Source organism: Orcinus orca, chromosome 1, assembly GCF_937001465.1.
Source record: "Orcinus orca chromosome 1, mOrcOrc1.1, whole genome shotgun sequence".
Classification (NCBI taxonomy): domain Eukaryota; kingdom Metazoa; phylum Chordata; class Mammalia; order Artiodactyla; family Delphinidae; genus Orcinus; species Orcinus orca.
The window spans coordinates 33,929,931-34,001,037 of NC_064559.1; the positions used below are offsets into that span (position 1 = coordinate 33,929,931).

Genomic DNA, 71,107 nt, shown 5'->3' on the forward strand with positions numbered 1-71,107 from the left:
GTATCAGTGCAATATATTTAAGTATATTTGCATACAAAAAAGTTAGCAAGAATACATGTTAAATTAATGAGAGATGATTTCTCAGGAATGAGGTTAACGCAGATTTAAACTTTCTACGTTTACATTTCTCTATTATTACCTTTAAAAAAAACTCATGCATTACTTTATAATCGGGGGAAAAAAGGAAAGACATTCAAGTGGGAAAATACAGGCTAATATCAATAATGAAGTGGGTAGGCAAGTGATCTTTTTCCTTTTCACGTCTCAATCCTTGTCAACTTCTTAATGAGCATGAATTGTTTTTCCAAAACGAAAATTTGTTTTAAGAAATAAAAGAAACTTCCCTCAAACCCATTTCACTTCTTCAAATAAAAATAAATGCACAAATCCTTCAACATTGCAAGAAAAAAGTAGTTTATTTCTAAATCAAATTAACACAGGATTTGGACGATTTATTCATTAAGCAAACACTCTGGTGAGAATAAACTGAGCGCCCACTGTCTGGTAGAGACAATTCTCGCGATTTCCTCGCTTATTACGTGAATTTGATTTAAAAAAATTTTTTAAATCAAAGACGGTTTCAAAACACCCGTAACTTTCTAAAACGCGTGCTTTAGAAAGGAAGGGACGCCACCAGTTTATCGCCTGTCCTCTCACGTGACCCTCTCTTACCCGGGGAAGCCATCTTAAGCCGCGCCTCATAGAGGAAACTACATCTCCCAGAACCTTTGCGCTTTGCGTCGTGCTGGCACTTTTAGTGGCCGGGTCTTAGAGCTGAGCCTGTAGCTGGGCGCCATCTTTGACTCTGGCAGTGTTGGGTTTCTGCTGGTGTTGCTGCTGAGAGGACGGCGGGCGGCAGCGGCTAAGAAAGAAGAAAGACGTGGCAGCAAACGGGAGTCGGGGATAGTGTCGACGGTTCGGTAAAGTTTCTGTTCTCTGGTAACTAGACCCGTTTTTTGCTTCCCGGGTGGCTTGGGGCCGGGGAGGTGGGGGAGAGGGCGAGGGGAGTGGCCACGGCCTCCCCTCGCCCCTGGGTCGCGGCCTAGCCCGGGAAGTCAGAGCGGGTCCTTCGGCCCCGCGGTAACGACCCCCTCCCCCACCTCCCGGCCGCTGCCGTCGCCGGGGCGGGCTGGGAGCCCCAGGCTCCCGCTCCCATCCACCCCACCCCCACCCCACTTCACCCCACCCCACCCCCACGGCGCCTGCTCCTTTTCCCAACGAACCTTCTTCCCCTCCCCCACATCCGGTGTTGGTGAAACTGTAGGAGCCCGGAGCAGCCCCAGGAAGCCGACTTGTTTCCCTACCCCCAGAGGAGAACTGACACTAGATTGCTTTCTTTGGGGGCAACAGTTTCCGTAGTTGAGCGGACCCCCGCTGCCTAAGTCAAATTGAGTGCCAGGAGCTGATTTTACCTACTCTCATTCCTCTCCAGGGTCCCACTACTTGGGAGATTTTCTCAAACTCCACACACAGAAAGCCACCGACCTTATTCCGGTATCCTACACCCCTTCCCTACCTTAATTACACTTCCCACTCCCAGCCCTCAGCATCGGAGTCAAGAGCAACAGGGACACTTCCGTTCTCCTTGTAGGACTGATGAAAACGTAATGAAGAACACCCCCTAAACTCCCATAATCGGTGCGGATTCCTATGGGGAAGGCCCATATTGTTGACATCTTCCAGGCCTTGGTTCTGGACCTTGAGAAGGAGGCTGAACTAGTGATAGCGATGCTTTTTAGGGTAAATGTATGTAGGTATTGGGGGAAGGGGAGGGATCAACCGAGAAGGCATGGAAGTGGTTTAAAGCTAATATTTCAGTTTTTGCTGCTCATATAGAGTCCAACCTAGGAGTTACTCATTTACAGGCTGTAATGCTTCTCCAGACTAAAAATGTTTGAAAACCAAGCATGGATTAACTCTCCATACGAACAGTAAATTGAAAATTCAGCTTCTGAGTAAAATTTAAAAATTTTACTCCCAAAGCATTTTTTTTAGGTACCCACATTTTAAAAAAATTGTGTTACTTTTAATTAGAGTTGAAAGGCCTCAACTAGAATTTGCTGTTAATGACCAGTATGTGGAGTCTGATTTAGCTTTCCAGAATTGACATTTTGGGTTTTATTGCCAAATCACAGTCCTAAACGATGAATGTTGAATGATGCACTATGTTTTTGTTTAAATGAAATTTACTGAGAATAATTAACTTCAGAATTAAGGGAAATTGATGTTGCTATCATGAGGCAGCATACAAAATACATATTTTAAAAACTGAAGACATTTCAAGCAGGTATAGTTCTTGAAGCAGAAAGAACATGAACCTGGGATTTGGAAGACCTGGTTTCTAGCTGCTACTGATCAACTCTATTACTCTGGGAAAGTAGGCCTCAGTTCTTTTTCCTGTAACATGAGTAAATTGGACTGTTTGAATTCAGAACTCAGAAAGTTGGAAGGGATCTTAAAGCCCTCTGTGAAAGCGTTTGGGAATGTTCTCCATTGCTGTCATTTTTCCTCCAAAAATAACCTGGTTTGGAAGTCATTGGTCCAATGGGAATTTGACTCCTCATAGAAATTGGAGAAAAGGTAATGCAAGTAGAGAGGAACAGCTGTATATCTGTTTGAGGAGTAAACCCACCAATAGATTCTGGTACGAATTTCAGAGACATAAAAAGAATGAGTGTATGTACCTTAAGTGTACCAGTTTCCTCACTCTCTCCTGGCAGAAGATGTAGCACTTTTAGTGGTGCTGGGATTCTGGGATGTGTTCCTATTACGTCTAATACAGATGAAGATGTGGTAGAGGGAAAGATGGTGGCAGAAGGACTGGATAAAGAGGCAAAATTGCCCGCGAAAAAGAAAAGAAAGAAGGGTTTGCGAATTAAGGGGAAAAGGCGACGAAAGAAACTGATCCTTGCGAAAAAGTTTAGTAAGGATTTGGTATCTGGGAGGCCAGTTGCAGATGCCCCTGCTTTGTTGGCTTCCAATGCCCCTGAGCAGGATGAAGAAAGTCTTTTTGAGAGCAATATAGAAAAACAGATCTATTTACCTAGTACTAGAGCCAAGACCTCCATCGTGTGGCACTTCTTTCATGTTGACCCCCAGTACACCTGGCGGGCTATTTGTAACCTCTGTGAAAAAAGTGTTAGCAGGGGTAAACCAGGTAGCCATCTCGGGACATCTACTCTTCAGCGACATCTGCAGGCAAGGCATTCACCTCACTGGACCAGGGCAAACAAATTTGGAGTTACTAGTGGGGAGGAGGATTTTACTTTGGATGTACCTTTATCTCCCTCTTCCGCGGGAAGCAGTGGAAGCTTCGAATATATCCCTACTGATGCATTGGATAATAATGGAATGGGAAAGAAACGTGATAAATCAGTATCTGATGCCCTGAAGGCAGAAAGAGGGAGATTTCTCATCAAAAGTAACATTGTCAAGCATGCCTTAATTCCTGGAACAAGAGCCAAGACATCTGCAGTTTGGAATTTTTTCTATACTGATCCTCAGCACATCTCAAGAGCTGTCTGTAATATATGTAAAAGAAGTGTGAGCCGGGGTAGGCCGGGTTCTCACTTAGGAACTTCGACACTTCAACGACACCTGCAGGCCACACATCCCATCCATTGGGCAGTTGCCAACAAAGACAGTGGTGCAGTTGGAAATGGATTAGATGAAGCTGAGACTGAGAGAAATGATCTCTTGAGTGATACTTTGCCTGGAGAGAAGTCTTCAGGCAGCCAGGATGTAACAGCTGAGGACCTTAGTGACTCTGATTCAGATGAACCTCCTGTATTAGAGGTTGAAAATAGAAGATCTGAGAGTCCTATTCCTGTTGCAGAGCAAGACACTCTAATGCATGCACAGGAACAAGAAACAACATATTGTGAAAATTCAACCTCAAGTCAAATAAGTCAAGCAATTATTCAAATGATTGTGGAAGATATGCATCCTTACAACTATTTCTCAACTCCAGCCTTTCAGAGGTTCATGCAGATTGTGGCCCCTGACTATAGGTTACCATCTGAAACTTACTTTTTCACTAAGGCTGTGCCTCAATTATATGATTGGGTCAGAGAAAAAATTTTCTTAACTTTGGAGAATGTTCAAAGCCAAAAGATCCACCTGACTGTGGACATATGGACCCATGACCCATCCACTGACTATTTCATTGTGACTGTACACTGGGTCTCTTTGCAAACTACACCTTCTTCCAGTAATGGCAGGATCCCCAATTTTAGAAAGTGGGCAGTTCTCTGTGTAACAGGTTTGGCCAAAGACTGTTTGATAACCAACATTTTACAAGAATTAAGTGACCAGATTGGTCTGTGGCTTTCTCCTAATTTCCTCATCCCTAGCTTCATCGTTTCTGACAATTCTTCTAATGTAGTACATGCAATCAAAGATGGTGGTTTTACCCATGTGCCATGCTTTCTGCATTGTTTAAATACAGTCATTCAAGACTTTTTCTGTGAGCACAAAAGCATTGAGAACATGTTAGTGGCTGCTAGGAAAACCTGTCATCATTTTAGTCATTCAGTCAAGGCCCGTCAGATACTACAAGAATTCCAAAATGATCACCAACTTCCATGGAAAAATTTGAAGCAGGATGAAGCTGGCCATTGGATTTCTACCTTTTATATGTTAAAATGGCTCTTGGAGCATTGTTACTCAGTTCACCATAGTCTTGGTAGAGCCAGTGGAGTTGTGCTCACCTCCCTTCAGTGGACTCTAATGACGTATGTTTGTGATATTCTTAAACCATTTGAGGAGGCCACCCAGAAAGTGAGTGTGAAGACCACAGGATTGAATCAGGTGCTACCCCTAATCCATCATCTACTCCTTTCCCTGCAGAAACTCAGAGAAGATTTTCAAGTTAGAGGTATTACTCAGGCCCTCAATCTGGTAGACAGTTTATCTCTGAAACTTGAAACTGATACCCTATTAAGTGCCATGCTCAAATCCAAGCCCTGTATCTTGGCTGCTTTGTTAGATCCTTGCTTTAAAAACAGTTTGGAAGACTTTTTCCCTCAAGGTGCACATTTGGAAACTTACAAGCAGATCCTTGCAGAAGAAGTTTGTAACTATATGGAATCTTCATCAGAGGTCTGCCATATTGCAACTTCAGAAGCTTCTGGTTCCTCAGCCATAGTAGGAGCTGATTCATTTACCTCATCTATAAGAGAAGGCACCTCCAGTTCAGGGTCTGTTGATAGTTCAGCTGCAGATAATGTTGCCATTGGAGGCAAAAGCTTCATGTTTCCTTCTGCTATGGCAGTAGTGGATGAATACTTCAAAGAGAAGTATTCAGAGACCTCAGGAGGTGATGACCCTTTGATTTACTGGCAGAAGAAGGTGAGCGTATGGCCAGCTTTGACCCAAGTTGCCATTCAGTATCTGAGCTGCCCCATGTGTAGTTGGCAGTCTGAATGTATCTTTACTGCAAATAGCCACTTTCATCCAAAGCAGATCATGAGCCTGGACTTTGACAATATAGAACAGCTGATGTTTCTGAAAATGAACTTGAAAAATGTTAACTATGATTATTCTTCATTGGTTCTGAGCTGGGATCCTGAGAATGAAGTTATTCAAAGCAATGAAAAAGAAATATTATCTTAATTTCTTTTTCCTTTCTCCATTTAAAATGGGCAACTTATTGCTATGTTACTGTGTCCTAATTGCTATAATTGTTGTATACAGTTATACTAATCATTCTTTATGCACAATCTGGGGAAACCTGAAAACACAGAAAGGGCTGAAAATTCCTCAGGGGTAATATAATGTTGACAAAGTGAAGATTAAAGATTTCATAGTAGTAACTCAGTGTAGCTGTCACTTGAAATTTTGTTTATACCAATTGAGAGAAAAAAAGACTTTTTTAATTAAAAAAATATAGTGCAGCATTGAAAAGCCTTAGGCTATTTCTGGCTGGTAGATTGAACTAGTAATTGGTTTTAAGTAAAAATTTCTCTCAACCTGGGAGGTTTGATTGCTCTGAAACCAATGAAATAGAGAAAAAGCATACTAAACTGGTATCTCTCCCCATCACCACCATTTTTCTATTTCTTTAAAAACCCTGATTCATACTTACAGCTTGGCAAAAACAAAGTTCACAAAATTGTTTTATATTTAGGAATTCCTAATTGCCTCCTCATACTGGTCAGCGTTATAATTTCAACTTACTGAGTGTGATAGAGTTGCCATTTATATTTAAGATTGGGTCTATATAGAGAGGAAACATTAGAAAACAATTACTTTTAGTCTTTGAATTGCCCTTTTTAACTTTTATTGTAAAAACAAAGATTAGCTACTTTTATATTATTTATGGGTAAATGACAGAAAGTTTACAGAATTGAAAAAGATTGAATGGAAATTGGAATGAAAGCCCCATGAGTATACTGTGACAAACCAGTATCCCTTTCCCACAGAATGTTTCTCTCAATTTAAGTGATCTTAAATGTCATTTAAAAATTATACTGAATGATCCATAATACTGTATTCTTAACTATGAGATTATTTTGGCCTTAATTCTTATTTAAAAATAAGCAGTCAATATTTTCATGTGTTAGGAATCATTGCCTCACTGGTAAAATGAGAGAATTGATCTCAATTGATCTTGTCCCTTTCCACTCTGGAAGTATGTTTTTGTGATTGAGTGGGAGGCCATAAATGATGACTTTTAGTAAAAGTCTATTAAAAGTTTCAGACTGAATAACTAATGTAAGATCCCAATTTTTCCTTTTTTTCATTTTAGATTTGGGGATATTCCCTGCCCAAAAATTTCCTGGAAAATTGACTAGTATTAAGTGTGAGTAAAAGGTGTCCACTTTTTTTTAAGTTTTGATTTTAGTTTTGTCTTGGGTAGTATTTGGCAAGATTTAGCCTAGAAATTATGTAGTATTTATTACGTGAGAATCAAAATTGCTTTGTTACTGGGCTGGTTCAAAATTTAGAACTCATTTCTATGTATCAAAATTGTTTTTTGTTTTTGTTTTTCGTTTTTTTGAAATTCTTAAATGGTAAATGTACCATTGTGAAATGAAATTTCAACTCCAAAAGTTTACCCTTTTACTAACTGGAGTAAATGGATAATTATAAAGTCTTTAGTTGAAGCCATCACTAGTAAAGAATTTGGAACTAGGCTGCATAAGCAAGCCTTTGCAGGGCCACCATTGAATGTCATGCCGGTGACACTGGTGTTGCTATAACAGAAGGAAAACATCTTCCCTTATTAGATAGAAGCTTTCTGTAATTTTGACAGTGCCAGTTCAGGATGACTATAATGCTGCTCTGCCTTCTACAGCTTGCTGCACCGCTCTGTAGTTACTCTATAACTATACATTTCTATCTTTTTTGGTTAAACACTCCCTGAAGGTGATAAAAGATGATGTGATGATATATATACATCCACATTGTACACATCGATATATGTGTAAGGATTTCCCTTCATCTTTATTTTGTGGGCTGGGCAAAATTTAGTGTAACATATTAATATACTTCATGATACTTTGGTAGAAGAGGAAGTTCACTATTTTTATAATGAACCCAAATTTAAACGCTTTTGTAGTGTATTTTAAAAGGGAAAACTTACCCAAATGTTTTATTTCTACACATTTGTGTATGTGTGTGTGTGTGTGTGTGTATAAGCCAGTTAGTATATATGTATATGTATATTATACATAAAACACTTTATATTTTTACATACAAGTATGTTTTTATTATACAGATAATAAAGATGGGGGAAGGTTTCTGTTTTTTTCTTAATAGGTGAAGAAATCTTGAAGACCAGAAATTGGATCTTATTGAATTTTGGTGTTCTTTTTCTTTTTCTTTTTTCTTTTTAAATTAATTGTTCGGCTATGGAAGATGGATTTTTTTTTTTTTTAATAATTCTTTGAATCTCAAGTTCATCTTTATATGAACTCTTTTTTGTTTTTTTGTTGAGGAGATAACTAACCCTAGCTGTCTCCAGTTTGACAAAGGTTGTTTGAATGGACTTAAATCTCTCAGTAGTTGGGAGATGTTTTAAAAACACGCCCTGTGTTTGAATTGTGGCTGAGAGGTTTCCTTGGCAATGTGAGGAGGAAAATTCTTTCTGCCTCATTATTATTAATTCATGGATTGAGTGTTGGTTCGACCTACAGGCGTAATAGATTGGAACTCAGTGAAGACACAGACATTGCTGCTGAGAGCAACCAGCTAATAATGTAAGTGTGGAAATGTGTTCTTTTTTTCCCTGATTAAAGGAGTGAACATTTTTGTAATTTAAGGCATAATTTTCCTGAATCAGTAAGAAAATCAAAAAAATATTGTCAACATATTTTTTTCTTGTAATTGTTCATGAGTTTTTAGTTTTTTTGAGGGAAATATCCCTACCCCCTCTTTTTTTGATAATATATGCACATTATAAAAAAGGTAAAAACAATATAAACAAGGTGGACTCTTCCTGTAATTCCACCTCCTCAGAGAAAAGCACTGTTAATAGTTTATCGTGGCATAGTTCAGTGTCCATACACATAGCTCTGCCTCACCTTTTTCTAATGACTACATAGTGTTCCTTTATATGGATGGATGTGCCATAATATATGTATCCCTGATTGGTAGACATTTGGGTTTTTGCCATTAAAAACAAAAAAGCCCTGCATCCAAAAACAGCTCTGTACACACATATATGTGAACTATTTCTTTGAACCACTTCTTAGATGCGAATTTGTAGAATTGTTAAAATTCCTAAAGAAATTATACCAATCTACTGAATTAATGAAGTCTTTTTGATTTTTAAAAGTTCTTAACACATCCCTTTTAGTGAAGATATTAATCTTTGGCCATGTTGCTGGTAAACCTTTTGCTATATGAATGTTTTTCATTTTATGTAGTGAAATCCATCAGTTTTATTAAGGTTTGTAACTTTGGTGTCATGTTAAGGACAGGTGTTTTTCATCCTGAGCTTATAAAAAAATAGCATGCATTTTTTTTTTCCAGTACTTGGGTGGTTATATATTTTATATTAAAAATGTAATCTGGGCTTCCCTGGTGGCGCAGTGTTTGAGAGTCCGCCTGCCGATGCAGGGGACACGGGTTCGTGCCCCGGTCCTCGAAGATCCCACATGCCGCGGAGCGGCTACGCCCATGAGCCATGGCCACTGAGCCTGCGCGTCCAGAGCCTGTGCTCCGCAACGGGAGAGGGCACAACAGTGGGGGGCCCGCGAACCCCCCCCAAAAAAAAGTAGTCTAAGGATTGTAATTATATGACATTGCCTCTCTTCCTCCCATTAAGCATTGTCAAATATTGCTTGTTCTTTTGTTCAGCATAGTTACAAATTTAGAATCTTATATAGTGCTTTTAGTGAGCTAAAGCCTCTTTGCCATGCTTGCTTTTATTCCCTTGGAACCTTTTTGTATGAAGTAGTGATTGTTTTTTTCAAATGGGTAGCTAATTTTTTGGTTAATTTCAAATGCCACCTTTTCCAGAAATTGCTTGGATTCTGTTAATCTTGTACTCATTTATTTGCCAATATTACATTTAAATGTTATCTTTCACATCTATGATAATATCAGGAAGCGCAAGGCCTCTCATTCTTTTTAAGATTTTCTTTATTTTTCTCAGTTACTCTAGGTTGTTTTGCAGTCTGTCAAGTTCCAGTAAAAATAAAGTATCACTGAGATTTTGAATTGAATTGCATTCAATGTTATTATCTGAATGATTGTTGCTGGCACAGGAAATTTATTGATCTTTTAAATATCTTATTTTAAATTTCTTTAGTTGATTGTTAGATTTTATAGTTTGCAAGCATATAATGTGCAGATACTAAATTTTTTGCCTCATCCTTTCTAATCTTTATACTTTTTTTTCCTTATTGCATATACTGGACTCTGGAACAGTGTTGAATGATGGTGCAGACGGCGAGACTTCTTTTTTGCCTTTTTTTTTTTTTTTTTTTTTGTCTTGAGTGCTTTACCTCTAGTGTTTTACCATGTCTCATGTGTTGATAGTTTCTGATGAATTAGTACATTCATGCTAAGGAGGTTCCTTGTAATTTACAAAGAGTTTTTACTGGGAGTAGATGTTGTGTTGTAGCTTTCTTTTTTGTTAAGCCATTTTAACTTTAAAAAATTATAATTTTCAATCTTTATTTTACACCGTTTTTCTGTTTTTGAAATCTTAAGATACCATAGAGTTTCTGTTTTTAGCCCCCCTTTATTCTATTAATGTAATGAATTTCTCAGTATTAAACCATTTTTTGTCCTGGAATAAACCCTCTTTGATCATGTTATTTTCTTTAAAAAAATTATTTTATTTATTTCTGGCTACATTGGGTCTTTGTTGCTGTGTGCGGGCTTCTCATTGCGGTGGCTTCTCTTGCTGCGGAGCATAGGCTCTAGGTGAGCAGGCTTCAGTAGTTGTGACTCACGGGCTTTAGTGTGCAGGCTCAGTAGTTGTAGCTCACAGGCTTAGTTGCTCTGCAGCATGTGGGATCTTCCCAGACCAGGGCACGAACCCGTGTCCCCTGCATCGGCAGGCAGATTCTCAACCACTGCGCCACCAGGGAAGCCCCTCTCCTGCCAGTTTTTAAATATTTATTTATTTATTTGGCCACACTGGGTCTTAGTTGCAGCATGTGGGATCTAGTTCCCTGACCAGGGATCGGACTTGGGCCCCCTGCATTGGGAGCGTGGAGTCTTAACCACTGGACCACCAGGGACGTCCCCCTCCCCCCCAATTTTTAAAGTTACCTTTTGGTGTACCCTACAAGGCGGAATGCATTCCCTGTGTTTGCGGTCAGAGGAATCCTGGTAGTGGATTGGTGAGGTGCTATTAAAGGTCCAGTCCTTCGTGGATCAGTGATGGTCAGGTCAGTTAGGGCAAACTTAAATTTTTTATGTCTGTGTTGCATTATATTAGAAAACTTAATGTTATTCTCAGCATGAAACAAAATAATCAGTAGCCACCTGTAATTCTACTACCATAGCCGTAACTACTGCTAACATTTTGGTCTGTGTTCTTCTAGACTTCTTCCTGCTACTCATCTTCACCAGCATTTGGTGGTATGTTTTTGGATTTTAGCTCTTCTAAAAGGAATTTGCAATTCCCTGTGATGTTGAGTATCTTTTCATATGCTTGTTTGTCATCTGTATGTTTTCTTTGGTGAGGTGTCTGTTTCAATCTTTTGTCCACTTCTTCCAGGAGTGTTTATTGAAAAGACTATCCTTTCTCCATTGACATTGCCTTGCTCCTTTGTCAAAGTTTAGTTGACTGTATTTGTAATCTGTGTTAGTTTCCTAGGACTTCCATTACAAAGTACCACAAACTGGGTGTCTTAAAGCAACAGGAATTTATTATCTCACAGTTATGGAGTCCAGAAGTCTGAAAAGGTGTTGGCAGGGTCATGCTCTCTCTGAAACCTGTAGGGAAATGATCCTTCCTTGCTTCTTCTAGCTTCTGGTGTTTGCTGGCAATCCGTGTCATTCCTTGGCTTACAGATGCATCGGTTTTTGAACATTTAGGTTTCTCAGTGGTTTTCCATTGTTAGAAGAAGATGGTGATGAACTTTCTTATGCACTATTATTTTGCATATTTGTTGAATTTTAATCTCAGGATAAATTCTAGAAATGGAATTGGAAGTCATAGGGTATGTACATTTTGAAGGTATGTTTAGTAACATAACTCTTCTAACCTTGGTTGCTGACTTAAAGGCTGGTTTTTGTCATGGCCTGCTGTTCTTGGATTAGGAATTGTTAGTAGGAAATATGAAGGAATTTGATTCAGCTGATTTCAAATTGTAGCTCAGTGTTTCTGTTGTTGTTGTTGTTTCTGGCCGCACCTCTCAGCATGCAGAACTTCCCCTATCGACTGCACGCCCTGTGCAGGGGAAGCACAGAGTCTTAACCGCTGGACCACCAGGGAAGTCCCTAGGTCAGTGTTTCTGAAACCTGATCTTCTGATGTAGGAGTTTGTAGAAACCCCTTCCAAATTCTGGCTTGTGCTCTTGTCATGTATTTTTACTTCTCTAGAAGCTTTCTTTCTTGAACCCTTTAGTGCAGGGGGCCAGGGTATGGCAGGGACTGAGGCGAGAGGGAATATTGGTCATTTTGCGTAAGCACTATTTTATGGGTCAAGCCCTGAGAACTTCTTTTGCTCCTTGTTTGCAATTGGTGTGCAGCTCTTTGTCCATCTTAATTATATTAGCTATTAGCTCTACAGATTTTTCAGGAGTAATTGTTTCACCAATTTTTCTAGTGAGACAGTTTTTCCCACATACTTATAATTATATACTTTTGAAATAACAAAAATGCTTGTGAAAATATTGGAACTTCTGTTAGATGAAAAAAAATCTGGTTTGTCAGAAATGTAGATTTAGCAAATTATCTTGTGTAAAATAATCCAAGTCCCATTAATAATCTAAACTGCAGATCATTTATTGAGCGTGCAGTGCTTACCTAGGTTATGCTGAAGCACCATAGAGAGTGCAAAAGAAAGAAGCATGGCTATTCTTAACAAAACTTTTACATTGTAGATGAGAATGTACAACTTTCACATCAGAATAAAATGTGAATCAGTTTTCATAAGGCTCTGTTATAGGCAATATAGACATACTAATACAATTAAAATTTGGTTTTAACAATGTGATCTCATTGGTCAAGGTGATTTGGAGGAGAAAGTTGGAAGAATTTACCTGAAATACTTTCGTTCATTGACTTCTCATTTTAGGATTACGTTTAAAAGACAATTCCTGTGATTGAGTTGTCTTTTGGAAGATTAAACCCATATCAAGAGGACTTGGAGCTGGTCCTCGCCTTGAGGAAGCAGTGGCTTGTTTTCAAGAAGCCACTTCTCATCTGAGGATCTACTCAGCATGCCTAATCAAGGAGAAGACTGCTATTTTTTTTTCTATTCTACATGTACTAAAGTAAGAATTGGCATCTCTAAATCATTTCTTTCTATGATTTCCCTAATAAAATTGGATAAGATTTTCCCAATATACCAAGTCGTCTCTGTGTTTTGCTCAGCTATTTATTATCTGCTGTCAGTTTTTAGTAAAGGGTAGCATTCCTAAGGGAATTCATTCTTCATCATTTTTTTCTCTTCATTTTATGTTCTCCATATTCTCCAAAAATAAAAAGGTTCATAGCATTTAATCATCATTCAGTGTTCTTCTAGCTGTAATTAATCTGTTCAGGGTGCTTTCGGAATTAGGAACACTTTAACTGTGGCTGGCCAACTTTGCTTTTATTTACTTTGTGTTAAATGAATGGGTGGGTTGAATTTGACTTCTTGCTTAAGATTTCCTGCTGAATACTAAAGCCATTTTCTAAATAAGCTTTTGCAGCTTTATTGCTTTTTCTTTGTCAGAGCTTCCTGTTTTTCAGCTTGATTCTTCTATAGCTCCATTTAGATCTGTCTGCAGTTTTCTGTTGTTCTTTTATGACTAATTCTATGCATGTGTATTTTTTTTCAAAAATTTTTCTTAAATCATATTGGTGCTATGTTTAAAATTGTCAGTTTTGAGCAAAGCTTTGATTTTATATAGCAAGTTGCACAACAGTAGCATTTTGTTTCAGATATTAACGTTGTATGAAATACATAGTGAAGTATGGAATTATACTTAAATTCTAATCTATTAACTTTCTGATTTTCCATTAAAAACTAGTTACACAAGTCAGGATGTATGAAATGGTTTTGAAGATTAACAGTAAAATATATTTTTAAACAGTACCTAATACTCCCATTTGTCTTTTTCAGCCCCGTCTCTCAGCTTGTGTCATTCATGTTGTCAGATCAGATGTAGGATGCTGTCAAGAAATAGGTTTTAGGAAATTAAAAATTTGTTGACCTCACATTGTTCGTGTCATCTCATCCCAGTTGTTTTCTACTTTACCTGTCTCTCCTTACTGCTTTGTGTTTGTCTAGATACCAAGAAATGTACAGTGGACATTTTGCCTGGGATCTAGTTTGGTACCACAGTTCTTTTCTGTATTATTCTCTTGTTTACAGGGTGACAGCTGTCCATTCCGTCACTGTGAAGCTGCATTAGGGAATGAAACTGTTTGCACATTATGGCAGGAAGGGCGCTGTTTTCGACAGGTGTGCAGGTTTCGGCACATGGAGATTGATGTAAGTTTTCAGTTTGTATTATAGTAAGTAGTCTTGTGTCCTAATGGGCCAATAAAAAATATGGGGGTAAAAAACAACATTTCATATAACATGTGAGTTAAATTTTTTTAATGACCTACTAAAATTTCTCTCATTAAAATGTTCACTTAATATCTAGATGTTATATGGTATGAATTGGTATCATATTTCTTAAAGGTAGTTTGGTAATCTGTCCAAAGTGTAAAAATTATATATGTATATTTGGGGGGTATTTATATTTCTATGTTTATTTTAAAGCAATCTGAACTTAGAGAAAACTTGCAAGTACAGTATTATAAAACTTTCTTCTAAGCCATTTAGGGGTAAATTACTGACATTTCCTATCACTTCCAAATACTTTCATGACTGTTTCCTACAAACAAGAAAGATACTGTCTTCCATAACTGTGATACAACCATCAAAATTAGAAAATTAACATATATGTATTATTTTCATTGAATCCTCAGATCCCATTCAAGTTTTGCCATTGTACTAGTGATGTCCTTTATTGCAGTAGGAGTGAGTCCAGAATCAAGTGTTGCATATAGTTGCCATAACTCTTCAGTCTCCTTCTGTCTAGAACAGTTAGTTTTTTCTTGCCTTTCATTGGCCCTGACATTTTTGGTAGTTTGAGGACAGTTATTCTGTAGAGTGTTCCTCAATTTGGGTTTATCTGATATTTTCTCGTTACTAAATTCAGGTCATGTATATTTGGCAGGAATATCACAGAGTCACCTCTTATTATTCTTCTCATTGCTTATCATTGGGTGGCATACAATATTAATTATCCCATTACTGGTGTTGTTAACTTTGATCACTTCATTAAGGTGGTATCCACCAGATTGCTTCACTATAAAGTTTTCCTTTTTGTATTTAGTAAGTATTTTTTGGAGAGAAACTTGGAGACCTTGTAATTATCCCGTTCCTCATCAAGTTCTCAAGGTTTTTTTTCTAGCTTTTTATGTGTGAACTCATGGTTTCCTATTTTATTCAATGTGTTTTATGTCACTACTATAATTTGTTATCCTCAGGTTGACTCAGTTTGGGCCAGTAAGAGACCTTAAAGCTGGTTTTTGTGTCTTTTTGATGTTTCCATCATTCTTTGAACACGTCTTCACTTTGTGGCCTGACAAGATTATCCAGGTTCATCTGGTACTTTTCCTCCTCCAGTTGTGGAATCAGCCATTTCTGCAAGGAGCCTTGGTTCCTTCTAGTGTAACTGCTTCTGGAGTGTCACTGCTTCCAGGCATGCAGTGGACAGAACAGAGGAATGTATAAATGTGTATACATACATTTATATCATTGTTTATTATTTTATGTATTGAAAATCATGAGTTCACATAGATGCTTCCAATTTACCAACACTACAGTGTTTTGTGTAGGCTTCTCCTTATTCATACTTGTAACTCTTTTCTCCAAAACTTGATTTCCATTGTTCTTAATCTTACTTGATCAGTCCCCTAGTTACGTAAACTAGACAGTGTATTACAGCCTGTTTCTTCCTCTCAGGCTCTGATGTCACATGAGGTTGCTCCTGCACAGGACATCTTTCTCACCTTGTTTCTATTCTGACATCCTGTACCAGGGCAGGCCTCCCACCTTGCTCCACTGTGAGGACTCCTTCCTCACCCTGCTCCGGACCTCATGGATGCCTTTTTCACATCCTTGGGCTTTGATACTCTGTGTTGGGCAGCCCTCCCATGTGAGATGCTTGCTTTCCTCACCCTGCTCATTCTCTGACTGTACCAGGACCCACTCAGAAGAGCCTGCCTTCCTCACCTCACTTGATCTTTGATGCCCATTCTAGGCTGACACTCCATGAGTATACCCTCCTCACCCTACATTAGGATCCCTTCTGCATAAAAGCCTTGCTTACCCTTCTCAGGCGCCAACCTTGTGCCAGGCCATCCTCCTACACAAATGCCTTACTAACCCTGACACCCTATGAGCTGGTTCCACCTTGTCACATGGATACCTTCCTCATCTCAGTCAACCTCCAACACCTTGCTCTGGGGCACTTGCCCTTCCCTCTCCCAACATGAATGCCTACCTCTCTCAGCTTCACCTAATGACTTTGGACTGAATTGTTTGAGAGGGGGTGGGGAAAGAAGAAAGAGACTAAATATGCAATTTGTATGACTGTGGTTATATAACTACTCCATTCTGGTTTCAGATTTATGGTCTCTCAGCTACATTCTATGCTGTCTTCCAAATAGGGAATTCACTAAATACATTCAGAAAAAGAAATACTCTGGAACTTTCAAAAGATCATGTTGTAACATTGCGAGCAGAGTGTAAACTGGCACAACTCCTAGGAAAGGTGTATCAGTCTCTAAGAACATCTGCGTTTGGAGATTTTCTAAAAAACTCGTGGGACTTGGCATATGGTTTATTCATGGCTAAGATTTATTACAGTGATATAGTAAGGTTACACTGATCATAAAAGAAAAAAACACAGAGACTGGAGGACTCCATGTGTGGGTTTCTTTTATTATCTTTCCCTCCCATAAGGGGTCACAAAGAACATACATTTCCCCCAGTGGTGAAAATGCAGCAACATGTGTGGGGTGTTTTTGCCCAAGGAAGCCCATTAGATCAGCATCCAAATTTTTTTATTGGGGCTGGTCACATAGGCACCCTCTACCTAACACATACCAAAACTCTAGTCTCCTAGAAGGATGTCAGGTGTTCAGCATAAGCCATATTGTTTGCATGAACAGTCCAGGCACAGTGATCAGTTAACTGACCAGGAGCATTATAAGAGCCAATTTCCCACATGCCGGGAAAGGACCAGCCTTACAAGCAGGCTATCTGAGGACTGCAGGCTTAGGGCTAGGCTACTCTGTTAACTTTTTTGCACAGAGGCTTGTTTGGCTGCATCTTTCAAAACTACTAACTTCTTGTACCTTTGTCTCATCTGTACTCATGTGCAAAATGAGATCTATGCAGAATTACTCATTGTAACATAATTTGTAATATGTAAAGTGTATGAAGCAACCGAACCTTCATTTAAAATAAATTTTATTACATTCATACAGTGGAGTGCTGGGCAGCTGTTACCAAAAAATTTTAAAGGGATACTACTTATTTATTTATATGAAAAGATCAGGATATAGTGTCACTGAAAAAGCAAAGGACAGAATAAAGTGTGTAATATACTACCATTTGTGTTAAAAAAAAGATAAGGAAAAGAATTTATATTTGTTTTTCACTCGTATATGCATTTTAAATATCTCTGGAAGTATAAAGGAGAAACCTAACAACAATGGCTATAGGAGAGTGGAGATGGGAATGGTAAGGAGTCGGTTTACTGTATACCCCCCTTTCTAGATGCATCGACTTTCATTATTCATGGGTTCCATATTTGCAAATTTGTATATATGCTAAAATTTATAACCCCAAAATCAGTACAGATGTCCTCTTCATGATCTATTTAGTGCCATGTTTGTTTGCATTTTTGTGCTTTTTGTTTGTGATTTTGCTGTTTTAAATGGCCCCCAAGTGTAGTGCTGAAGTGCTGTATGTAATGTCCCTAAGTGCAAGAAAGCTCTTATGTGCCTTGTGTAGAAAACACGAGTGTTCGATAAGCTTCATTCAGGTGTGAGTTACAGCGCTGTTGACCTTGAGTTCAGTGTTAATGAATCAATGATACTTATTTATTTATTAAAATTTTATTTATTTTTGGCTGCATTGGGTCTTTGTTGCTGTGCACAGGCTTTCTCTAGTTGCAGCGAGTGGGGGCTACTCTTCATTGCGGTGTGCGGGCTTCTCATTGTGGCGGCTTCTCGTTGTGGAGCACTGGCTCTAGGCACACAGGCTTCAGTAGTTGCAGCACATGGGCTCAGTAGTTGTGGCACGCAGGCCCTGGAGTGTGCGGGCTTCAGTAGTTGTGGTGCGCGGGCTCTAGGGCATGCGGGCTTCAGTAGTCGTGGCACATGGGCTTAGTTGCTCCGCAGCATGTGGGATCTTCCCAGACCAGGGATTGAACCTGTGTTCCCTACATTGGCAGGCGGATTCTTAACCAATGCGCCACCAGGGAAGTCCCCAGTGATATTTATTAAATAAGGTGTCTTTAAACACAGACACACATCAAACAAGATTATGTATTGATCACTTGATGAAAATGTGACCAAGAGCTTTCAGGAACCCAACTCTGTTTCCTTGAGCAGAATTGTTCAGTATTTGCTAATTGAATAATGTGAGCATTAACTATATATCTTTGGACCATGTGCTATGTTACTGTTAAAAAGTTAAAGGAGGGGCTTCCCTGGTGGCACAGTGGTTGAGAGTCCACCTGCCGATGCAGGGGACGTGGGTACGTGCCCCGGTCCGGGAGGATCCCACATGCCGCGGAGCGGCTGGGCCCGTGAGCCATGGCCGCTGAGCCTGCGCGTCTGGAGCCTGTGCTCCGCGACGGGAGAGGCCACGGCAGTGAGAAGCCCGCATACCGCAAAAAAAAAAAAAAAAAAGAGTAATCATACAGGAGAATGTTACTATGGAGGATGCGTTGCTAAGTGAAAATGTACAGAATTATATGGAACAACTTTCTTTTAAGTGTGAATCAATACATTCTACAGGTTTTTGTTTTTGTTTTTTAAGAAAAAGAATTCTATACCAAAATAAGTGACTCTCACTGGGTAATGGCCTAACAGGCATTAATTTTATTTTCCAAGTCATCTTCTTTGCTTATGTATTACTTTTTATTTTGAAACAAAATTCAGTAAAAGTATTAAACAGATCAAATAAACGTCATGTGACTCCTGTATAAAGAGGATGCTATCACAGTAGTCATCCAGTAATTTGAAGATTGCTTTCAGGAAAGAAGTAAAAACTTAAGCAAACACAAATCCAGGAGCAAGGAAGATTGGCATTAGATTCTGCCTCAAGGAGTAATAGAATAATTGTTGTTATTCTAAAAAACAATGGTATCTATTATACCTACCTTTTAAGTGTAACGGGAGACTAATAAATTCTATCCAGTTTTTTCAGAGGCAAAGTTATTTGCTATACTTTTTTTTTTTTTGCGGTACGCGGGCCTCTCACTGCTGCGGCCTCTCCCGCCGCGGAGCACAGGCTCCGGACGCGCAGGCCCAGTGGCCACGGCCCACGGGCCCAGCCGCTCCACGGCACGCGGGATCCTCCCGGACCGGGGCACAAACCCGCATCCCCCGCCTCGGCAGGCGGACTCCCAACCACTGCGCCACTAGGGAAGCCCTATTTGCTATACTTTTTAAAAATATGTGGCAGTAAATGCAGGACATAAATTTTTTACATAGTTTTTACCCAATCACTTTCAGAGATGTTGAGCTAATTTATATTTTCATTATCAGTATGTGGGACTCCATGATTCTTCCACATCCCTACCAACACAGTGTATTATCAAATTATCAGTCTCCCAATATAGTAGATATTGGGATCTTTGCCCCTTTTGATACATTTAAGGATCTTTTTGTAATGGTCATTGTTCCTCTGTTTCTTTCCTCCATATTTAAAGATTTCTGAAGTAGTGCTTCTGTTCTTTCCTGGAAATTTAATCCTTAGGCTGCTTATTATGAGAGATCCAACATAATGCAGGTTATTAATCAGAATTTAGTTGCTTTTCAGAAGTGCTTATCACGTCTTTTTTTTCTTTATTGAACTGTTTGTTAAAGTATATATAGAAATGTGCACATATCATAATCTTACAAGTTAAAGAATTTTCACAAAGTGAATATACTTACTAGACCAGCACCCTGATCAAGAAATAGAAGATTTCCAACACTCTGTCTTCCCCCTTTATCTCTTCATTGTCACTCACCACACCCCCAAAACTAATCACCGTCTTGACTACTCTGCAATAGAGGAGTTTTAACTGTTTTGGTCTTTACATAAATGGAATTACACAGGATGTGCTCTTTTGTGTCTGGCTTCTTTCGTTCTGCACCCATGGTGTTAAGTTTATTCCCTCTCATTACTGGATAGCATTGTATTTTATGAATATACTACAATGTATTTATCCTTTCTAGTGTTGATGTACATTTGGTTTGTTTCCATTTTGGAGCTGTTACAAATAGTGTTCTTTGAATATTCTTTATATACATCTAATGTGTATATTAGAACTTACGTATGTGTTTCTCTTGGACATATATCCTGTTATCCAGCAAATCATTCTAGATGTACCAGTATTCTTGTTTTTCTTGTTCCCCTTTATAAGAGCGAGGTAGCTTGGGAAGGAAAGATAACCATCCTAGTGTGTTACATGAACCTTTAGAAGTCACGAATGGGAAGAGGAAGAATTTTTCCAAGTCTTGAACTCTCAGCTTCAAATAATAACTGCAGTTTATTGCGTCTTTCCTGTGTGCTAAGTGCTTCATGTACATTATTTCATTTAACTCTCATGAGAAACTAATTAATAGCTACTGTTACTCCCATTTTATAGCTGAGGAAAGTGAGACTAAGAGGTATTAAATTATTTGACATCACATGGTCAATAAGTAACATAATAGAGATTCTTGACTCTTATCCTTGATTCCATAGTCTTACCTACTATATTACCCTGCTTTTCTAAATTAAATGTAGACATTTAGGAGTTCAAGGATTAGGGCAAGGAGGAAAGAATAGCAGACTACTTCCCTGTTCCTTTCATCTCTCTGTCATGCTAGAATAAGTTACTTTCAGCAGCCCTTCTTCCTCATACTCAAAATCATTTCACATGCCTCAGATTTTTTAACCTTGTATGAACTTTGTCCAGAAAACATGACCAAATTAATACAGGTCACACTATTTTTTATTTGAAAATAATGTGTTTTTCCTCTTACAGAAAAAACGCAGTGAGATTCCTTGTTATTGGGAAAATCAGCCAGTGGGATGTCAGAAACTAAACTGTGCTTTTCATCACAACAGAGGACGTTTTGTTGATGGCCTTTTCCTACCTCCAAGCAAAAGTGAGATTCGTTTCAATTTTGAAAGAATAGTTACTGTATAATGAACACCTACATGCACAATGTACAGAGTACTTTATAAACATTGCCTTCTTTTAGTCTTGTGAGAGAGCAGTATTATTTTCACTTCACAGATGAGGGAATTGAACTTTATTAAGGTTAAATGACTTGTACACAGTCATAAGCCAATAAAATAGCAGTCACGATTAAAACTTTGTTTCCAAAATCCATGCTGCTTCACAAATGTTTCTTGGCAAGATAGTTTAGATTACTACAGCTTATTACCTCATTTCCCATTTTCTTATCATATCTATAGAGATTTTCAAAAGAAACTTGATTCTCCAGGCCAGGGGTGTTGGCAAGTCTGGTCTTCCACCTGTTTTGTAAAATAAAGATTTATTGAAATGAAGCCCTGCCCATTTGTTTATATATTTTCTGTGGCCAGATTTTTTTTTTTTTTTAAATAAGGAAACACAAGCTTTATTTATTTATTTATATTTATTTTTTGCGGTATGCGGGCCTCTCACTGTTGTGGCCTCTCCCATTTTGGAGCACAGGCCCGGCGGCCATGGCTCACGGGCCCAGCCGCTCCGCGGCATGTGGGATCTTCCCAGACCGGGGCACGAACCCGTGTCCCCTGCATCGGCAGGCAGACTCTCAACCACTGCGCCACCAGGGAAGCCCCTGTGGCCAGATTTTGTGCTACTGCTTCAGAGTTGAGTAGTTGAGACAAGATCTACAAGGCCTAAAATATTTACTATATACCTCTTTACAGAAAAACATTTGCTAACACTGCCCCTGCTCTAGGGTGTAATCTAAAATGAAACTTACACTCTGCCAAAAGCTAGTATTTAAAGTCCTTTTAAAGTAATTTCCTAGTGGAGTGATCAGCCATTTAAAGCCACATCTGCTATGTGATTAAAATTTGATGGATATATATTTTTATCTCTATTTAAGGGGAAAAAGGCTCACCCCTTTCTGGTATAATTCAGAAGTATTGCCCGCTATCTCTTTAAAAAGCTGCTGCTTGATCAAAGAGCCTAGAATTTTAGTATTAAAATTTAATGTCTAGAATTTGTAAATAGTTGCTGTGCATCTAGCTTCCTGTTTATTCTCTGTTTTGAGCACCCACTTTGAGTGTGTTTATGTGCAGTGAATAGTTACTAGTTGAAAGCCACATTTTCCCTCCCTGGGAGTTTAAAACCTAATTGGGAAAATGGGGAAATTAAAAATTAGATTAAAATTTTTTTTTTTTTTTTTTGCGGTACGCGGGCCTCTCACTGTTGTGGCCTCTCCCGTTGTGGAGCACAGACTCCGGACACGCAGGCTCAGCGGCCATGGCTCACGGACCCAGCCGCTCCGCGGCATGTGGGATCTTCCCAGACCGGGGCACGAACCCGTGTCCCCTGCATCAGCAGGCGGACTCTCAACCACTGCGCCACCAGGGAAGCCCAGATTAAAATTTTAATTAAAAGACATGAATTAAAAGGACATAATGCTCAAAGAAAATCACCAAACTTATGATAGGTGGTTGGAGATTTTTTTTTAAAAAAAAAACATCTTTATTGGAGTATAATTGCTTTACGATGGTGTGTTAGTTTCTGCTTTATAACAAAGTGAATCAGCTATACATATCTCCTCCCTCTTGCATCTCCCTCCCACCCTCCCTATCCCACCCCTCTAGGTGGTCACAGAGCACCAAGCTGATCTCCCTGTGCTATGCAGCTGCTTCCCACTAGCTATTTATTTTCCATTTGGTAGTGTATATATGTCAGTGTTACTCTCTCACTTCGTCCCAGCTTATCCTTCCCTCTCCCCGTGTCCTCAAGTCCATTCTTTACGTCTATGTGTTTATTCCTGTCCTGCCCCTAGGTTCATCAGAACCATTTTTTTTTTAGATTCCATATATATGTGTTAGCATATGATATTTGTTTTTCTCTTTCTGACTTACTTCACTCTGTATGACAGACTCTAGGTCCATCCACCTCACTACCAGTAACTCAATTTCGTTTCTTTTTATGGCTGAGTAATATTGTATTGTATATATGTGCCACATCTTCTTTATCCATTCATCTGTTGTTGGACACTTAGATTGCTTCCATGTCCTGGCTATTGTAAATAGAGCTGCAATGACCATTGTGGTACGTGACTCTTTTTGAATTATGGTTTTCTCAGGGTATTTGCCCAGTAGTGGGATTGCTGAGATATATGGCAGTTATATTTTTAGTTTTTTAAGGAACCTCCATACTGTTCTGTCAGAGATTTTTGATGAATTGGGACTGTATCTTCTATTTTTAATTTATGACTTTGTATGTCTAGCTGTGTTGCCCACTGTGCCTGAGTCACCAGAAGAGGAAGTGAAGGCTAGCCAGCTCACAGTTCAACAGAGCAAATTATCTGTCCAGTCTAATCCCTCTCCTCAACTGCGAAGTATTATGAAAGTAGAAAGTTCAGAAAATGTTCCTAGCCCTACACATCCACCAGTGGTAATCAATGCTGCAGATGATGATGAAGATGATGATGGTAAGCTTTAGCTCTTTCTTTAAGGCAAGTAAATGATCAGGGTAACTTAGTGAATTAGAATCAGACTTGAAGCTCTAGTAGACCTGTTTTTAATTGGGAATTTGCCTTAAATTTTGATAATATAGATCAGTTTTCTGAGGAAGGTGATGAAACCAAAACACCTACCCTGCAACCAACTCCTGAAGTTCATAATGGATTACGAGTGGCTTCTGCCCGGAAACCTGGGGTCAATTTAAAACAAGGTAAGAAGAGGCTATATTGATGCTGGTTCCTGCTCATAAATCTTACAGCACTGTTGAGTGAGTCCAGACTATTTTAAATACCTTTGAAATTTAGTTCATGATTACCACCACCTCCATCTTCCTTGCGCCCATTACACACACACACACACACACACACACACACACACACACACACTTAATTTCTCTTATTCATTGAACAAACATTTGAATGCCAGCTGTGTACAAATAAACTGCAGAGGTGAAATGGTGCTGGTTCCTCATGTGGTTGCTATTTGCATTCCTAGGTGAATGTTTGAATTTTGGGATAAAAACTCTTGAAGAAATTAAATCAAAGAAAATGAAGGAAAAATCAAAGAAGCAAGGTGGTGAGTTATCAGGAGTTTTGACATGGAGGATTTTTTTTTTAATAAATAAATTTATTTATTTATTGACTTGGTTCCCCCGGGTCTCAGTTGCGGCAGGCAGGTTCCTTAGTTGCGGCATGCATGTGGGATCTAGTTCCCTGACCAGGGATGGAACCCAGGCCCCCTGCATTGGGAGTGTGGTGTCTTAACCACTGGACCACCAAGGAAATCCTGACACGGAGGATTGAATGTTGCTACAGAAGAATAGAAAGGACACTTCTGCAGCAATGAAGACCCAATGCAGCCAAAAAAAAAAAAAAAGATACTTCTGATAATAAGGACACTTGACACCAACCAAAATGAGCAAATAGATTTTGATTTTTGTGGCTTCTTTGAAGTAAAACACAGTCTTATTTAAATCACAGTTGCTTTTTTAACCCATTGCAGCTGTTTCAGTCCCTAACTGTTCAGAGCTAGGCACATACAATGAAGAACCTGAAAGAACTTGTTTATTTTGAGAAATATAACTAAAGAATAGCATATAAGGTTTTTGTTTTTTTTGTTTGTTTTTTTGAACGCATTGCATGGCTTGCAGGATCTTAATTCCCCAACCAGGTTATTGAACCCATGCCCCCTGGAGTGGAAGCATGGAGTCCTGACCACTGGACCGCCAGGGAATTCCCTAAACTATTACTTAAAAGAGGAAAAAGTTCATTTTGTAGTAGGTGAATTCTTCCTCAAGAGCTGCTAGGATTTTCTTCTGGTGCTTGCCTTAGCCTGGTTGATCTATATTTCCAACCCTAAAAATTATATAGTGTGAAATGCATTTAGAGAGAATCAAATGGTTGGTTCTAAGTGCCTTCTTGCTAAGGATTGTTCCGTAGCAACTTTGGAGTTGTGTTTTGCAGATAATTGAATATAGATGGAAAAGATTGAATTAACACACTTAATAGCTAATGTGCTTCTGAGGTTAACTTTAGAATAATGTTAGCCTTCCTAGTAAATAAAAGTACATTGAGTGCCTGAGTCACTCAAAACAGTTTTATATTTTACTTTCACATTGTGCCAAAGGCAGATAAAAAATAAGATTATCTCCCCTTTCCCTACTCCATTTCACTGTAGGCAAACAGGAACACAAAAACTGATTGACTTGTAGTCCAGTGGTCTGTGTTGGATTTACCTGGTCTCAAAAACAGAATTTCTTGACTTCTGATAGCTGTATTTTCCATAAATTATTTACTGTTTTTGACTCTCTATATTTAGAAGGTTCTTCAGGAGTTTCCAGTCTTTTACTCCAACCACAGACCATTCCAGGTCCTGAAAAAGAGAATGTCCGGACTGTGGTGAGGACAGTAACTCTGTCCAACAAACAAGGTGAGGTATAGGTAGGTCTTAAGAGGTGTCAGCCTACTACTTTTAAATGACTGGGAGAGCAAAATGCTTGGGTTGGGTATATTGGTGGATTTGCAGGGAGTCTTCAGTATGTTGATTGGATAGAACGATGAAAAATTAGTGCATTTGCCCCTACTGTTTAAAAAGATGAAATTCTTAATCATGCAGCTCTCACATTATGTATTGTATTTGATTTTTACATATACTGTTTATTTTATCCAACAAATTTATTGACTGTCCATTGTAAGTAAAGAACTGTAATATACCTTTTAAGTTATAGAAAAATGTAAAAGTCTTTTTCCCTTAATAGTTTTAAATCTGATAAGGAATATGACACAAGTAATTGTAGTATGCAGATACATTAAAATGTGCCATTCAGACAACAAAGAATCAGAGGAAAGAGATCTCACTTTTTGCTGGGGTGATCAAGGAACGTTATATAGGAGAATTAGCAGTGGAGTAAAGTATGATTTCATTTAACATATGGAAGTGCACAAGCAAAAGTATAGCTTGGGTTTTATAATCAATTGGTTAGACACAGCTTGTCTTTGTGTACTTAGCTACTATTAATTAGGACTGTGCTATTGCTTCCCTTTGGACTGTGCATTTGGTTATTTAAATTATTATTTAATAGGTTGATTTTTTTTTCTTTTAATGTGGGTAGTTTTCCTTAAGACTGAGATCTGATTTCCAAGAGACTTTAATATCAGAGCATACTTTGTACCCATTAGTAGTTACTGAATACGGAAAAATTGGCTAATGGTAGAGAAATTCTGTTTTTGCCATTTTAGGAGAAGAACCTTTGGTAAGATTGAGTCTAACGGAGAGACTGGGGAAACACAAATTTTCAGGAGGTGAGATAAGTTTTGAGCATATCCTTTGTTTTCTGCTTGTTTGTGCATTACATATCTCCTCCAAAATTCTCTTTATACAAATGCCGTGTCAATATTGATATTAACTCCCTTGTATTTCTGGCTGAAAGCATGTATAAAATCTCTTCATGTTTTTGACATGTGCGAAGTTATACAAATTTATAGTGTTTTAATTAGATTATGGCCAACTTCTTAGAAGGTACTCGGTTTAAAAAAGAGTAAAGAATACCTCTGTTTGTATGGATAAATTGAAATTTGAGTTTTTAGAGGGAAAACAAAGTGTCCAGTTAATATAAATTCAGTCCTTGAATTTATTAGTGCTATTTTATACTTAGGGAAGTATTTTACCATGTAACTGAATTACTGTGTACTGACCCTAGTGTATCTGTCTCAAAATAATTATTTTGAAAATCTTATCTGACTTCAGAGGTTCCTTCATACTCCTTTAAAATGTGCTTATGAATATGAAATCTTATCTGTTTTGTGTTTTGTTTTATACCATTCTCGCTGCCTGAGAAATTTAGGTAAAAAATTACAGAAATAATCTATTTTAATATCAGCATATGTGTAATAAACTTTGTGATTTGGGGTTGTATATTTAAATTACAAATAAGAGGAGAGAGAAAAGTACATTCTGTGTAGGGTCTTTAAAGTTTTTATGGGACCCTGCTAAAGTTCTACCTTCAGTCAAGTGATCCAAAGAATAGTTTTTAAAAACTTTTGACATTTAAACAGCTTGTATTGACCAGTGTAATGCAATAAACCAGGAGTCAGGAAACTTGGTTCAAGTCCTGGCTCTGTCACTAATTGGTGACTTGGGTAAGATACAGCATCTTTCATAACCTTAGATTTCTTATCTGGAATCGAAGAAAGGGGCTCTTTGGCCTTTGGAGTCTTCATGTCCCTGGAAAATTTTTAATTTTATGGTTCTTTTGCTGTCCTCCTAATCATCCCAGTTGTATTTAATCACAGATCGACCTAGAATTCAACAGTTGGCCAGTTAAAGATATTTTTTGTGCATGAAGATTTTTTTTTTCACATATTCCTATTCCTGAATTTCAGCTTTAATCAGGGTTTATAATCCTCCATTTATAGTTTTAGTTATTTGGTAAATGTTAATTTGTGCATTCTAATTTTTTTATCTCCTTCCTTACCTTTTTTTTCTGGGACATTTTTATTCCTTCTCTAACATTGAGTTATAAGGAAGCTAGTGAATGAACACATCATATAAATGCAGAAAACTTACAGAATTATTCTACATTGTCTGTTTTTGCCTGTATTTCTTGACCTTGCTAAAGGTTGGCTTGAAATCTTAAACTGAGTTCCCTCTCTCTGTTTGTAGGTTGCGACAGTGATCCTCCATTAAAGCATAGCCTTGCACAAAGGCTAGGGAAGAAAGTTGAAGCTCCAGAGACTGACACTGACAGAACACCAAAGAAAGGTACTTTTGTTCTAATATACTTTGTGTGTGTAATCTTGACACTTGTCTCTTGTAATGTTAACAGGTATGGTTTGTCATTCTTTTTGTTCAGGTTAATAAGATTATTATCTTCTTGTGTCTGTTTTATTATTCGTTCAACAAACATTTGAATGTTTACTCTGCTGGATTCTAGGTAGACACCATTGGATAAAAATAAACACCATCACAGACCTCAGGAGCTTGTAGTATAATGGCAGATAGGAATCTTTACATATATTGTGATAAATTCTGTGACAGAGAAAGTACACAGTGTTATGGGAGCACATAGGAAGGGCACCTAATCTCACCATCTGTCAGGGAAAGGTTCCCAGAGGAAATGATATTGAAGCTTAGACCTGAAATATGATTTAGCCAGGTAAAGTTGAAGGGCCAGAGGCAGAGAGTATAATACACAGAAGGCACAGAGCTCAAGGGACTCACTGTGACTGAATCAGAATTGGAATGAAGAGCATGGTAACTGGAGAGGAAGAAGGGATTGGTCGTATAGAGCAGGAGTCCCCGGGTCACAGACAGGTAGCTGTCTGTGGCCTGTTAGGAACTGGGCCGCACAGCAGGAGGTGAGCAGCAGGTGAGCAAGTGAAGCTTCATCTGTATTTACAGCCACTCACCATAGCTCGCATTACCCCCTGAGCTCTGCCTCCTGTCAGCATTATGGTGAGTTGTATAATTATTTAATTATATGTTACAATGTAATAATAATAGAAATAAATGCACAATAAACGTAATGCGCTTGAATCATCCCAAAACCACCCCCTCCCCACCTTGGGTCCGTGGAAAAATTGTCTTCCACGAAACTGGTCCCTGGTGCCAAAAAGTTTGAGGACTGCTAATAACAGAACCTTTTAAGCCATATTAGAGAGCTTGGGCTTATCCTAAGATAGTAGCAAACAATGGGAAGGTTATAAACAAGGATCAGAGATCCTCATATTGGCATTTTGGAACCATCATCTAAAATACGGAGAAAGGGGATAAGAGTGCTGTCCAGGAATGAGTTAGCAGGCTGTTAAAATAATCCAGGCAAGAGGAGTTAGTGTCATAGATTTAGTGTTCTGGAAGTTGGTATGAAGAGATGCAGACTAATTTGAGAGATATTTGGAAGTTAGAATGATTTTATAGTTGAAGTGTTATTTATAGAAGGAAGTAAAGGGTTGGATTTTTTTCCCCTTGTCTCACTTGCAGTGAAGCAGTGGTGTTAATTACTTGAAAAAAAAAATGTTTTTTCCTTCTTGTGTTTAGTTTCAACTTCTGCCGAAGATAAGACACTTCTTTCCACTTCTCCCCTAGCCCGAGAGGCTTTGACGAGTAGACTTTCTTGTTTGGGGGCTTTCCTGTATTCTGAAAGCTGTAAACAGAAGTTAACTTTTTTTTCTTTGCAGTCAAATTTCCTTCCCTTTTGCCTATCAATCGTATTGAAGACTCTCATAACTGAAGAGCATATTTCAGATGGATCTAGGGGGGAGAAAGCCTTTTTGATGCCAATAAGATTTTAGAATGATAAGATTTTAGAATGTTGCACAGTAACAAAATTATTTCCTTAAATTTAGTAATTTTTGCTTTTCAGATGTAAAAGAGAGGACTTTTTCTTTGTGCTTTCCAAAGTGCTCTAGAGAATCCATTATTTGTATAGATCTATCTGTACTGTGAAGAAGAAGTTGTAAGACCTGAATAGATTTTTGAAAAGCATTTTCATTAGAAAACAAGTATAAGCCTAATTCGTGACCTTTGAAAAAGATTTTTGACCTATAGAAAGTCTCTGTTCAACTTTTTTTTTTAAGACAGTGTTTGTTGATTGATTGATTGATTGATTGATTGATTGCTGTGGGCTCTAGGTGCATGGTCTTCAGTAGTTGTAGCTCATGGGCTCTAGAGCACAGGCTCAGTAGTTGTGGCACATGGGCTTAGTTGCTCTGCAGCATGTGGGATCTTCCCGGAGCAGGGCTTGAACCCATGTCTCCTGCATTGGCAGGCAGATTCTTAACCACTGCACCACCAGGGAAGTCCCCAACTTTTTTTTTTTTTTTTTTAAACAGTTCAAGTTTCCAAGTCTCTGAAGGAGCGATTAGGCTTGTCAGCTGGTCTAAACAATGAGGAGGCAGCAGGTAGGTAAACTCTAATGCCAGCTCCTGATATTTTTTTCCTTGCTGTTAAAATCTTTGGTTTTTCTCCAGTTTACCTTTTGAGTTATGTTGGGGCTTACGTTTTCTGTTTTTTGTGGGTTTGCTTTTTAAGTAATAGTTTTCTCACTGGAATGAGTTCTCTTTTTGTAGTTAAAGGTGGCAAAATGATTGTTTATGATAGCATTAATAACCAGAAATTAGAAATAATCTAAATATCTAACAAAAAGGAATTAAGATAGTTATGTACTAAAATAATTGCTGTCATGAAAAGTCATGTTCTGAACAATAATGATATGGGAAACTTATCTCCTTGTATTGAACGAAGAAAGGTTATGAAAGTATATACAAGTGCTTTTGTCTTAGGGCAACATATGAATCTTTTTTTTGGGGGGGTGGGGAATGAAATTTATTTTCTTATTATAGAAACATATTCCTTAGGGAAAATGTCCACATGTGAGATGATTTCCAGTTTTATAAAAATATATGCCTAGAAAAAAAGATATACCGAAATATTAACATTGGTTTTATCTGGGTGTTGAACTTTTAAGTAATTTTAATTTTCTTCATCATATTCCTCCTGTACTCTAATTTTTAGACTTTTAAAATTGTGAGATATAACTACCTAAGTGTATATACCTGTGTTCAATTTTAAAGAATAATAAAATGAACATTTTGTGTATTCAGCCATCCAGCTTTTTTATTAAAATATTTTATTGCTGGATTCAGTAATGCATTTAAATTTTTATATATCTATATGTATGAATGGTGTTAACCTGTGCTTTTCCTTTTTCATCCTATCCTTATCTTTAGATAAGGATAAGTATCATAAAAAGGGAATCTGATGTCAAACATTCTTTTGTAAACAACCTGAATTTACTCTTCAGAAACTTTGAGGATTTCCTCTTATTTCTTCCTACTAGGCTGGGACTTCACTATGATAGATCTAAACATGGATCTTTTTGTTAATTATGCTCAGTGTTTAGTGGGTCCTTTGAATTTAAGGACTTAACTAACTTTTTTTTTTTTTTTTTTAAACTTTTTTAGTTGTAGAAAATATTCCTCTGATTTCTTTGAGCATGTCCTCCCCACCCTTCTTTTTGTTTTCTCTTTATGGAATTGTTATCAGATGTTGGAACTTTTGGACATACGCTCCATGTATCTTAACCTTGTCTTCATACTTTCCATTCCTTTGTTTTTTTGCCTCACTTTCTATGACTTTTGCTTGGTTATATTTTCTAGATTAGGAATTGACACACTTTTTCTATGAAGGATCAGATGGTAAATGTTTTAGACTTTGAGGTTCACAATCTCTTGTTGCAACTACTCAACTCTGCCACTGTAGTGTGAAAGCAGCCATTTGCAGTATGTAAATGGATGAGTATGGCTGTGTTCCAGTAAAGCTTTATTTATAAAATTTAGACCATGGCCATATTTGGCCCATGGACTATATAGTTTGCTGACCCTGTTCTAGATGGCTGATATTCTACTAGCCTTGTCTTTTTTTTTTTTTTTTTTAATTAGGTTGGATTTATTTTGTCACTTGGTTTTTTATTTTCCAAGAACTTTTTTTAGTTCTCTGATTTCTCCTTTTGTACAGCCTGATTTCAGGCAGTTCTGGGGCTTCTTTCTTTTTTAAAAAGTAATTTATTTTTTATTTTTAAAAATTTATTTTGTTGAAGTATATAGTTGGTTTACAATGTTACATTAATTTCTGCTGTATAGCAGAGTGATTCATTTATACATATATACACATTCTTTTTCGTATTTTTTCCATTATGGTTTATCACAGGATAGTGAATATAGTTCCCTGTGCTATAAGTAGGACTTTGTTGTTTATACATTCTATATGTAATAGTTTGCATCTCCTAATCCCAAACTTCTAATCCATCCCTCCTCCACCCCCCGCCCTTGGCAACCACAAGTCTATTCTCTATGTCTGTGAGTCTATTTCTGTTTCATAGATAAGTTCATTTGTGTCATATTTTAGATTCCACATGTAAGTGATAGTATATGGTATTTGTCTTTCTCTTTCTGCTTACTTCACTTAGTATGATAATCTCTAGTTCCATCCATGTTGCTGGAAATGGCATTATTTCATTCTTTTTTATGGCTGAGTAGTATTCCGTTGTATATATGTACCACATCTTCTTTACCCATTCATCTGTCAGTGGACATTTAGGTTGCTTCCATGTCTTGACTATTGTAAGTAGTGCTGCAGTGAATATCGGGGTGCATGTATTTTTTCAAATTATATTTTTCTCTAGATATACGCCCAGGAGTGGGATTGCACGATCATATAGAAATTCTATTTTTAGTTTTTTGAGGAACCTCCATACTGTTTTCCATAGTGCTACACCAGTTTACATTCCCACCAGCAGTGTAGGAGAGTTCCTTTTTCTCCACACCCTCTCCAGCATTTGTTGTTTGTAGGCTTTTTGATGATGGCCATTCTGACCAGTGTGCCTCATTGTAGTTTTGATTTGCATTTCTCTAGTAACTAGTGATGTTGAGCATCTTTTCATGTGCCTGTTGGCCATCTGTATGTCTTTGGAAAAATGTCTATTTAGGTTTTCTGCCCATTTTTCAATAGGGTTTTTTTTTTTTTTTTTTTTTGAGTTGTATGAGCTGTCCGTATATTTTGGAAATTAAGCCCTTGTTGGTCGCATCATTGGCAGATATTTTTCTCCCTGTCTGTAGGTTGTCTTTTCGTTTTGTTTATGGTTTCCTTTGCTGTACGAAAGCTTGTAAGTTTGATTAGGTCCCATTTGGTTGTTTTGTTTTTGTTTGCTTTAATTTCTATTGCCTTGGGAGACTGACTTAAGAAAACATTGGTACGATTTATGTCAGAGAATGTTTTGCCTATGTTCTCTTCTAAGTTTTATGGTGTCATGTCTTATATTTAAGTCTTTAAGCCATTTTGAGTTTATTTTTGTACATGGTGGTGTGAGGGTGTGTTCTAACTTCATTGATTTTACATGCTGCTGTCTAGCTTTCCCACCACCACTTGCTGAAGAGACTGTGTTTTCTCCATTGTATATTCTTGCTTCCTTTGTCTAAGATTAATTGACCATAGGCATGTGGGTTTATTTCTGGGCTCTTTATTCTGTTTCATTGATTGGGGTTTCTAATTTGAATCTTTTTTTTTTTAATGGGTTTGTATGTTATTTTGTCTTCCTCATTGCTTCTCTTCATTTTGGTTCATTTTTAATGTTGCTTTTTCATAGTTGTAAGTACTGGGCCGAGGTTTCTTACAACCTAGAATCACTGGGCCTGTGATTCTAAGGATCTTTTTCCCAAGTGGTCCTCTCTCCTGGCTGGGAGGTCTGTTTGCCTAAGTAGAGAGGGTGCACTAAATGACAGCCTATGTTGGTTGTAGGCTGCAAGGCTGAGGGCTCATATGATTGCTATGGTAAGAAAGCCTTTCTTTACTTTCAGAGTGCAACTAATTTCATTTTCTAGCTTTGCTTTTTACTTTTCTCCCTCACCTCTCGTCTTTCTGCTTGGTATTTGTGAAAGCCTGAAATTTTCATGCTCTACTTCTTTTCAGCCCCAACAGCCTCATAATGTGCTCCCTTCCCTGACAGATTCTCCTCTTTTTAGGGAGCAGTTCTCAGGAGAAGGTCTTGATTGATCTAGCTGTTCTGTTGTAAACCATCCTTAATTTCTACCACTGTTAATTTTCATACTAGTTTGGCAGTTTTCTTTGCCTGTTTTTTGAAGAACAGATCTCACTCCTATGGTTTTATCTATTCTTTTTCTGTTTCTGTAATTTCAGACATCTTTCTGTCTCAAATTCCTCAAGATTTATGTTCTGCCAGTAGCATCCTTGTTTTCCATTGCTATTGTGGATTTATTCTTTTAATGTCTTCTCTATTGTTTTGATGAAATTTTGTAGTGTAGGGAAACAGGGTCTCTGTGTCACCATTCACATCCTTTTTTTTTTTTTAATACATGTATTATTTATTTATTTTTGGCTGCATTGGGTCTCCGTTGCTGCACGCAGGGTTTCTCTAGTTTGCGATGAGTGGGGGCTACTCTTCGTTGTGTTGTGCGGGCTTCTCATTGTGGTGGCTTCTCTTGTTGTGGAGCGTGGGCTCTAGGCACGCGGGCTTCAGTAGTTGTGGCACGAGGGCTAAGTAGTTGTGGCTCACGGGCTCTAGAGCACAAGCTCAGTAGTTGTGGTGCACCTGCTTAGTTGCTCCGTGGCATGTGGGATCTTCCTGGACCAGGGATTGAACTCGTGTCTCCTGCATTGGCAGGCGGATTCTTAACCACTGACCATTCACATACTTTCTTAAAGTGGTTTTGAGATCAGACTACCATCTTGAAATGGAAGAAATTTTATTTAAAAAACCTAAGAAAATCAGTGAGTACTTCCTCTGTAACAGGTACTGTACTAAAATAATTAAACATAGTCACTGTTCTCATGAAGTATCTAGTATGGTTGGAATTACAAGGAGTTACCCCGTACTGTGTGATCAGTGCTGTGATCAGAGAAACAAACTAGACTGCTGGAGGGTGTCAGGTTCTAAGCTGAACTCACTTTAAACTAACTAAGCAGCAGGAGAAATGAGACCGGTAGGGAATATTCCATATAGAAGGGACAGCATATTCAAAGATTCAGAAGATGAGACAGAAGTGATATGTTTAAGGTTGTAAAAGGATATTTTTTGTTTTGATCTTTCTTTAAAAGGTGTTGGTGATTAAATATGTGTGTGTATAATCTCCAAATTGTTCTTATTTTTCTCACATCGCTTCATTATTTCTTTCTTTAGGCCCTTCAGTAATGAGGACAGGCATATGTGCCAAGTGTGAAATTTTCTCTTTAGTTTAAACAAATATAGAATGATTAATGTATCATTAAAAATAGCTCTTCAGTAGCATGCCAGTCTCTGGGCCTTTCTCATTTTTCTTCTGTCTTGTCACATGTTCTACTTCCTTTTCATCCTTTCAATGTCACTTAAATATTACTCTGAAAAGCTTCCCTTAACCAATCTGTAGAAAAAGGTTGGTGTTCTTGCTGTATGCTCCTACATAGCATTATACAATTGACCCTTGAACAACATGGGTTTGAGCTGTGTGGGTCCACTTATACGTGGATTTGTTTTCAATAAGTATGTACTACAGTACTACATGTTCCATGGTTGGTTGGTTGAATCTGCAGATGTAGAACCATGGATACGGAGCCCAGTTGTAAAGTCACATATGTGGGTTTTCAACTGCATAGGCGTTGGTGCCCCAGCACTCCATCCCAACCCCTACATTGTTTAAGGGTCAACTTTACCTCCTTTATCAAAGCTGTTATCATTACCATACTTTGTTGTTGTTTAATTATTGGTCCGTTAGACTGCGAACTATCAATACATGTGGGCAGAGTTTGCATTTTGCTTGCCATTATATTTCTAGCATACTGTCTAGCATGTGTTTATATCTGTGCACGAATGGAAGAATTTATTTTTATTGGTAAGATTTATAATGACAGGCTTCTCTAACTAGTAAATGGCTTTCAGGATCCTCAAGAATAAGCTTCTGAATAGCAATCCAAATCACTAATTTTTGCCTCCTGAGAGTTTTCCTTGAGGGCCACTATCTAAAATTGAGATTGAAACTAATGTGCTTTTGACCATTTTAATTGCTTGCCTAAGTGATACCACTCTATTGGACTCTGTCCTGATCCAAGAATAGAGAGATCGTAAGTCATTAAGAGATGAAATCCAAGTACAGTGATTTGTTTTTCCCCCATGAAAGCAGAGAGAGTTACTAAAGTTGGTGAGATCCACGTGAAGACATTAGAAGAAATTCTTCTCGAAAGAGCCAGTCAAAAACGTGGAGAATTGCAAACTAAACTCAAGACAGAAGGACCTTCAAAAGTTGATGATTCTACAACAGGAACAAGAACCTCCTCCACTGTCCGAATCAAAACGTTCTCTGAGGTCTTGGCTGAAAAGAAACACCGGCAGCAGGAAGCAGAGAGACAAAAAAGCAAAAAGGACGTAACCAGCATCAAGCTAAAGACTGATAATGAAATTAAAAAAACAGTGGTTTTGCCACCTGTAGTAGCCAGCAGAGGACAGTCAGAGGAACCTGCAGGTAGAGCGAAGTCTATGCAGGAAGTGCATATCAAGACGCTGGAGGAAATTAAACTGGAGAAGGCTCTGAGGGTGCAGCAGAGTTCTGAGAGCAGAACCAGCTCCCAGCCTCAGCCTGAGGCCACCCCAGGGGCAAGACGGCTTCTCCAGATCACTAAAAGAACAGGTAACAAAAGAACTTGGTCTGTAGTACCACTTCCCCAGATCATATTTCAAAGGGCGGTATTCTACAGGATATTCATAGGAATTCTGTGAGAACTTTTCTTTACTCAGATAACTTTGAAAACCACTGGATTAAAAGAAGTTAAGCTGGGCACTGAAAGAAGTTAAGCTGGCAGTCCAGTGGTTAGGAATCTGTGCTTCCACTGCAGGAGGTATGGGTTCGATCCCTGATTGGGGAACTAAGATCCCACAAGCTGTGAGGCGTGCCAACACCCACCCCCACCCCACCCCCCAAAAAAGTTGTTAAAGCTCTTTCTTTACAACAACTGTATATAGACCTTGATATTTTAATGTGCATTTTGAATCTGTTTGAGGACTAAATAGATTTTGTCCACAATTTTTATTTGTCCTATCTTATCATTACTTTTATTAAGAAAAGTTTTGTTTAACTTCATCTGTTACAAGGTTGCAGCACGAATAAAATTACTAGTGATGTGTTTAATGTGAATCTAGGTATAAAAGAAGAGAGGAAACTTAAAGAAGAAAGTGTTGTTGCTTCTCAGAGCAGTGTTACTAGAACAGAGGCTAAAGAGGTGAGTTTATTTAGAATCATTTTATAATTTTGTCCGTGGCAAGCAAAGGCTAGATGAATGGTATATGTGCTTTTTAGTTTTAGTTTATAAGTTTTCTATTTAGCACTTCACTGATATATTCAGGTAAACAGTCTTTCACTATGCTTATAATTTTCTATGAGAGTTTTCTGTACTTCTGTGTATATCGGTGTTTTCTGCCCTTTTAAAGTTGTTTTTAATTGGCCATTCATATTTTTTAAACTAAGTTTTCCCTTGCCTTTGAGAGTAATGCTACTCATTTATAAAACTCATGAATTTTTATTTTTTAAAAAGAATGAGAAACCCTATAATTCCACATTCCAGATGTCACTACCCTTAGTTTTTTTGATGCATTTCTTTCAGGCCTTTTCTTTGTATATGTATGTACGTGAACTTGTTTAATGTTTAACTCATATTTAGAACATAGGCGAGAACTCTACAGTGTATCATTTTGCAGCCTGCTTTGACTTTACCATATTAATAATTCTTTAAGACAATTGCTTTTACCGGCCACGTAGTGTTCTATTACACAAATATAGTCTGTTTCTGGACTGGATTTTGTTTTACCCAGTTAAGATAATGAATGTCTTTGTACATACTAATGTGTCTGATTAGGAACCATTTGTGTTAGACTTACGGTCCTGATAGTCTAGCTTATAGAATTTGGGTTTTTATTGTTCCACACATCTTTTATCTTGATCTCTCTATTTAATATCATATAAAAGGCAAAAGCTCTTGTGTTCTAGATCATGTGAAACTTTGCTTGACTTAGATGTTAGCTTGGTAACTTATAAACAATAATTATCATCATACAGATTGTTGGAGGTACTAGATTTTAATTCTGTCGTTTAAATTTATCCATAGACTTCAGATGAGACCACAGCAGTTGACGTCACTAAAATTCAAGTCAAGAGATGTGAGACAGTGAGAGAAAAGCATGTGCAGAAACTGTCGGAGAAGCAAAAATCAGTTTTGGCACGCCTTCGGGGAGATTTAGACACTTGCAACACCCAGTTAGCAGAGAAACCAGTGCTCGCTACCGTGCCAGACATCACACGGCTCCTGACTAAACGGCCTCATTCAAAGATATCCCAGAAGACAGAGGTGGAAACCTCAGGGATTGGGCACTCAAAACTGAATGTGAAAGGTGCAACACAGACCTTGGAAAAAAGGGGTAAAGGTGAATGTTTTTTCTAGTGCATTTTGCTTTAGAATTTCAAAATTACCAAGTTTCAGTGACTGCCTGGCAATAATTGGGTTGAATTTCATTTGCCTTTGTATACTGATCACACAGGTGGGTAGTAATATTTCTGAAAATTCTATTTAAAAAGACAGAAAGACTAGATGAGTTCCTTTTTCACAATTTAAAATTGCTGTTTATAAGGCTTTGTCTAAAACTTTCCATGGTGCCTTTTCCCTCTGGTTTTGAAGGAGAAAAACACCAGGGAAGCAAAGAGCAGTAGCAAATTCAAGAGGCACTGAAAGGAATTGTTTGAGAGAGAGAGGAGAGGGGAGAGTGTGTGTGTATATACATATATGTACATGCACACACATGTATGTAGATACATGTGTGTATATATACACGTGTGTGTGTATATATTACGGCCAAGTGTAGTGCAGATTGCTGGTGGATCATTTTCAGTCTGGTTTTCTTTTTTGGTTAGTTGGTTCGTTTTTTTACTTACTTGTGCTGTTCCTAATTGCTGAGAAGGAATTTTGATATTCTGAGTTATTCTCCATGTAAAAAGGGGATTATTCTAGCTTTTAATCAGATGTTTTCTGTCTTGTAGCTAAACCTAAAATGAATGTGAAGCCATCTGTGGCTAAAGTTGTCTCATCACACAAAGTGGCCCAAAAACGCAGGGCAGTGGAGCCCCACTCTGCTGTCATTGCATCTGTGAAACCACTCACCTCCAGCAGTGTCCTGCAGAAAAGCCCAGTCAAAAAAGCAGCTGTGGTAAGAAGGAAATCCACCTCAGTGGTGCTTTAGTCTGTGTGGTAAGAAAGTGGGCAAGATGAATTCTCTGTTAGCTCTCTCTGTATTATGTCTAATAGTTTGTCAATTCCTAAGCATTTTAGTTGTTTAGGTTGTTACTGTATATTATGTTTACAGCTTAAACATTTGCAGTGGCAGGGTGAATTTTTTTTTTTAACCTAATTAAGATATTTTGCTTATTTGTACCCTCAGTCTTTGGGTTTATTCTTGGATTCCCAGGCTTAAAGAATGGTTCTAAGAAGGCAGCAGAGAAAATGAATCTGCTCAAATTTAAAAGCCTGACTCTCCCACTGAATTACCTTACTCTCACTTTTGTAGGCTGTTGTCCCACTTCTCTCTGAAGACAAATCAGTCACTGTGCCTGAGACAGAAAAACCTAGAGACAGGTAATACCTTGCAATTCTTTTTAACCAAAGTTTAGGCCGCTATTATTGTTTATGCTCTCTAGAGAATAACACTGCTAAATAATTTGAAAAATTTACAGTTTAGCCACATCTAAATAAATCTGCTAAACTTCTTATTAATTGCAGGAAAACATGATATTCAAGGTTGCTGTTCTCTTTTGGTGCTGTTGTTTATATTTTGCCTGTATTATTGAAAACAGTTTTTAAACACCTGTCTGGATTCTCCTTTAAAGGATGAAAATGCTTTATCCCAAATCAGTAAAACAATTCTTTGTTTATGTGTGTCTTCAGAAACAACTCTTTGCTAAAATTCTTTGTGTACCTGAGACTGGGTGGTCCAGCCAACCATTGATGAAGGGCAATTATCTAATAATCCTTCGGGTTTTTTTTTCTTACAGTTTTGTGCTGCCTCCAACCCAGTCCTCTTCAGATCCTTCCCCACCAGAAGTATCTGGCCCTTCCTCATCCCAGGTGGCCACAAAAACTCGCCGACTCAGCTCTGCCTCAACAGGAAAGCCGCTACTGTCTATGGAGGATGATTTTGAGAAATTAATATGGGAGATTTCAGGAGGCAAATTAGAAGCTGAGATTGACTTGGATCCTGGGAAGGATGAAGATGACCTTCTGCTTGAGCTATCAGAAATGATTGATAGCTGAAGGTTGTAGTAGAACATTTAAAACAAAAACACAAAAAAAAGACTCACCAAAAACTGGACTTAGTTTCATCTATTATAACATTTATCCAAAATGATCATTTCTTTAGTCTAGAATTTTCCCCAAATAAGAAATATACCTCTGAATTATCCATGTGTGTTCTGGATTCCTTGGGGTCAGATTTTTAAAGTCCCTTGGTAGTCGTTTTGTCCATTTGATGCCATTGTTTAGCATCTTTGAGAAAAAAGTTCTGTCTTACCCCTCTCTCCACAAAAAGACTGAGCGGGAGACCTAAGTGAAAGGGTACAAGAAAACTTAGTGACTCCTTGAGGTGTTTGTCAGTTTTGACTTTTTTCCCCTTTGTTGTATTATTTCTTTTATGTATTATCCTAATGTACCTACTGTTACCTGAGTTTGAAAAGGATAAAGACAGCTGCTACCATTAAGGACCAAATTTCATGCCACCACTAAACAAAAAAATCCACTCAGTCTGTGTTAAATTGTACGTCTTTTTAAAGGTATTTGGAAAATTCAACTAAGCCTCTAGAGACAGCTGAGCAGCTCAGGAAACATGTAATCTGGACATAACTTTTTGGATATGATTTTCATGCTTCTACTGCTCTGTAAGCCTCTGAAGAGCAATAGCTGATTTATTATTACTGTAAGTTTTTAAGGCTTTAAAGTGCCTCAGGGGTCCTCTGAAACTAATTTTCTATTTCTGGGATTCCTTGGATTCTTAATAAGAGATGGTGACATCATGATTACAGGAATTTATTTTTTAGTAAGAAAGTTGTCCCTTCTCTTCTTCAGTGCTTGCCACCTTACTAGCATTGAATTATCACAGGGATAAAAATTGGTTAACTTTTAATTTCTAATTCTCCTAGCAAACTCCTCTTGCCCAGTATTTGGTGCCCTTTAAACACCTGAGGGGGGCGGAAATGAACTCATTCAAGCTGCCATTATTTATCTATGGACTGTAGCAGTATGCTGAATTGTACAGTAGCAGGGATTATCAAGATGCTCTGGGGGTGTATTGTATACCTTCCAGTTTTCTTCATTTCCGAATTGAATTTTCTTTTCTTGATGTTGGTCTCCTTCATATCACCTCAAGGTTTAGACTGTGAAGGAACAAGTATGATGGGAATAATAGTCTTGAAAGGAGACATACTGTGCATAATCAGAAGGAAGAGGAAAGGACCTGCCCATTTTGATATTTTGCTATAGGTGGCTGGTTTTGTTTCTCATAGGGAAATCTGACCCACCTGTCATGTTGGCTCCTAAGGAACTGCTGTTGTAAGCGGCTCATCAAGAGTTGAACTTCATGTAGCGTTTTTGGGAATATGGAAAAGGAAGAAAGCCACAGGATTGCCCATTCAGTTTTGGGAAGATCTGGATGATTCTACACAAGCAAAACTGACTTGAAATTTATGTACAGACACTTCTCTACCAATCCATCTTCAGCTGACTGAATGTTATCTAATAGCCCTTCTCCAAAGCAAGGGTGGAATGTTCTGGTTTCACCGCAAATTTTCTACTCATTTCATTTTTGGAATCGGCTTGTAGATTCCAGGTCCCTTTTGTATATAACCTTTATTCTTTTGCTTTTTTAAAAATTTTGTTTCATATTTAAAGCCCTGTATTAGTCAATGATTCATTTTCAGCATTATTTGAACCATTTGCCATTACAGAAAGAGAAATACTTTATTTGTGTTTTAAATAAAGCTGGTGTAGGAAAGTCTTGATGTTATGAGTTAAGTAGTCGTACATCACTTCAGCCTGGGATCTGCCTCAATAGAGGCCCAGTTTCACAGATACTATTGGTCTTTAGAAACCTTTTACAAAGACATACTGCCAGACTTCTCCACAAGTATGCTCAGTTTTAGTTGCATTTGCTTTAGGTAAGAATAAATACTATTATATGTGAGGATTTTTTCTGACACTGATACTTAGCCATTAGCATTGTAACTCGAGTAATGTCATTAATTTTTTTAAAGGAGAGAGGGTTTAGAAGTGATCTTAGATGGTTCCAACAATTTAGAATTTTCAAGCATGAAGGCATATAAAATTTTTACTTCAGGAAAGTCCAGTTTTTTGTTATGGGAATACATATAAATTTTATAATTTACCAGAGAGTATAGATTTTCCCAAATAGTCTAAAAGTAGTCCCCAAAAAGTTGAGTCAGCTTTTCACAGAAAGCAGAACCGATTGTGTGTTCAGTTTTGAGTGATGATGGTTTTCAGTTTTAACAGGAAAAGGGCCCAAATGTTGTAGAACTTGGTCATAGCATAGCCAGAACTTTCAAGATAATTTGCAGCTCATGTATTTGTCTCAATAAATGATCCTTAAAGTTCTGGCCTTAACCTCAAGTTCCAGTGGATCCTCTCACATACGACCAGAACATAGTTTGTTTTCATCTCAACCAATCTTTGGTCGATGTTTAATTACCGTTTCAGAAATAAAGCTTGTTCTCTATATTGATCAAAGTTCTATGATCCTTTTCTAAAATTGTGGCTTCATTTTGCAGAATATTTCTGCAGTTCTTTAAAATATTTGCTTTGAATTTGTCAGGAACCAACAGGAACTGTGTAGTCTCCAGTTGCTATGTAACACCACTCTAAAGTAGCTAACATATATTGAGTACTTAATTATGTGCCTCTTAATTCACATATCCATTTTGACACTAAATCCTACACTGCCTTGGAAGATTACTGCTTTTTATCTCCACTGGAGCGTCAGAATCAGTGTGTTCAGATATAACAGTAAGAAGGTATATTTTTATGTGCAGTTGGGTTTGATTCGTTGAACCTTTCAAGAACTCTTTTTTTCTTAAATCTGGTCTTTGAAAGCTGCTCAGTAAGTCTGTGGAAGTTTCCACAACCTACACATCTAACTGCATTAATAATTTATTCTCCAAACTAATTTATATGAATTGCAAAATGTTAGAGGCATCAACACAAAATACTTGGCCATTTTCTTTTCTTTTTTTTTTTTTTAAGCATTGACTAATTTAATCCTCACATCCACGGTGGCATTGGTACTTTTGTTTTTAATTAATTATTTTTGCTGTGTTGGGTCTTCGTTTCTGTGCGAGGGCTTTCTCTAGTTGTGGCAAGCGGGGGCCACTCTTCATCGCGGTGCGCGGGCCTCTCACTATCACGGCCTCTCTTGTTGCGGAGCACAGGCTCCAGACGCGCAGGCTCAGCAATTGTGGCTCACGGGCCTAGTTGCTCCGCGGCATATGGGATCCTCCCAGACCAGGGCTCGAACCCGCGTGCCCTGCATTAGCAGGCAGACTCCCAACCACCGCGCCACCAGGAAAGCCCCAACCATTTTCTTAACATTGTACAATAAAATTGACAGTATAAACAATGGCCATAAATAAGAACAGCAATTAAAATTTTATATTTTAAAAAATAGGAGTCATAAAATTTACTGAGTGGGCCTATTAGTAAAGTTTGGTTGGATTTAATTGGGAAAGTGTTGCAGTCTGAGTCAATCGTGATGAGCAACAGTGGATTAAAACTTGGTAATGCCTGTTCCTGGGCTTTTTGGTCTTTAGATTCTGTGACTGATTTGTGTTCAGATAGGAGTAAAGCAATAGCCTACTGAGTTAAGGGTGTAAACACCGGATATTCAGACTGAAGAATGCAGAGGAGGAAAAATGATTAAGTAAAAGACTACTGTGGGACTTCCCAGGCGATTCAGTGGTTAAGATTCCGCGCTTCCACTGTATGGGGCGTGGGTTCAATCCCTGGCTGGGGAACTAAGATCCTGCATGGCGTGGCCAAAAAAAAAAAAAAAAAAGACTGCTGTTTGTTGAATAGACAAATGACTGAAATAGGACATTGGATGGATCAAGAACACTCAAAGGAGGAGGAGAAATTTCAAGGGGATGGAGAAGCTAAATAAGAAGGAACCCTTCCCTGGTAGGTGTATTTGATTAGTGAGGTCACTTATTTAGGTTGAGAGGTCAAGGAAGGTAGTCAAGTTTAGAAAAGCTGTAAGGAAATGTGAAATACGTTACTGCCGCAAAGTGTTTTGGACTGCCTTCCCTTGAAGAGGCTCAAATTAGAACATTATGAAGTCTAACCATCATTAAACACTGCTGGCCACTAGGGATAGATTAAGGTAAACTCCTGCCTTTGAAATACTTTTAAGGATAAAGTAACAAGAGTGAAATGGGTACAAGTAATAAATGGATGATGCTGTCTATAAAGGGGATGAGTGAGAAATCAATGAGTTCAAGACTGATCAGGGAAGTTTTCCTTGAGGTGTTAGATCTGGAGTTTTGTGTAGCTTAGCAAAGGAGATGATTTGAGCTGCAAACAAAGCCAAATTGAGCAGGTAAGGTTTGTTTTTAGTGACCTCTGACAATCCCGTTGGTATTCTCAGAGTCTGTCTTGTCTCATTCTTGCTCAGTTTGCTGTCAGCTGTTCTTGGCTAAGGAATAAACTGGTCTTTTACAAAGAAAGAAGGATCTATTTTAAATGTGAATCTGAGTCACTGTGTTTCATGAAATCCTCCTGTGCCTTCCCCTTCCCTCCAAAATTAAAGTCCCTTAGAATAGCATGTTGTACCAGCCTCTTCCATCACTCACCCTTCGTGCTCTACACTAGCAAAATTACTGACAGTCGACTTCGCTTATACACCAATCTGTCTCTAGCTGTTTGCCTTTGTTAATGCTGTCCTCTATTTAAAGGTCTCTTTTCTCCTCTTTTCATTGGCTGATTCCTACACACTCCATGACTTCCAGGTTACCTCTCCCAATACCCTGTTCTCCCTCTCCCCAAACTGGGCTCTGGTGCCTGTCTACTAGACATATACTCTTTGTTTACCCTCATTGTTTTGAAATTGTTTACCTCTCCATCAGCAGAGTATAAACTCCTTGAGATAGAGATTCTTACTAACCTATATATTCTCAGCACCTAGTACAAGTCTGGCACATAGAAGGTATATTAGTTTGTTAGGGCCGAAACAACATACCACAGCCTGGGTGGCTTAAACAACATAAATGTATTTTCTCACAGTTGTGGGTGCTAGAATTCCAAGATCATGGTGTTGGCTAGTTCGGGTTCTTCTGAGTCCTTTCTCTTTGGTTTGCAGATGTTCCCCTTCTCACTGTGTCCTCACATGAGGCATGGCCTTCCCTCTGCATATACATGTCTGTATTTTAATCTCTCGGTAGAAGGACACTAGTCACCTTGGATTAGGGCCCACCCATATGACCTCATTTAACCTTAATTTCCTCTTTAAGGGCCTATTTCCAAATAGTCACATTCTAGAGGTACTGGGGGTTTAGAGTTTCAACACATGAATTTTGGGGGGCACACTTCGGAAAATAACAGAAAGCATTCAATAAATACCTGCTGCCCATTTCAAGGGCTGTTGATCTTTGTTAGGCTGCCCCTGTCTCTTCCCAACCCCATTCTTTGTCATGCTTCATTCAGCAAGTTTTGAGGCTCCTGGTTGATATGCAAGAAACTTTAAGCTGAGAGGAAGGATGTTCTTCAATATTCAGAAGGCCTGGAGGTGACTCTTCTCAGGATATGTCCCTTTGGACCAGTGATTCTCAGGGTATGTCTCTGTACCAGCCATTTGCAGATACCTTGGGAATGTCATGAAAATCTCAAATTTTACAAGAACATTATGATTAGTTGGAACAAAAAAAGGGAAACATGTCATAGTACTTTCCGCTATCTAATAAATTCATTGAATTGGTGATATTCATTCACAAGTTTCAAACTTCAAAATGTGTATAAGGGTATACAGTAAAAATCCTCCCTCCTACTCCTGCCCCAGCTACCCACTTCTCCAAAACCAATGTTCTCAGTTTCTCAGGTATTCTACAGATATTTTAGGCACATATAAACAAATATACTTCTATATAATATTATATATAAAACGTGATATCCTGCACCTTGCTTTTATTATATTTATTATGAACAGTTTTAAATTATGAATTACAAATTCATGACAAATCCTGTTTCACCTATACCCATACCAGCTATCCATCCCCTATTCTGGCCCCCAGGACTGGGGCTAGGGTGAGGCAAGCAAGGTACCTGGGCATAATTTAAGGAAGTGCTCACTCTCAGGGTTGTACTTGTACATGCAAGTGTGACTCATAAAATTTTATTCCTTAGGCTTGCCCCATCTGAGATCCAGCTCTGCTGGCTCCACTAAATTATTCTGAAGTTAATCTGAAATGTATCATAGCTTACTTTTTCTCTTACTGTATATTGGATATCTTTTCATAACAGGACACAAAGAACTGCAATTTTTATTATAGTTGCGTAGTGTTACACTATATGAACATGCAATAACTGAGCTAGTTCCTATTGACAGACATTTAGGTTGTTTCCCATCTTGGTATTTTAAACAATGCTGCAATGACTATATTATTTCACACATGTAAGTTTGTATGATTAAGTGTCTAGAATTGGAGCTTAATAAGGTATATTACCACCAGTTTTTGATCTTTGCCAACCTAGTGAGAGAAAATGATTTCTCAGTATAGTTTAGTTTGCATTTCTTTTATAATGAGTGAAGTTTGACCTCTTTTCATACCTTTGAAGACCATTTGTATTTCCTTTGCTATAAAACTGATTGTTCATATCCATTGCCAATTTTTATTTTGGGTCTTTGTGTCAGATTAGAAATGGCTGCAAATTCTTTAATACACCTCCAATAAAGAGTTGGGCTCTATTTTTCCAGCCCTTGAACCTGGCCTGGGGTGTGAATATTATACTAGTTCCAGGCCTGGTCTTAAAGGGTACTGTTAGCTTCAGCTTTGGCTTCTTAGAGCCTTGGGCCCCCGTATAATAAAGCATATTCCTCTGCCAGAGAGACCATGAGGTGAGGCCCTGAGGCTATATAGACATGGAGACTGACTCAGGTGGGGCTAGCCTTCTAAATACACATGCCAAGGCCTTAGACCATCTGAAGCAGAAAAATCACCCAGCTGATCCCTGCCCTAACTCTTGACCCACAAAGGTCACAAATTAAAAAAAAAAAAAAAAAGTATGCTGTTTTAAGCCATTAAGTTTTGGAATATTTCTTGCACAGCATTTTTTTTTTTCCGAGTTCTTTATATATTAGTAAAATCACCCACTTTTCTGATGTGGTACAAACATACTTTTCCCAGATCTTCTCATTTTGCTTATTATGGTGGCTTTTTAGTGATGCAAAACTTTATAATTTTTATATAATTGAATGTGTTACTTTTCTTTAAAAACCAGTTAGAGCATACAATTGAATAAAAGACAATTTTTCAGTCCAAGAGAGATGAAATATCTATGATTAAACTGGATGAACTAGAAAGAAGAAACTAAAAACTACAGAAAATTAAAAACTTCTCAAAGACTCAAAGGAAAATTTGAACAAATAGAAAGCCATCATGTACTTAGATTTTTAAAAATTAATTCTATGGGGCTTCCCTGGTGGCGCAGTGGTTGAGAGTCTGCCTGCCAATGCAGGGGACTCGGGTTCGTGCCCCGGTCCGGGAAGATCCCACGTGCCGCTGAGCGGCTGGGCCCATGAGCCATGGCCTCTGAGCCTGCGCGTCCAGAGCCTGTGCTCCGCAACGGGAGAGGCCACAACAGTGAGAGGCCCGCGTACTGCAAGAAAAAAAAAGAAAAAGAATTCTAAGTTGTTCTAGATTTAATGTAATCACAGTAAAAATACCAAGAGGATTTTTTAAAATTAGATAAGCTTATTCTAAAGTTTTAAAGAAAAACCAGAATAACTAGGAAAATTCTATGTAATTCTAGTCCTAGCAAATAAGAAAACATTATAAAGCTACAAAACTTATAACAGTGATACTAGTCTATAAATAGACACTAAGATCAACTGAACAAAATATAAATGCTATACATAAAAACACATACCTACACACACACATACACTTGGTATATCATAAAAGTGGAATTTAAAATTGAATGAGGAACAAAGGATTATTTTTTTGTAATAGTGATGGACAACTGGGTAGCCACCTAGAAAATTTTAAAATTGTATCAGTTCTAGGATATACTGGGATAAATTCTAGATGGATCAAAGATTTGAGTTGTATAATCAGTCAAATGATTGGTTATAGAGATCAATCCTTAAAAGTTTAGAAATCATGACTTCAGAAACAGGAAAATGCAAAAACAAGTAGCTAAGTATCTCTACATATGAGATGGGCTAGGTATACTGGTGTGTTCTAGTCACACTGTCTTCAAATTCAGCAAATCTCAACTTTACTCCACGCACATCATGACCCTCTATTTGGTTTTGGAGGGGGGGCTGATTAAAAAGAAATAATTATTCCGTGTGTTTTCTAGCTCTCTCTTTTTTTATTTTTATTTATTTGGTTGTACTGGGTTTTAGTTGTGGCAGGCAGACTCCTGAGTTGTGGCTCTCCAGTTCCTTATTTGCAGTATGTGACCTCTTAGTTGCAGCATGCATGTGGGATCTAGTTCCCTGACCAGGGTTTGATCCCGGGCCCCCAGCATTGGGAGCATGGAGTCTTATCCACTGTGCCACAAGGGAAGTCCCATCTAGCCCTTTTTAAAAAATCACTTTCATATCCTTTGAGCTCACATTTTTATGAGGTTGCCATTAATATTATCCTCATTAAACAGAAGGCCTTGAAACTGAGCAGGACCCTGCAAGGCCTTCCAGGGGACAGACCCCCTTGTATCTCCTGCCTCTTGTTTATAGAAAAGCTTTAACCTCCTAGGACTTCCCTGAGTTTCTAAGAGTAAATTTAATCAGAGAAGTGAGAAAATGCAGAAACAAAGGAAAACAGTCAAACAAGACAAAATCATGATAGTTTAGCCATAAAACAAAGTCAAGGGCTATAGATAATATCCTGAGCCATATCCTTGAGTTGTTTTTCAGATACCAAAACAACTAAGAAGCTAACTGCATCTTGACCATAAACACCTAGCCTCCAGACCACCTGGAGCCTGAGGATTGATAATGCTGACCCCTGTGACCTCACGTGGTTACCTCAACACCCAGAGAATTGTGCATGAGCTGATCATGTACCTGCAAGCCTCTCCCTTACTTTGTCTTTAAAAATCCTTTCCTAAAAGCCACTGGGGAGTTCGGGTCTTTTGAACGTGAGCTGCCTGTTCCCCTCGCTTGGCCTCACAATAAACACTGTACTTTCCTTCATCACAAACCAGCGTCAACCGCTTGGCTTTACTGCTCCTCCGCTGAGTGGACCTAAGTTTGGTTTGGTAACAACCTCAGTTAAACAAGTTAGGATTTTGCTACTTGCCCTACGTGGTGTCCCCTTTGACGAGCCCCTTCAACTCTGAGCTTCAGTTTCCTTGTCTATAAAATGGGTATTCCAATTAAATGAAATTTCTGCCAGCCCACAACATACCCTAACAAATTCCAACTCCTCCCCTTCCAGCTGTGTTACCCAGGAAAAGAAAAGGTCAAACATTGAGACCTTAATGTGTACACATGTATACTACTACTTCATTGAATCTTTAACTCCATGAGGAAAGAACTTTCTTTTTTGGTTGTGCCAGGTCTTAGCTGTGGCCAGCGGGCTCCTTAGTTGTGGCATGCGAACTCTTAGTTGCGGCATGCATGTGGGATCTAGTTCCCTGACCAGGGATCAAAGCCGCGCCCCCTGCATTGGGAGCCCGGAGTCTTAAACCCCTGCGCCACCAGGGAAGCCCCCGAAGGAACATTGTTATCTCCACTTTGGTAACAACTAAGCCAAGACATGGCAAGGCTGAATAACTTTTTTTAAAATAAATTTATGCATTTATTTTATTTTTGGCTGCGTTGGGTCTTCATTGCCGTACGTGGGCTTTCTCTGGTTGTGGCGAGCAGGGGCTGCTCTCCATTGCGGTGCGCGGGCTTCTCACTGCGGTGGCTTCTCCTGTTGCAGAGCCGGGGCTCTAGGCTCGCGGACTTCAGTAGTTGCAGCACGCAGACTCAGTAGTTGTGGCTTGCAGGCTCTAGAGCGCAGGCTCAGTAGTTGTGGCACACGGGCTTAGTTGTTCCGCAGGATGTGGGATCTTCCCGGGCCAGGGCTCGAACCCGTGTCCCCTGCATTGGCAGGCGGATTCTCAACCACTGCGCCACCAGTGAAGTCCAAGGCTGAATAACTTATTCTTGGTCACAAACTATAACAGTGCCAGATTTGAAGCCAGAAATCAGACTTCAGGGTTTTCATACTACATAGATCTTCTGTTGCCACCTTACAATTAACTCCTCACAAAGTTGATGAGAGTTGAATCGGTTACTGGAGCAAACCAGAGCATCTGGCTATTGAATTCGGATTGTCTGTGGCCGAAAGTGTCAGCTGTGGGAGCCCTGAGTTTGGGCTTCTTGCGGCCCTACCCTGTCCACCACAACGCTGCTATCAAGCCTAAATTCCAGGGAAACAGGCCTTAGAAAAAGCACTAAACCAACCTATTTCACAGACAGAGGTACGCAAGGGGACGATCTGGCTCTTAAAGCCGACTCAGAAAACGAAGTCGCGATGGCCAAGCGCTGTGCACCGCCTCCCGGCAGCCGAGGCACAACCGAAGCCGCTAGGCTCCACCTCCAGCCTCCCTTCAGGTGGCGCTGTAGGACTAACCCACGTTCCAAAATGCAGTCGCCCCAGTTACTACAAAGCACCGAGATAAGCGGAGCCCGTGGCTAGAGAGGTATTTCCCAGGAGCCTCCCAGGTCGCCCCGCGAGCACCATGCACTTCCGCTTCCGGCTCTTTATTCCGGAAGTTGCTTTTTGAGGTAGTGTGCGGGATAGTGTGGTCTTTGTGCGCTTCCACCATGGCGTACCGAGGCCAGGGCCAGAAGGTGCAGAAGGTGATGGTGCAGCCAATCGTATCCTACTCGGGATGTGAGAAGGAGGAGGTTCGGGTCAGGAAATGGGGGGCGAAGGAGCAGACGGAGCAGGCCAGAGGGAGCGGAGTCCGGCCCCTCATCCCATGAGCCCCTGGGGCGGCCGAGACTGGGAGAAAGCGCGGGTAGTTGAAGAAGCAATTACAGGTGGGAGGTGGGCTTGGCCGACCCCTGCGGTGGGAAATGCAAGAATGGCGGGGGTGAGCTGTTGGAAGACAACCTTAGTTAAGTACTCAGTGAAAGCGGGAGTTACCGGTCTCGTGCCTGAGGAAGATGTCGGCGCCGAAGAAACTCCAGGAGAATGAGAGTGGGAGGGGATTCGTTTACAGTGTTTAGGGAGCCCCAAATGGGTGCCTAGTTGGGCACTTTGCATAGGCACAGACGTCGCGTTCAGAAAAGTGAGATGGGGGTAGGGTTGACCAGTTCCAGGAAGCAGAGTCTATGCTATGCGTGTATTTTTTCCTTAACTACTGCTGCAGAATCTCATCTTCAGATACTTGCAAAATGTAAGTTGTTTGTTGTTAACTGTTTCATAATTACTTTTTAAGTTAAAGGTGAATTTATTTGTTTGTTTCATCCTGTCTGATCATTGTTCTAGAGTTAAATGTAGATGAAACTGGAGATTGTGAGGGTATTTGAGGGGAAGGAGTGCTGGGAAAGCTCTAATGTGTTAAAATGGTGTGTAACCATGCCAACTCCAAGCATGCAAAGAATTGTGTCGTAATTACTCTACAAGACCAAAATTACTAATTTCAAAAAGTAATTATTGGTTGACATGACAGTGGTAATTGGGTACTTTTGTTGCAGTGGGTATGGCCAGAACATTGGAACCTTTCCCCCTTCCCTTTAGGATGAGACACTGGAAGAAAAATTCAGTCGGCTTTAAACTAGGTCATAAAGTGGTGTGTTTAGCACTTTGCGGGGTGAGGGACACATATTTATAGAAAAGACCCAAAAAAAGGAAGACAGGAAGGATAGGTTTAGAGGATTTAGTGGCAGCCTTCTTTCCTTTGAGGGGAGTTTTAGCAATTCAAAATTTGACTTGACAAGGCGGAGTATTTAAGTTATCTCTGAAAGAAAATGTGGCTCCTGTTGTTCTGACAAACTTTAGTGTGTGACAACACAATTGAAAAACAGATTAATTTCAAGCTCTTGTAATTTTTAATCACAGGAATTGAGAGTCCCCCTCCTGGTTATTAGGTGTGAGACATGGAGAACTGAGTACCTAGAGAAAACTGTCTTGGAGCTGGATTTTGCTATAGGAGATAAGAAAGAAGCCCTTTTAAATGCTATCCTGTCACAAATTTTCACTTTAAATGTATAGAGACTAGAAGCAGTGGAAATATGATTGAGTTCTAAGTTCACAGGAAAATTATTAACTTAGTTCCAATATATTTATTAAGTGAGAATGTTTCTTGATAAGTAACTAGTCTTGGCTTTTATTTGTTAAGGTTTTTTTAGGAGCCATGGTTGTCTGTTGTTTGACCAAAGTGGTTGGATTTTATTTACTTATTTCTTAACATTTCTATTTTTGTTGATTATTTCAGAGATCTCGGATTCAGGTGTGGCTTTATGAGCAAGTGAATATGCGGATAGAGGGCTGTATCATTGTGAGTACCCAAGATATTTTATCTCAGAGCAGTTTGTTTATAGAAAAAGACTTACCAAAAGATAACAGAGCAATATACAAAAAGTCAGAGACCCAACCCACGGAAAGTTCTTCAGGACCCACTGTCCTTGTCTCATTGTTCTGCTTGATAGGGATTATGTAATTCATAAAAGAGAGGGAAAATTATTTAAACAACAGTATTAGTCCTTAAAGGAGGGGTCAAAAGAAATAAAATGGGGCCGGGGAGATGGGATTAATGGAGTATTAGTTCTGGGTTAGGTGATACCTGAATAGAACTGGGTGGGGTTAGTTAAATAAGATGTCCACGATGGCAGAATAGCCTAAATAATGTTTTTAAAAAGGAAGATATGGATGGAAGTGTTATGCTACGACTCTGGTATTTCTTTTAGACAGTGTAGATTCCATCAATAATCTCCCCTTCCCTGTTTACTAGTTAGAAAACAAGCACGGTGGTTGGTGGTGGTAGTGTCTTGTGGGGAACATGGGAAGAGTTAATTCATATATGTACACACACTATATTGAGCACGTTATAAAAGATAAGGGAAATGGCTCTTTGGCATAGTTAATGAAATCTTAAGTCCCAAAGGTTCCAGAAGTAATGTGAAGTACATTCCATCTTCCTTTATTTAAAAAGAGGCTTAGGGAGTTTCCTGGTGGCCTAATGGTTAGGGTTCTGAGCTTTCACTGCCATGGCCCGGGTTCAGTCCCTGGTCGGGGAATTGAGATCCTGCAAGCCGTGCAGCATGGCCAAAAAAAAAAAAAAAAAAAAACAAGGCTTAGGACCGGGAGGTGGTATTTCAGCTAAAAGATCAGTGGAGAGGTGAGTTTCTGAAGTTAGCATCTCTATATATAGCCATTTTCATTTAGAATGGTTTGGATATGATCTTATGTGAAGATGACAGTCAATTGGCTTATTTTTCTAGGGTTTTGATGAGTATATGAACCTCGTATTAGATGATGCAGAAGAAATTCATTCTAAAACAAAGTCAAGAAAACAACTGGGTAAGACTATAGATGGCCTTAAAGAATTGTAGAAATTTTTATTCACTTACAGAATTGAATTGCAACTCATTTCACGTTTAAATTTAGTTTGCATTTGAGAAGTTATTATTTGGGAGAGAAATATACTCTTGAAATCATCCTTTGCCACTTATTCTTTACCCCACTCCATTTTTGCTTTTGTCTCTCCACTCAGAGAGCTCTCACAAAGGTTACCAAAGACTAATGGTGTTAAATCGAATGGTCCTCATTTTGTTGCGCTCTAAGCAGCATTTGGCTCTGTGGTACTATAGTCAGGTTTTTGCTTTTCATTACTAGTTGTTCCTTTTTCAGACTTTTATATATTCATTCTTTAGGACCCAGCCATTAACTGTTTGAGTTGCTCAAGTCTTGGTTCTACGTCCTTCTGTCACTCAGTATTATTTTCCTAGGCACTCAAGACTGCACCTTAAATTACATTTATATGTTGACTTCCAAATTTACGTTTGTAGCTCTAGACCTCTCTGAGCCTATTCAACATTTCTACTTGGATGTCTCAAAGCCTCCTCAAAGTTAGCATATCAGAAATCAAACTCAGTTCCAACCCCTCACACACTGTTTAGAGCAGTTTTAGTGTTCCCTGCCATGCTGAATGGCACCAGTTCTATTGAGTTTGCTAATAAATTTCTCTGCAACTACCTCAGCTCCCTCCAGTTTGCTCTGCAGGCTCCTGTCATCTTTTATTTAAAACACCAATCTGAACTTGTTATCTCTTTGCTAGAAAGCCTTCAATGGCTTCTTATTGCTCATAGGATAAGGAAATCTTTAATGTATCCTTCAGGGTCCTTCATGATCTGGCCTTACCTCCCTCTGCTCATTTTGTATCACTTTGCACTTCATATTCTGAGCTTCACCCACACTTCTTTCAATTCTTGGAATCTGTACATTTGTCCCATCATAAATCTTTGTATATGCTGTTACCTGTTTCTTGGGACTCAGACCAAATGTCACTTCCTGCCAGGGTTTGGTTTGGTTTTGCTTGGGGTGGGGATTGATGGAGGGTGTGCTATGCTGAGTTTGTAGTAAAATATTCATTACTGGGATTATTAATATCTCTGCCACTGGACCACATGCTCCATTAGTGCATGAGTCCTGTCTTTTTTGCTCCCTAATATGCTCAGTGCCTAACTCAGTGCATGCCACGTAGTAGAAATTTTAAAATATTTGAACAGTGAAGGCAGTTTATTAACCCACGTTCTTTAGGATTCATGGCTTCATCAAGACCTACTGAATCATTTCTGTTAAAACTCCATTAACTTGAGGTTTATTTAGACATTTTGTCTTTAATTGTTTAATGCCCCACTTCAGAGCTCACTAGTATTTTTATCAGTGGTGGGTTTCAGGTGCCTCTTTCTTCCAGTCCTTGAGGATTCTCTTGAGCCTATACTAGCTCTGTGGAAAGTAGATTCTAAGGAGTGGTATAATGTTTTGCTTTGCTTTTTCCTGCTTAGGCTATTTTTGTGAAAGCCTGGATTTTTCGAATTTAAACATGTCTTGCCAGGAAGGCCAAGCTAACCTTATTGATGTTATTTATAAATTATTTGCAAAATGTTGATTTCCCATGGTAATATCCACCCTGTAGAACAGATTAATATTACCTGTTGTAGAAGCCTGGGAAAGTGAAACAATTTAATTGCTATTGGTGTTGATTAGCATTTCTCAAACTGTTTTACTGAACACCAGTGTTCCTGAAGATATTTATAGATATTTCTCAGGAAAAAAGTATTCTCTGCTCAAATAAGTTTAGAAAATGTTAGGTAAAACTTAAACAAATTTGTGTACCACAGGATGAAATCTATTATATTAAGAATTGTAGAAGAGATATGGGAACATATGTATATGTATAACTGATTCACTTTGTTATAAAGCAGAAACTAACACACCATTGTAAAGCAATTATACTCCAATAAAGATGTTTAAAAAAAAAACTGTAAGAAAGGGATTATAGTAAATATGCTGCATTTCCTAAAAAAAACCAATTTCTCAACTTCTACAAACTCGGAGCATTAGGAAATGTTGGGGTAGTTGACTTAGTCTACAGAAACTACTTTTTGTAAAATAACATTTCTCTACCTTCATTATGTTATTGTTGGAAAAGTGCACATGGTCTGATATGCACAACCTTTCAATATATGAATATTGGAAAATGTCACATACCTTCTCAAGAGAGAAAGCATTTTCAAAATCACTCAAGAATGATATGAAATTCTGAGGCTAAAAGGTGGTTACAAAGTAGTCTGAGTGGCTATTAATAGCTTTTTTTTTTTTTTAATTTTTTGTTGCAGGTCGGATCATGCTAAAAGGAGATAACATTACTCTGCTCCAAAGTGTCTCCAACTAGAAATGATCAATGAAGTGAGAAATTGTTGAGAAGGCAATACAGTTTTTTTAGGTGTGCTTTGTTAGAAGTGTAGTTCTAAAGCATTTATTCATATTGTTTTGCTCACCTTTATGTTATTACCAGATGACAATAAATGCTGTGGGATTGTTTTTATTAAAATATTTACATTGTTTTCTTTTATCCAGTTGTAGAGAGTTTTTACACAATGGCACCATTAGCTGTTAGTATTTATTTTAAGGTTTTCTGAAGATGGCACTTGTCCTGGGCATTTGCTTTTCACAGAACTGGGATCTGTAGATTCTTAAGGCAAAGAGTAGGAATTCTGCCTGACATGTAATCTTCTGATACTGGGTGGTGGAGAAGGGGAGTGTTCACAAAAGTAAAGATTATGGTGCCAATATCATCAGTTCTAATTCTGAATGCTGGGACACAAGGGTTTCTAACCACAATAGGTTGGGGACATTATAGTAGCTCAGTTTTTGCTTAGCACTCTCTTAGAGTTATTGTGTAAGGCCTTTGTGAATTCTGATTAAGATCAGAATGTGAGAAGTATTTGGATATAGGCAAAGAATGAAAGTTTGTTAAAAAGGAGCTCTGTTAAGAATTAACTGGAGGGAGACTATGAGATTGGTAACCTGAAAAAGACCCACAGGCAACACTGGTAAGTTGTTGTTAGGCAGAACAATAGTATGTTAGTTGGGGAAACACCTCTCCTATTCTTATCTCCAAGAATTTTGGTTCCTCCTCCAGTAATTGCTTATTTCCTAATTAAATTATGTGGTCAGTTCTCTCTTGCCCCAATATCTCAAGGTTGTTCTAGTTAGAATTCTGTTAAATGGTTATAGAGCATCTGCTATTAGTTGAATATATACAGTGAAACAGGCTGATAAACATAGCTTTAATACCACATGCTAAGTGTTATTTAAGTTGAATCTTGAAAGATGAATAAGGCCTACCTTAAATTCTGGTAATGGGCAGTATTATTAAGGGTAGGTAAGGAAGAATCAAAAAGTCCAGTTCCTGCTTTTCCAAGTGCCTATGAGGGAGATACAGAACTTTCCTTTTTTTTTTTTTTTTTTTTTTTTGCTGTACGCGGGCCTCTCACTGTTGTGGCCTCTCCTGTTGCGGAGCACAGGCTCCAGATGCGCAGGCTCAGCGGCCATGGCTCATGGGCACAGCTGCTCCGCGGCATGTGGGATCTTCCCGGACCGGGGCACGAACCCGTGTCCCCTGCATCGGCAGGCGGACTCAACCACTGCACCACCAGGGAAGCCCAGAACTTTTCTTTAAACTGAGTAAAAGAATCACTTCATGAGACAGAGGAGATTTGTCGGTAAGTGTAGAAATCAGTCTAGCTTAGAACTTGGCATTCTAGCTGTTCCACTCCATTTGAACTTGTGCCTTTTTGGTCATATTTTGAAATAAAGGGCTGCTTTAGCTCTTTTAACATATTTGAGTTTGAAATTCAATTGAACCTGCTACAGCATGCAAAGAAAACATTGGGCAGCAGAGGGAGTTGCAGTCCTGAGACTGCTTCAGCCTTTCTGGTGAAAAGCTTTTTGAGAGCAGAGCAAAGACCTCCCTGCAGCTTTCTTGGCACCAAAATAGCTGGGAAGCAGGATAAAAACTGGAGCAGTATAATCCCTAAGAAAACCTGCTGGCTGCTTTTTCCAGTTCCCTGTATGGCCTTTCTGACCTGGCTGCCCTATGTAAGCAAAGCTGTGCCTGCTGTGGCTTATCCTGAATGGATCAAGACATGGAAAGGTCTATTTTTGACAGAGCAAGTGGTGATAGTGAGAAATAAGGTACAGTGAACTCTTAAAATTGAGCTCTGTATTTAGAAATCTCTGCTTGCTTTCCTGCTGTACTGGAGCCTGTGGTGTTTACTTTTTAAGTTGTACTTTTCCACAATCTGGAGATCTTTTCTTCCAACCAGAATTTGTATTACAGAGGGAGTTGCTGTCTGCTTCATTAAGGTTATTAAAACATGCTGCTGGGAAGCTGCTCTTGTTGGCAGCCCTTGGTATGTGAGCGGTTATTTTTCTGGAATGGCTGTTGGTTTCCGAAGGGGGTCTTGCTAACCACCCACGAACTCTCTTGTAACATTATTGAAGTGAGGGGTGGGAGGAGAATCAGCCTCTGAAAAAGTAAGTGCTGATTTGGGCCTGGTGTTCTGTAAGTAGTAAGTAGGGAGAAAGAAGGATAAGAATAGTTTGAAAATGCTAGAATTTTGTATATGCAGGCACCAAATATTATTGTATCACATTTGTCAATTTCAAGACTAGAGAGTAGATCTCTGTCTAATTTGGATTAAGACATTATTAGCCAGGAAGTGTCACGGGCATTTTCTGGGGAAAACCTAATAGCACCATCTCATGTTAACTGGATGACACAGGATCTTTTCCCTAATTAATTATTTGTATTAGAACTGATCATAACCACATACTCGTGGCATGCTCTTTTGAGGGGATGCTTGGTAAAACTTAAGGTGACATGAGAACTTAAGTCTGTTACTACTTAGAATTTAATTTTAATTTAAAAGTTATATCCAGTGGAATTTTTAAATATTAAAAGCATTAACTTAATACATGTTCATGATCAAATGTAAACTATACAGAAATATACAGAGCAGAAAACAGAAGTCCCTTCTTTTCCCATCAGTGTTCTCCATAAATAACCACTGTTAACAGTTAGGTGCTTTCTGAACTCTTTACAGATATGTATAGCTTGGTTTGATTCTCATTTTGGTATTACTTTAAAATTTCTTTTAGGTAAAATTTTGGTAAAATACACATAATATTTACTGTCTTAACCATCTTGTTTATTTATTTTATTTTTTTTGGCTGTGCTTCACGTCTTGCGGGATCTCAGTTCCCCAACCAGGGAACCTCTGCCCCCTGAAATGGAAGCGTGGAGTCCTTAACACTGGACCGCCAGGGAAGTCCCTATCTTCACCATTTTAAAGTGTACAGCTCAGTAGTGTTAAGTATATTCACATTGTTATGCAACCAATATTTAGAACTTTTTTATCTTGCAAAAAACAAACTGTACCTATTAAACAACAACTTAACCATCCCTCCCTTCAGCCCTTGGATTTGATTTTTTGTTTCTGAGTTTGATTAGGCACCTCATATAAGTGGAATCATACAATATTTGTCTTTTTGTGACTGACTTACTTCACTTAGCATAATGTCCTCAAATTTCATCCATGTTGTAGAATGTGTCAGGATTTCCTTCCTTTCTAAGGCTGAATAACATTGCATGTATATATACCACATTTTGTTTATACATTTAACTGTCGATAAGACATTTGGGTTGCTTCCTCTTTTTGACTTTTGTAAATAATGCTGCTGTGAATCTTCGAGACCCTGCTTTCAGTTCTTTTGAGTATGTTCTCTGAAGATTTTTGAGTAACCATCATACTGTTTTCCACAGCGGCTTCACCATTTTACTTCCTCATCAACAGTGCATAAAGGTTGCAGTTTCTTCACATCCTTGGCAAAACAACTTTTTTTTTTTTTAAGAGAAGTCTGTGACTTTATTGGCCGAGCAGGCTACTTGAAGGGGGTGAAGCCAGAGGAGTGGCCCTGATGCCAACCTGGCTGTGTAGGTGATTGAGAACTCAGGCTTGATTCCACCTGGTTGAAGGCCTTGACCTTGTAGACGCCCACCATGCTGCCCATCATCTCAGGCAGGATGATGATGTCCTCCAGGTGCGTCTTTGCCACCTCAGGTGGCTCCTTGGGCAGTGCCTCCTTCTTGGCCTTGCACTGGCGCTTTAGCAGGGTGTGCTTCCTTGGCAGTCCTGGTTCAGCAGTAGCTGGGTGCTGTACAGCTGTACCAGCTGCTTGTAGGACACGTCCTACAAGGCCTACGCTGCTGTAGGTGAAATTGCCGAAGGTCTGCTGCTTCTGCTCCATTTCTGCTGTCTTGTCGATTCTTCGGAGAGGTAAAACTTCTGTTTTTGATAGCAGTCATCCTGATGGTTGTGAGGTTGTGGTTTTGATTTGTGTTTCCATAATGATTAGTGATGTTGAGCATCTTTTCATATGTGATTGGTCATTAGCTTGTCTTCTTTGGAGAAATGTCTATTCAAGTCCTCTGCCTATTTTTAAACAGTTTTTTTTGTTGTTGTTAATTTGAGGGAATTCTTTACATATTCTGGCTTAAATAAATGATTTGCAAATATTTTCTCCCATTCTGTGGTTGCCTTTTCATTCTGTTCATTGTCTTTTGATACACAGAATTTTTTAATTATGATGTAATCCAGTTTATCTGTTTTTGCTTTTGTTGCCTTTTTTTTTTTGGCCTTGCTGCAACTTGTGGGATCTTAGTTCCCCGACCAGGGATGGAACCCAGGCCCTTGGCAGAGAAAGTGCAGAGTCCTAACCACTGGACCGCCAGGAATCCCCTGCTGCCTTTTTAGTGTCATAGGTATTTTTATTTATTTCTACACACATACTCTTTGCAGTTCTGCTGTTATAACAAAACTTGCACATAGTTCCATGTTAAACAGCTATGATGTATTCCATTATATATGAGTCTCTCAATTTAAGTAATCACACCCTATTGATGGGTATTTTAGGCTGTTTCTCATTTTTTACCATTAAAAAAAATTCTGTAATGAACGTCTTCATGCCTGTCTTTGTCCACTTAACATTTTCTGAGATGAATTCTTAGAAGTGGAATTGCTAGATCAAAGGATATACACATTAAAAAAAAATTATATAGGTACTTCTAAATTGCCTTCCAAAGTACATGTGAGAAAATTGTTTTCTTCATACTAGGCAACCGTTAGGCAGCAGCTTTAATGAAACTCACAGGCTTATTGTGAGGATACTATGAAATAATAATTGCCAACATCCTAAGGATGCCAGAATAGAAAAATGGAAAAAATTTGGCCTTTGATGACTTTGGAACCACTGAATTAACTCTGGAACTTCCCTACCACCTAACTTGTTATGTGATAGCAGAAAATTCCTGGTTGGATTACAATTAAAGCATTGTAACTGAGAACAGTGTCAGAATGGGGCCACTTGTCTTCAGTACCTCTTAAACTTGGGATGGGATTAGTTGTTTAATGAAGATTCGTTAAATGCCATAGTTAAGAAAGTTGGCAATTGAAGTGATAATCTTGGACTGTAGGAGGGAATACAAATGAAGTGATGTGACTGATTTTATTCAATAAAACAGTAAACTTCCTTAGTTAGGAAAATAATTCCTGAGAAAGATGATCTTGGATCATCATTCTATGTCCATAGAAATTGCTGTCTCTGGAGTATTAACAGATTAGCCTCATCCCCAGAGCCACCTGAGTTTGTGATGTTTTGCAGGGCTGGGAAATTGCAGAGAGGAACTAGGGAGAATAAACAAATGAGTGCCTCCTTTTGATGGGCTGATACTAAACCAGAGATGGTAGGAGTAGAGTGGGAAAGGGAGGATTTTCCCCAGAAAAGCATCTTTCTTTAGATCCTACACTTGATAAGGTACTCTGTTTGGGAAGTTGTTTTTCACCAGTGCCAGTTTTTATTTGCATGTTATATGTTAGACATAGTGAAGAATATAAAATTTAGTCCCTGGGCTTCCCCGGTGGCACAGTGGTTAAGAATCCGCCTACCAATGCAGGGGACATGAGTTCCAGCCCTGGTCCAGGAAGATCCCACATGCCACAGAGCAACTAAGCCCGTGCGCCCCAACTACTGAGCCTGTGCTCTAGAGCCCGTGCTCCGTAACGAGAGAAGCCACCACAGTGAGAAGCCTGCTCGCAGCAACGTAGACCCAACTCAGCCATAAATAAATAAATAAACTTATTAAAAAAAAGTTTAGTCCTTGTCTTTGGGGAATTGGGAAAGCAGCGAGGTACAGAGGGAAAAATGACCTTGGTAGTCCGCATACTCGGGTTTAAACGGCAACTTTAGAATTATCCAAACCTCTTAACCTCAGTTTCATAGGGCTGGTGGAATAATTTCATGAGATAATACATGTAAAGTACCTATCAGGCCTCGGGAATGCTCAAGAAGTATTATTTGTCTCGTTACAAATGAGGATAGATCTGTCGTTTAAAAGATTTATTTAGGAATGTGTGGGGAAAAGGTAAACTTGTTCCACATAGAACAAGACAGATCACAACTTCGGGAATCTGTTTTGTTTTTCATGGTTCAGTTTACTGAGGCATAATTTACAGATACTGAAAGTCACACTTCACACGTGTGCACTTTGATGACATTTGACAAATGTATAGTCATGTAACCTCTGCCACAGTCAAAACATAACATTGATATTTCCATGATCCAAAATGGTTTCCTCAGGCTCTTCACAGCCAATCCACTTCACTCACCCTAGCTCCTTGGCAACTATTGATCTGATTTCTGACTTTACAGTTTTGCCTTTTCCAGAATGTCATATAAGTGGAATCATACAATGTATGGCCTTTTGTGTCTGGCTTCCTTCATATAATGCTTTTGAGATTCATACATGTTTCTTGTATCAGTGGTTTTTTCCCTTTTTATTGCTAAGTATTCCATTGTATGGATATACTACAATTTGTTCATCCATTACCTAGTTAATGGACATTTGGGTTTCCAGTTTTTGGCAAGGGAGTGGTGTGACAGTCAAATGATAAGTGTATGTTTAACAAGAGACTGTGAGACTTTTGAAAGTGGCTATACCATTTTGCATTCCCATTAGCAATGTATGTGAGTTCCAGTTGCTCTGCATCCTCACCAGCAATTGGTATTGTCAGATTTTATTTTCTCCATTCTAACAGGTATATAATGGTATCTCATTGTTTTAATTTGCATTTTCCTAATACTGAATAATTGTGAGTACTACAGTCATTCTTTGGTATCCTTGAGGGATTGGTTTCTGGGTGGCTGCCCCCCACCTCCTCCCACAGGGTACCAAAATCTGCAGATGCTTAAGTCCCTCATATTCAGTGGCGTAGTATTTGCATATAACCTATGCACATCCTCCCCATATACTTTGTCATCTCTAGATTACTTATAATACCTAATACAATGTAAATAGTTGTAAATACAATGTAAATGCTATGCAAATAGTTTCTGGTGTGGGGGCAAATTCAAGTTTTGCACTTTGGAACTTATGTAATTTTATTTTTCTGAAAATTTTTGTTCTGCAGATGTGGAACCCTCAGATGCAGAGGAGGGCCGACTGTCTTTTCATGTGCTTATTTGCCTTCTGTATCTATGATGAAGTGTCTCTTCAAACCTTTTGCTGTTTTAAAACTTGGACTGTTTTCCTCTTTTAGTGTTGGAGAGTTCTTTATATATTCTGCACAAAAAATTCCTTATCAGAGAGGGGTTTTACAAATATTTCTTCCCAGTCTGTGGCTATCTTTTCATTTCTCTGCAATGTCTTAACACAAATTTTTCATTTTTTCAATTTTCAAGGTTTTCCTTTATCAAAAAAATTTTTTTATGGTTTATGCTTTTTGTGTCATAAGGATTCTCTGCCAAACCAACGGTGACAAAGATTTTTCTGGTGCTTTTTTCTAGAGATCTTAGGTGCACCTTTAGATCTATGATGCATTTTGTGTTAATTTTATAATACAGTGTGAGGTATAGATTGAGTTCATTTTTTTGGCAGATGGATGACCAATATTCCAGGACCATTTGTTCAAAAGACTGTCATTTTCCATTGATTTACTTTAGCACCTTTGTTGAAAATCAGTTGACCGTATGTGTGGGTCACTTTTTCGGGGCTCTTTTGTTCCATTGCTCTGTAGGTCTGTATTTTAACCAATACCACATTGACTTCACTATTACAGCTTTATAATAAGCTTTGAAATCAGGTGGTGGGAATCAGCCAGCTTTGTTCTTTTAAAGTAGTTTGTTCCAGGGCCTTAGCTTTTCCATATAGATTTCAGAATCAGCGTGTCGATTTCTACAAAAAAATCTGCTGGGATTTTGGTTGAGATTACTTGATGATGTAAATAGTTTTGGGGAGAATTGACATCTTACTGTCATCTTCCATTGATGAACGTGATATCTCTCCACTTATTTAGGTTTTCTTTTATTTCTCTCATCAGTGTTCTGCAGTTTTCAGCATAAAATTCTTGCACACATTTTGTTAGATTTATCCTTTCCTAAATATTTCATGTTTTTTGATGCTATTATAAAGTACAGCTGAGTTTTATAAGTTGACCTTGTATCCTGTGACCCTTCTAAACTCAATTATTAATACTAGTCTCTTTTTTGTGGATTGCTTGGGATTTTCTACATACATGATCATTTTGCCTGCAAATAAAAATGCAAGAAATAAAAATTCAAAGAAAAAGTTTTATTCCTTCCTTTCCAGACTAAGCCTTTTATTTCTTTTTCTTGCCTTTTTTCAATGGCTAGGGCCATTCTAGTATGAGTGGTAGGAGTAGACATCTTTGTCTTGTTCCTGATCTTAGCAAGAAAGTATACCATTAATGAAAAAACATACTATCAAGTATGATACAGTTGTAGGTTTTTGGTACATGTCCCTTTAGTTGGTTAAGTTCCCTCCAAATCTAATTTGCTTAGCGTTTTTTATCATGAATATGTGTTGAATTTTGTCACCACTTTTTTCTGCACCTATTGGGATGATCACATGGTTTTTCTGTTATTGTCTGATAAGGCAAATTGCATTAACTGGTTTTCTCTTTTTTAAAAAATATTTATTTATTTTCGGCTGTGTCAGGTCTTATTTGTGGCACGCGGGATCTTTCGTTGAAGTGCTCAGGCTCTTTGTTGTGGTGCACAGGCTTCTCTCTAGTTGTGATGCGCAGGCTCAGTGGTTGCAGCGTGTGGGCTTAGTTGCCCCGCTGCATGTGGGATCTTAGTTCCCCGACCAAGGATTGAACCTGAGTCCCCTGCACTGGAAGGCAGATTTTTAACCGCTGGACCACCAGGGAAGTTCCTGCATTAACTGGTTTTCAATGTTGAACTAACCTTGCATTTCCGAGATAAACACCACTTAGTCATGGTGTATTATCTATTTTATATATTGTTAAATTCAGTTTGCTTATTTGTTTAAGGTTTTTTGTGTCTGTGCTTATGAGGGATGTTGATCTGTAGTTTTTTGTGGTGTTTTTATCTGGTTTTAGTATCAGGGTAATAGTTTCAAAAAGTTGGGAAGTGTTTCCTCATCTTTTATTTTCTGGAAGAGTTGTATGGGATTCATATCATTACGTCCTTAAATGTTTGGTGTATTTTTGCCTATGAAGCCACCTGAGTTGGAAGTTTTCTGTAACTTTGCCCCCTTGGAAATCTTTATCATGTGACCTATCCTAAGGAATTTACAGACTTGCTTAGGGCACTCTTACACATATAATCAACAGAGAAAATAGTACAAGGCACTATATAAATACTAAAGATTAACTGGCATAATAAAAAAGAACAAAATAATGCCATTTGCAGTGACATGGATGGACCTAGAGATTGTCATATTGAGTGAAGTAAGTCAGACAAAGACAATATGACAATGACAATATGACAGTGATATCCTATAACATATGATACTGCTTATATGTGGCATCTAAAAAAATTCTACAAATGAACCTATTTACAAAACAAACTGAGTCACAGATGTAGAAAACAAACTTACGGTTTCCAAGGGGGAAAGGGGAGGGAGGGATAAATTCGGAGATTGGGATTGACATATACACACTACTATGTATAAAATAGGTAACTAATAAGAACCTACTGTATAGCGTAGGGAACTCTATTCAATGCTCTGTAATGACCTATATGGGAATAGAATCTAAAAAAGAGTGGATATATGTACTGATATATGTATAACTGACATACTTTGCTGTACAGCAGAAACTAACAGCATTGTAAATCAACTATACTCCAATAAAAAAAAAAGAAAAAAAGATTCACTGGCATAAATGCGGAGGGTGGTCTGGGGCACACCATGAAAAAGAAAGACATCATCTGTGTAATGGAAGTTGAAGTCCTTAGCCTGACTTTCAATGCTTTCTACAGTCTATCTATCTCTCAGGACTTCGCCTTATCCCCCAGGACTCCTAGGACGCCTCTGTATTCAAAACCAATAACTCATTGTCCCCTAAGTTCACCTATCTCTACAGCTTGTTTTTGTGATAGAAGGTTTTTTACTACTAATTCAATTACTTTAATAGATCTAGGACTATTCAGGTTATCTACATTTATTGAGTGAGTTTTGAGAGGAAACTTTATAAAGGAATTTGTCCATTTTATGTAAACTATCAAACTGGCATAAAGTTGTTCCTAATGTTTCTTATTTTATTTTAATGCCTGTATGATCAGTAGAGATACCTTTTCTTTAATTCCTAATATTGGTATGATCAATAGAGATACCTTTTCTTTAATTCCTAATATTGGTAATTTGTGTCAAAGTTTTTTCCTTGGTCAGAAATTTATCATTTTTATTGAACTTCTTAAAGAAACAGGTTTTCATTTCATTAATCTGTAATGTTTTACTATTTTCAATTTCATCAATTTCTGCTTTTTATTTTCTTTTGTCTGCTTGCTTTTGGGTTTAATTTGATATTTTCTAGTTTTTTAAGGTGGAAGTTTAGATTATTGATATAAAAATATTGGTTACTTTTTTTTTTTTTTTTTTTTTTGCGGTACGCGGGCCTCTCACTGTTGTGGCCTCTCCCGTTGCGGAGCACAGGCTCCAGACACGCGGGCTCAGCGGCCATGGCTTACGGGCCCAGCTGCTCTGCAGCATGTGGGATCTTCCCAGACTCGGGCATGTCCCCTGCATCGGCAGGCGGACTCTCAACCACTGAGCCACCAGGGAAGCCCGGTTACATTTTTAATATAAGCATTTCACCATGTCTCAGAAATTTTGATATATTGCATTTTTATTAAGCTCAAAATCTTTTCAGTTTCCTTTTTAAATTCCTCTTTGATACATGAGTTACTTAGAAGTGTGTTGTTCAATTTCCAAATATTTGGGGATTTTCCAGTTATTTTTCTGTTATTGATTTCTAGTGTATTTCTGTGTGTACAGATAATACACTTTATATGATTTTAGTTATTTTAAGTTTGTTAAGTTTGTTTGATAGCCCACATGATCTGTCTTGGTGACTATTCCACATGCACTTATAAAGTATGTGTGTTCTAGGGACTTTGCTGGCGGTCCAGTGGTTAAGACTCCACACTCCCAATGCAGGGGACATGGAATCAGTCCCTGGTCGGGGAACTAAGATCCTGCATGCCTCATGGCACGGCCAAAAAAATAAAATAAAAAATTTAAAAATCAAAAAAGAACAAAAAACTTAAAAATAAATCTGCCATCTAGTGGGAGACAGAGCTTCATAAGTCTTTTGCATTTCTGTGTGTCTTGCAAGCAAGGTACTGACTGCCCTTTGTTTCTCACTGTCTTTTTTCAAGGATGTTTATTTAGCAAACAGCCTTGGAAGATAGTATCTTTCTAGAGCAAGGAGCAGGCATGCTTACTGCCCACATAAAAAATTTAGTTCTCCAAGTTCACGGTTTTTCTGAACCTGACAAAGCACTATATGTCAGTGTCATGTGGCCCTAGTTGCATTGCTCTGTGCTAATTGAGATTTGGGGAACCAGTAGAAAAAACAAAAACTGATACTCTGGGTATTTCCATTGATAGGAATAATAAGCTGCCCTTCTGTAACTCAAATGCCTCATGTCTTCTGCCAGCATCCATGAAACTGTGACAGGCCAACCTGTTAGCTTGCAAGTAGGGTAAAATTTCAGATACTTCACAGTTCTTGAATCCATCTTTCTTGTTTTTTATTAGTCCCATTTCTTCTTCTTTTTTTTTTTTTTTGCGGTACGCGGGCCTCTCACTGTTGTGGCCTCTCCCGTTGCGGAGCACAGGCTCCGGACGCGCAGGCTTAGCAGCCATGGCTCACGGGTCCAGCTGCTCTGCGGCATGTGGGATCTTCCCGGACTGGGGCACGAACCCATGTCCCCTGCATCGGCAGGTGGACACTCAACCGCTGCGCCACCAGGAAGCCCTTTATCTATTTTTCTGTCTTTTGGATTGTTTTTATTATGATTCCATTTTATTTGTCTATTGGCTTGTTAGCTATACCTCATTTAAAAAGTTTTTTACATGATTCCCCTAGGGATTACAATATACATATTTGACTTATTATAGTTTACCTTCAATAGTATTTTACTGCTTCATGTATGGCGTTAGAACCTTATTCCTCACATTGTTCATACTCTTTTGTCATACTTTTAGATGTGTTATAAATTCCTCAATACATTGTTGCTATCTTTGCTTTAGATAGTAACAAGATTCACATATACCTACCTGAATATCTGGTTGGGAAGTCCCATCTTTTCTGTCTTATCAGTTTTTAACTTTTGGATTGGAATAATTTTTCAGGTCATTTTTTTTTTTAAGAGACGTGAGGGTTTGTTTGTTTTTTTTTTTACCAGGTGGATCTTTTCTTGGCTTCAGCTTGAGATCTTTTCATACGTAACCTTCCCACCTCCTCTTAGAGGAAACCTGAGTGCTGAATCCACTTCTGTATAGGCTCCCTTTTAAAGTGTTGGCTAGTGTTGAGTGTCAAGGAATTAGCAGCAGGAAAGGCTGGAGGGAAGGTCAATAAGGGCATTTCCTTTTCTCCTCTTCATAATTTCCTTCAGACAGCTAAAGAAATGAAAAGGTACTTTCTGCTGCAGTCTTTTTACCTTGTTTCAACTCTAGAGGGTTCCTTTTTCTATAGATTGCATTGTTAAAAACAGTTTGTTATGGCATTCAAGGATTTTTAAATTATCACCCATAATGATGGTTCCTTGTAATAGCTGTTTCCTGCTGTCCTTCAGGCTTTGTGCATAACATTCCACTGAGTTGACAAATCATAATTTATGAAATATTTCTTTATGTAGCTTTTTCATTACTATAAATTATGCCACAGTGAACATCCTTTTGCATCTCTTTTGCACTTCATGAGGTATATTTCCATGAGTGGGTTTGTGTATTTAAAAACTACCAGCATTTATATAGGTAAATATATATATTTACCTATATAAATATATTTTTATATATTTATTATATATTACAAAAGTAGGTTAGAAAGAGGAAGAAACCTGGAAAATACATACCCTGGGGTTTGGGGATCTTATAACTTTGCCTAGAGAAAAGAAGGTGAAGAAATTGTATAGACTTGTTGAAGACAGGCTATTGCAAGGAAATTTTCAAAAATTTGGTTATGGATCTCTACTGTTCTTTTTCCAGAGGTTAGTATTTGAGGTTTCAATACCTCTTGATGGGTTTAAAAAAAAATTTTTATTGTGTGAAATACATATAAATTTTCTATATTAACCATTTTTAAGTGTACAGGTCAATATTTAATGTCACCATCCATTTTCATAACTCTTCATCTTGTTAAACTAAAACCCTATGCTCATAACTCCCACAATCCTCTCATCTCCCCCACCCTGCCACCAACCCCTGGCAATCACAATTCTACTTTTTTTTTTTTTTTTTTTTTTTTTTTGCGGTACGCAGCCCTCTCACTATTGTGGCCTCTCCCACTGCGGAGCAGAGGCTCCGGACGTGCAGGCTCAGTGGCCATGGCTCACGGGCCCAGCCACTCCGCGGCACATGGGATCTTCCCGGACCGGGGCACGAACCCATCAGCAGGCGGACTCTCAACCACTGCGCCACCAGGGAAGCCCCCACAATTCTACTTTTTGTGTCTATGATTTAAGTACCTCATTTAAGTGGAATCACACAGTATTTGTCTTTTTATAACTAGCTATTTCACTTAGCATAATGTCCTCAAGGTTTATCCATGTTGTAGTATATGTTAAAATTTCTTTCCTTAAAGGCTAAAGAACATTCCATTGCGTATATATATATCTCACATTTTGCTTATCCATTCAGCCATCAACAGACACTTGGGTTGCTTCCATGTTTTAGCTATTGTAAATAAAGTTCTGAACATGGGTGTACATATATCTCTTGGAGACCCTGATTTCAATTCTTTTGAGTGTATATCCTCAGAAGTGGAATTGCTGGGTCATATGGTAAATCTGTCTTTGATTTTTTGAGGAACCACCATATTGTTTTTCACAGCAACCCTACCATTTTACATTCTCACCAACAGCATGCAACAGTTCCAGATTCTCCACATCCTCACCAACATCTGTTGTTTTGTTTTTTTGATAGTAGCCATCCTAATGGGTGTGAGGTGGTATCTCATTGTGTTGTTTTTTTTTTTCTTTTTAAAATGTTTATTGTGGAAAATACATTTAACATGATATCTACCCTTTAACAAAATTGTAAGTGTACAATACTTTTTCCTTCTTTTTATCCTGCATGTATGTTAAATTTTATAGAGTGCTTTCATTAATGATTATATGAATTTTCTATCTTACAATACTGCAATAATTTACATTAATTGACTTTGTGGTTTTGATTTACATTTCCCTAATGATTATTGATGCTTAGCATCTTTTCATTTGCTTATCTGTCATTTGTGTATCTTTGGAGAAATATCTATTCAAGTGTTTGCCCATTTTTTAATCAAATTGCTTTTTGAGTTTTAGGGATTCTCTGTATAGTCTAGATATTAATCCCTTATCACATATATGATTGGCAAATATTTTCTCCCATTCTGTGGGTTGCCTTTTTACTCTGGATGGTGTCTTTCAGTGCAGAGAATGTTTAAATTTTCACGAAGTCCAGTTTGCCTATTTTTTTCTTTTGTTGCCTGTGTCTTTCATGTCATATCCAGGAAATTATTGCCCAATTCAGTGTTGTGTAGCTTTTATTCTGTGTTTTTTCCTGAGTTTTATGGTTTTAGGTCCTACATTTAAGTCTTTGATTCATTGTATATGGTATTGGATAGAGTTTAACTTCATTTTCTTTTGCATGTGAATATCCAGTTTTCCCAGCACCACTTGTTGAAGACTGTCCTTTCTCTGTTGCATGGTTGTGGCACCCTTGTCAAAAATAATTTCACCATGTGAAGATTTATTTCTGGGCTCTCTCTATTCTATTGGCCTATATATCTGTTTTTATTCCAGTACCACACTATTTGGAGCTTTGTAGTATGTTTTGAAATCAGGAAGTGAGTCTTTCAGCTTTGTTCTTCCTTTTCAAGATTGTTTTGGTTATTCAGAGTCCCTGGTTTTAGGATGGGTTTTGGGTTTTTTTCCTATTCCTGGAAAAAATATCAGGATTTTGATAAGAAATGCATTACATTTGTTAGGAATCTGTAGATCACTTTGGGTAGTCTTGACATCTGTGGGGTAGTACTGACAATACTAAGTCTTCCAATAAATGAGCATGGGATATTTCCATTTTTTAATGTCTTCTTTAATTTCTCTCAGCAAT

At 38.4% G+C, this 71,107-nt stretch overlaps 3 protein-coding genes and 1 pseudogene across 5 annotated transcripts; 3 read left to right on the forward strand and 1 right to left on the reverse strand.

The window, feature by feature from the left end:
* Nucleotides 1–1,746: 1,746 nt before the first annotated feature.
* ZBED6 (zinc finger BED-type containing 6) lies at nucleotides 1,747–12,781 on the forward strand. Of its 2 annotated transcripts, XM_049696594.1 has the most exons (3): nucleotides 1,747–6,802; nucleotides 8,139–8,201; nucleotides 12,704–12,781. In XM_049696594.1, exon 1 carries the CDS (start codon nucleotides 2,671–2,673, stop codon nucleotides 5,611–5,613), a length of 2,943 nt encoding a protein of 980 aa, XP_049552551.1. In that variant the 5' UTR covers nucleotides 1,747–2,670; the 3' UTR covers nucleotides 5,614–6,802; nucleotides 8,139–8,201; nucleotides 12,704–12,781. The 2 variants fall into 2 exon arrangements, with proteins under 2 accessions (XP_049552551.1, XP_004282527.1); XM_004282479.4 differs by lacking the exons at nucleotides 8,139–8,201; nucleotides 12,704–12,781 and adding an exon at nucleotides 7,762–7,885.
* On the forward strand, nucleotides 12,761–41,673 carry ZC3H11A (zinc finger CCCH-type containing 11A). Of its 2 annotated transcripts, none has more exons than XM_004282478.3 (16): nucleotides 12,761–12,902; nucleotides 13,988–14,107; nucleotides 20,925–21,048; nucleotides 23,365–23,568; nucleotides 23,694–23,810; nucleotides 24,095–24,175; nucleotides 25,418–25,528; nucleotides 26,338–26,400; nucleotides 27,761–27,859; nucleotides 29,929–29,997; nucleotides 35,767–36,270; nucleotides 36,780–36,859; nucleotides 37,742–38,057; nucleotides 38,668–38,834; nucleotides 39,192–39,259; nucleotides 39,676–41,673. In XM_004282478.3, exons 1-16 carry the CDS (start codon nucleotides 12,849–12,851, stop codon nucleotides 39,932–39,934), a joined length of 2,436 nt encoding a protein of 811 aa, XP_004282526.1. In that variant the 5' UTR covers nucleotides 12,761–12,848; the 3' UTR covers nucleotides 39,935–41,673. The 2 variants fall into 2 exon arrangements, with proteins under 2 accessions (XP_004282526.1, XP_033266452.1); XM_033410561.2 differs by having other exon boundaries at nucleotides 37,742–38,051.
* Nucleotides 41,674–50,639: 8,966 nt separating this feature from the next.
* Nucleotides 50,640–55,954, forward strand: SNRPE (small nuclear ribonucleoprotein polypeptide E). Its single transcript, XM_004282477.4, has 5 exons — nucleotides 50,640–50,768; nucleotides 51,266–51,292; nucleotides 52,334–52,396; nucleotides 53,340–53,418; nucleotides 55,740–55,954. The coding sequence occupies exons 1-5, from the start codon at nucleotides 50,715–50,717 to the stop codon at nucleotides 55,793–55,795; spliced, it is 279 nt and encodes a 92-aa protein (XP_004282525.1). The 5' UTR covers nucleotides 50,640–50,714; the 3' UTR covers nucleotides 55,796–55,954.
* Nucleotides 55,955–59,259: 3,305 nt separating this feature from the next.
* On the reverse strand, nucleotides 59,260–68,097 carry LOC101271556 (40S ribosomal protein S15-like; annotated as a pseudogene).
* Between the last annotated feature and the right edge of the window lie 3,010 nt (nucleotides 68,098–71,107).

What these genes read in the sequence shown, in the direction of transcription:
- SNRPE (XM_004282477.4), top strand. Translation starts at nt 50,715, where the DNA reads ATGGCGTACCGAGGCCAGGGCCAGAAGGTGCAGAAGGTGATGGTGCAG. An exon ending in AGGTGATGGTGCAGCCAATC is followed by an intron (nt 50,769 to 51,265) that starts GTATCCTACTCG and finishes CTACTGCTGCAG; the next exon opens with AATCTCATCTTCAGATACTT. An exon ending in TCTTCAGATACTTGCAAAAT is followed by an intron (nt 51,293 to 52,333) that starts GTAAGTTGTTTG and finishes TGATTATTTCAG; the next exon opens with AGATCTCGGATTCAGGTGTG.
- ZC3H11A (XM_004282478.3), top strand. Translation starts at nt 12,849, where the DNA reads ATGCCTAATCAAGGAGAAGACTGCTATTTTTTTTTCTATTCTACATGT. An exon ending in TGGGGTCAATTTAAAACAAG is followed by an intron (nt 23,811 to 24,094) that starts GTAAGAAGAGGC and finishes TTGCATTCCTAG; the next exon opens with GTGAATGTTTGAATTTTGGG. An exon ending in AAAATCAAAGAAGCAAGGTG is followed by an intron (nt 24,176 to 25,417) that starts GTGAGTTATCAG and finishes CTCTATATTTAG; the next exon opens with AAGGTTCTTCAGGAGTTTCC.
- ZBED6 (XM_049696594.1), top strand. Translation starts at nt 2,671, where the DNA reads ATGAGTGTATGTACCTTAAGTGTACCAGTTTCCTCACTCTCTCCTGGC.